This window comes from Rhipicephalus microplus, chromosome 3 (genome assembly GCF_043290135.1).
Source record: "Rhipicephalus microplus isolate Deutch F79 chromosome 3, USDA_Rmic, whole genome shotgun sequence".
NCBI lineage: Eukaryota > Metazoa > Arthropoda > Arachnida > Ixodida > Ixodidae > Rhipicephalus > Rhipicephalus microplus.
This window is the reverse complement of record NC_134702.1, coordinates 35,645,641-35,717,729: the sequence shown is the minus strand read 5'-3', so window position 1 is coordinate 35,717,729 and position 72,089 is coordinate 35,645,641. Positions and strand designations below refer to the sequence as shown.

General features: G+C 46.4%; 2 protein-coding genes, 1 long non-coding RNA gene and 1 pseudogene across 4 annotated transcripts in view; 2 read left to right on the top strand and 2 right to left on the bottom strand.

Moving 5' to 3' along the window:
• The window catches only part of LOC119176741 (cyclin N-terminal domain-containing protein 1), a 296,811-nt gene extending 278,108 nt beyond the window's left edge, over positions 1-18,703 (top strand). Inside the window, exons 5-7 of the mRNA XM_037428100.2 lie at positions 15,676-15,826; positions 17,303-17,396; positions 18,389-18,703. Of these exons, the coding sequence (XP_037283997.2) occupies positions 15,676-15,826; positions 17,303-17,396; positions 18,389-18,496 (353 nt within the window). The 3' untranslated portion in view covers positions 18,497-18,703. The remainder of the gene's footprint in view (positions 1-15,675; positions 15,827-17,302; positions 17,397-18,388) is intronic.
• Positions 6,026-7,616, bottom strand: LOC119176731 (ubiquitin-conjugating enzyme E2 Z pseudogene; annotated as a pseudogene). The gene has a single exon (XR_012894226.1). The product of XR_012894226.1 is annotated as a ubiquitin-conjugating enzyme E2 Z pseudogene (transcript).
• A 27,058-nt stretch (positions 18,704-45,761) lies between the features above and the next one.
• On the top strand, positions 45,762-47,234 carry LOC142802781 (uncharacterized). The gene has a single exon (XM_075887820.1). The coding sequence runs from the start codon at positions 45,762-45,764 to the stop codon at positions 47,232-47,234; it is 1,473 nt and encodes a 490-aa protein (XP_075743935.1).
• Positions 47,235-48,061: 827 nt separating this feature from the next.
• Positions 48,062-50,388, bottom strand: LOC142803682 (uncharacterized). The gene is made up of 3 exons (XR_012894225.1): positions 50,267-50,388; positions 48,256-48,349; positions 48,062-48,148 (listed from the first exon to the last, which is right to left on the bottom strand). It is a non-coding gene; the product is annotated as an uncharacterized LOC142803682 (long non-coding RNA).
• Positions 50,389-72,089: the final 21,701 nt, after the last annotated feature.

The window sequence follows — 72,089 nt, the reverse complement described above, 5'->3', positions numbered from 1 at the left end:
AGGACATTGCCCTCAGCAGAATTTTGTCTCGCGGGGTGCAGCAATTTATCGCTGCATGATGGTGACGCGGATAAAAAAACCCGTGATAGGGGCACCTCTTTTTTATGTGCGTGTAATTTTACGTAGCGTTGTGCTACAAGCGATGTCTTTCTGAGCTAGAAACAGCGCCCTAGACGGGACGAAAGGATAGACGAGGCACACGGACACAGCACCGAGTCAATTTTTTTTTTTTTTACCGAAAGAGACGGAAAATGTCGTCGTGGTATAGAAAAACAGAAATAGCCTTTGCGGTTACGGAACACTTTGGCGTTGTCGACACCGGGGCTATTAATACGCACGTGTGTGTAGTCGACACAACCTGTAACGCAAGGGAACTCAGCCACTTCATAACAGTCCGCCGGTTGCGGAAAGCGCACCAGCATCGCGTACAGGTGCTTTGCGATGAGTATAGCGTAACTTTTCCAACTGCACGGAACACTGTTCGACTACGGAATGCGGACGAAATTTCCGGTGACTGGTTGGAATGTGCCAGCGCTGTAAAACCTGAGAGCCATCAGTAGCTGTAACACTGGATGCACGGGCTGTCTTCGGTTGTCCCCACTTTCACGGAGCGGCAACATAACGAGCAGGTGCCCCACGGCGTTCTTCATGAATCTGTACCTAGCGTGGAATTGTTGCTCGTCGTACAACTCCATCGGATTTCCTTGGTCACGTAAAGCGGTTCCAAGAATCTTCGGATGGCAGTGCGCCTCAAAAAATGCTACGCTTATGGCGAGGCAAGCAAACTCAAAAGCGGCCACCTTTCACGCGACGTCCATTCGAGAGGTGGCCATGTTGGAATAACGCGTGAAGTCGCTTTCAAGCTAGCCCCGCAGCTGACTTGAAACTTGTCCTGACTTCGACCGAGCCAAGTCGCCTTCAAGTCATCCGCAAGTTCGAGAACGATTTATGGCGACCGGCAAGACTGTCTTGAGTCAAGAACGAGTCAAGTAACATCTCTGCATTCGGGGAGCAAACTTCGGCGACCTTGAGCGTATCTATCTATCTATCTATCTATCTATCTATCTATCTATCTATCTATCTATCTATCTATCTATCTATCTATCTATCTATCTATCTATCTATCTATCTATCTATCTATCTATCTATCTATCTATCTATCTATCTATCTATCTATCTATCTATCTATCTATCTATCTATCTATCTATCTATCTATCTATCTATCTATCTATCTATCTATCTATCTATCTATCTATCTATCTATCTATCTATCTATCTATCTATCTATCTATCTATCTATCTATCTATCTATCTATCTATCTATCTATCTATCTATTCACCTACGACTTTTAGCTCTCCTGGCCGTTTACAAAATGGTATCGATACCAAACTTGGTATGGCATAACATGACTGTATGAAAGATATATTTGTCTTTTCATGACATGAAAATCTTGACATGGATGTCATGAATATCATAATTTACATTTCATGGTCCTGCAGCTCTTGCGGTGGTTTCGCTCACATGACATGTTGCAAAAGAGGTATGGTATGACGTGATTGCTTGGCGAACACAAGCGACAGAACCTAACAGGAAAATCATGACATGCGTGTCATGTAACAACATGACTACAAGCCACGCTCATAATGTGTTCGCAGCCGTTTCGCTAGAGTGACATGTACTAAATTTGGTATTACGGCGCGTGAATGGATGACGAAGGTATGTGACTGGTGCAAACATGATAATCATGAGATGCTTGTCATGTAACAACATGACTACATACAACGCTCAAGGTGCGCTGGCGGCCGTTTCACTAGCGTCACATATACCAAATTTGGTATTACGGGACGTGAATGGATGACGAAAGTATGATACTGGTGCCAAGATGATAAGCATGAGATGCGTGTCATATAACAACATGTCTACATGCTATGCTCATGATACGTTCCCAGTCGTTTCGCTAGCGTCACATGTACAAAATCCGGTATTACGCGACGCAAACGGACGACTTGGGTAATTGATACATACAAACCTGATAATCGCGACATGCGTGTCATGTAACAACATGACTACATGCCACACTCATGATGCGCTCGCTGCCGTTTCGCTAGCTTCGCAGATGCCAAATTTGGTATTACGTGACGTCAATGGATGACGAAGGTATGTGACTGGTGCAGAAAAGATAATCATGAGAAGTGTGTCACGTGAGAACATGACTACATGTCATAGTCAAGGTGCCAGTACATTATGACGTGACGCGGTGCGCGTGCTGACCAGCGTTCATTCCGACGCGTCACGCCGGTGTTGTGACGCCAGGCGCCGGTGCTGTCATATACTCGGAGGCACACGCCGCACTGCGTTGACGCATGCGCGTTTTAGCGCGTCCGGCATCCCTCCGTGACGAAAAGAGGGAGACACAGTGTTGTCTGGGTACCGCATCGGCGCGAAATGCAGCATGTCGCAGTTCGCACTGGTTGCTGTCGGGCCACGCCGACTGACGCTGGTCGCACCTGGCGTCAGACTATAGAGTGCTCGCGTTATGCTAACGTAGCGTCGCTGGCCCCTCGCGTTATGCTAACGTAGCGTCGCTGGCCCATCGAGCGCACGCGTCAACGCTACATAAGAGTATATTGGGCCCTTCATGACGCGCTCGCGGCTATTTTGCGAGCTTCACATATACCAAATTAGGGTGTTAAATCACTTCAATGGATGACGAAAGTATGCGACTGGTACGAACGTGATAATCCTGACACGCGTGTCATGTAAGAACATGACAACATACCACGCTCATAGAATGTTCGCGGCTGTTTCGCTAGCTCCACACACACTAAATTTGGTATCACGTGACGTGAATAGATGACCAAGGTAAACGACACTTTCAAACATGATAATCACGACACGGAATGTACGTACGGCATCATTTACCTCCACCTCGTAACGTTGTGCTGATTATAAAATGACATATCAGCGTTTCTCATTCGTGCTTTGCACATAATCGATTCCCACTTTAAGTGGGATCTGCCAATTTTTTTTTATGTAAACAGGACCATGTAAACACGACAATGTAAACACGACCACAAGTTGGGGGGATTCGGTAAACCACATTTGCGGTACAAAGAATATAAACAGTCCTATCACAGGACTGTTTATATTGGTTTGACAGAGCACGAGTTTTTTTTTTTTTTTCCTTTCAAGGTTGCAGATGGCTGATAGTTTGCGAGTTGCTGAAAATACTAAATTTTATAAGACGTCGTTTAGCTACCTTCTTTTCTTTCGCGTGTTCTTCACCGGTGATTCGCGTCGTCTAATTTCCTTGCATCATGGACCAACTCACCTAAACCTAAACAACGTTATTCAAGTAGATTCCTTCAGGTCAGAGGCGTCAAACAGGCGACCCTTCACAGCCCAGCGCTACGTGTGCAGGATGCTAGGACCAATGCCATGTTCGGAAGTACTGTCGGCTGCAAGTGTTTGCGGGATCTGCAGCGCGCGGTAGATAAGATCGGGCGGTGGCTCATGCCACCTAGCCATAAAGTTAAGTACTATCACTGTGTGTTTAAGGATTGAATTTCACTCGCGCTTCAATTGTGGCCTTCAATCAGGCGGAAAACTGCATTGCTGCGCCACCTAACGTACCGCGGCGTGGTGTTGAGGCTAACGTACGCGTCCTCGGTGATTGGCAACAGAGCGTTTAGACTATGTGCCGCGGTTGAATCTGATCTCGGAAGCCGTGTCCGATAACCTCAAAACCATGGCGCGTCAGGGTAGGTGGTGCTGCAATGCAGTTTTCCGTGCAGCTACTGTATATGCTCAAAGGTACTATATACAGTAACTCTAGTTTTCCTTAGTTTCTCTCCGCAAGGTGCAGATCCCGCAAACTTTTGAGGCCGAACACCAGCTCTTGCAGAAGGTGAACGAGTTCCGTCGAGGATCAACAACTGTGATCCACCACGTTTCCTCTCAAGGAGTGTATGTGGGCGCGTTTAAAGCTTTAGCCGTTTTGTAGTGCATCAAAAAGGATAAAGTTTTATGACTTTGTTAAATGGTTCTCGCTTTATTTTCTCAGCCATGACGACCAATAACTTTAGTTTATTTGGGGTAAACGCACAGATGTGACTAGTCCTACATGTTCTTTTTTGTTTTTTTTGTCCAAAGCCATCGCGTGCGGTCACCATGGGCTGAACCGTAACCACGGAACAAAAACTGTACGACAGATCATCAACGTCTACACGTTTTTATCGTTTTCTTAGATACATTTGTCTAATTTCAATTTGTAATTCCTTTATGATTCTGTAATTCTTTTATGAGACAAAACACATGTCTTCTTTCAAATGGCAGCTAGAGCTTACACACTGTTTCGGAACCCCCCCCCCCCCCCCCCGCCCGACATTCTCTCTTATGGCCGGCCGTCGCCGGACTGAATTGACTGCGGCTCGCTACCTCAATTGAGCATGAGACCCCAGCTTTGAACGATCAACTGAAATGTCGGTGTTGTGTGCATGGTACAGCGCAGTGTGTACTCAAGGAAAAAAAAAACTAGTGCTGCAAGTTTGTACTTACATAAATAGTCACTGCACATGCGCGAACAAGTTTGTTCTTACGCGCGTAATCGGGACCACAGACTAAGCGGCAAACTGTTTTGTCATTCATCACTAATCCCTGCTTTTCAGTCTGTGCTTTCCTAGTACGTGTGAGAGGCTGCAGTAAGGTGTGGCATTCCTGCAGCGCTTTTTGGAAAGCCTTTGTGGCGCTGGCGTACCTTCGCTGGAATGCAGGGCGGTGCACGTGCGTAGAGCGAGAAAAGCAGTGTCACCACTCCGCGACAATCACCCTTCCCGCCGTTTAGGATTCGCTCGGAGCATTTTAAGCTGGACGGACGTGCCCTGGCGATCTTTGACGCCAGCGTAGCTCCCGCCGACTGGTTCGCCCTCCGCGGTCTCCTGACGCCGTGCAGCTCTCGCATTGTGGTGCCCCGCCCTTGGACTGCTTCGACCGGATCCCCACTTTCCTATCTCCTTCTATTTTCCGTCGCTTGCCTTCTCTATCTCTTCATCTATTTGCTTCTATTTTTTTTATTTCTCCCCCCCCCCCCCCCTATAAGGCACTGCGCCGTGTCGCCCCTGAGGCAGACAGAAATTAAGTGCCTTTTCCTCTTTCTTCTAACCACAACCACCACCTCCACCGTTTATTTTTAGTGTAAATAGCGGATTCTCTTGACCGTCATTGCATTGTATTACTACCCACACTTCCCGTTCGGAAAATGACAGTCGCGACTTTGATAGCTGGGCTTGGTTACGGACCACCTGTATTGAAATCCTTGATCGAGATATCAGAGATCAGTACCAATGGGTGCGGTTGTCAAATAAGTCACGCAATTAGGCTAGACTGTCAAAAACGCGAAATTCGCGTCGCATAATTCCAAGGCACTCAGCATTACATTGCGAGAAAGAAAATGAAAGAATGTGTTGTTTTGGATGAGTAGTAGTACTTGAAGTTAATTAGTGTGTAGCTAATTATCTTGCAACTCTGCCACCAGTCACGTTCAGTGATTGCATAAAAAGAATCAACTATTTGACCCGAAACCCATGCAGACTTTTTTGTTGTACTTATTGCGAGCGCAGTAAAAAAAAAAAAAAACTTTTCACGTTGGTTTTGGAACGCGCCACGCCGGACGATCGTCGAACATGGTAGTCTTTCCAGCAAAGTCATCATCCACACCACAACATGCAGCAAATTGGAATTAAATGGTTGATATTCATTCACTCATGAAGCGTGCTGGGATGCGCACACTAGAGTTTAAGACCATTTGAAGAAATACGTAGCGTGTGACGCCCCTCTGAAGTTCGCGCACACGATTGTGTACGCCGTGACTGAAAGGGATAATCGGTTAAAAGCTATCACTAAGCGTATCCACTATCTGGTGTTTTTTTTCTGCGTTTGTGAATACGTGTGCATATGTTATCAGGGATGATTTACCAAAGCTGCTGTATTTTCAGCCACTCCGAGATGAAAATGCCCAAGACAAGTAAACTGGAAAAGCAAGTTTATTTTTTTGAATTGCGCTGTCATATTTTTTTTCTATCCGTTGCGGACAAGTTATGTGTTGCCAGAGTTATCCAGCTGGCATCATCTATTGCATTTCTTAAAAGCTTTTCTTTTTCGTTCATAAATACTTGCATACTTAAAAATTTTCCCAGCCCGATAAAATTGGCAAAATTATGACTCCGCATCACAGTCAACGGCATTGTTTCACGTGGCGCGCACATTTTTCGATGTCGTGCTCGTCTCAGTTGATCAAGTCCCGAGATGGCTCCGTGGAAACGAGAAATAAAAAAAAAAGACGCACTACAGATTATACAGTGCAACACTTCTTCCGGGGCCACAAGACAACGCCGTTCATTCGCTCCCATCACGCGTAGCCTCAAACCACTCCTGGACTTGTGCTTTCAGTGTACGAAGTCTCTCGAGCAGCGTCTTGTACTGGAACTGTCCCCTCTTGCCGCAGAACGGGTCTCGCATGTCCTTGCCCGTCATATCCACGTTGGACAATACCACCTTCTCGTACGTGTCGTAGTAGTCCGGGAAGGAGTTGAGCACCACCTCCCTCAGTGGCGGCGGGCACTCGGACGACCCCTTGAGGCAGGCCTCGACGGTGTCGCACACAGCCACTCGGATCGTTTCGTGCTGCACGACGAGGTTGTACTGCTTCGAGTCGCCCGGGGTCTTCTCTTTCTCGTAGCCCGGCTCGTTGTGGTACGGTTTCTCCGAGAGCAGCGACTGGATCGAAATGAGCACGCTGGCGATGCACTGCGCGGGGCTCCAGGCCGGCCCGGACCAGGTGCCCAGTATGCTGAGGCACACCTTGCCGCACTCGTACAGGTTCGGGTTGAAGCGGACGCGACCCGCGTCGGTGGTCATGAAACGCACGCGAGGCGGCTTGATCGGGTAGTCGGGCGGGCACTGGAGCAGGAAGTGGAAGAAGCCGCCCTCGTACGGCGTGCCGGCGGGGCCAAGCACGATCGCGTGCATCAGGGTGAGGTTCTTCTCGACGGGCGCGATGTACACTCCCGGCGGCGGGTCCGTCAGCAGGTCCATGATGTCGCGCCTGGCGCGCGACCGGCACTGTGGCGTCGTCTCGCCCTGCTCCAAGGGAGTAGGCTCCCAATGGTTCAGCTCGCCCATCTTGTGCAAGAAAGCCAGCAGGTTCGGTTGCAAACTCAGTGTGGCGGAGTGCGCCTCGATAATCTTGTCGGCCGTCTTCAAGGAGGTTGCCGGCTTGGTGCCAGACTCGACCAAAGAGCTCATGGCGAGCTTTATCGTCAACTGGTCGGTGTCGTCGTCGTCGCTGTCGGACGAGACTTCGACGTACGAGTTGAGTAGCTCGTTGTCGGTATCGTCGTCGCTCTCGTTGGCATTGCCGGCGGAGCTGGTGCTGGCCACGTCGTCCGGAGCTTGCTCGGGCAGCGTCGTCATCTCGCAAGTGGCGGCCGGTCTTTCTCCCGCTCACTCTTCCCGCTGGTAGGGTTTCCCCGTCGAAGTGTGAGGCAGTGGTAGCACCGGCCACAGAAGCGAGACAGGACTTGCCGCAGCAGCGCCTCCTCTCCGTCGTTCTCGGCGTTTCTGCTCACGTGATGGGAGCGGTGACTTTTTGCTTTCTCCGATTGACGTGTTGTTAGTCACGTGACACTCCTATTTGTGCGCTTCTAAGCATACGGGCATATCTATTTGTTCGTTTGTATACTTTGCCTGATCCTACATTATATTCAACTTGTTATCATTCTCGTATTTTACGCATCTCAGCCCACTGCTGACCGTGACTCACGTGACGCGGTAGCTAGACAAACACGTGCAAGAAGCATGCACTCGCCAACTCGTATTTTACGCATCTCAGCCCACTGCTGACCGTGACTCACGTGACGCGGTAGCTAGACAAACACGTGCAAGAAGCATACACTCGCCAAGGTGGAAATGAAGAATGAGTAAAGCAATGAATGCGGGCCCGAAACGAGACGATCACTACGAAGAAGGCAGAATGGGCATGCGCCTATTTATTGTGCAGGTGGCGCAGCGTGCAGGTGTATATATCTGACAGATTGCCGCTTGCCATGTTTATCGTTAGGTTAATAGATCAATTGTTAACGATTCTCAAAGCAGATGGGCAGATAAATGTTCTTCCTCTGTGATTCAGGGCTGACATTTTTACTGGGAAGTCGTAAGGCCTTTAGTTGTGACGATAGCTGCCGCGTCCAAGTCATTGTGACGATCAGCTTGATAGAGATCTTCCACTAATGCTTTCGCAGCTGCGCAGCATTTGGTGACGTCATTTTCGTGCTGTTTCAATGCTTGACTGTATTGCGCTGACGACTCCTGAGCCGTTGGTTAGGGCGCAGTCTTTAGATTCAGAGTTACCTTAAGTCTTCGTAGATTCTTTTTCTTTGTTATGCAGCGTCAACCACTGAAACGCGGCTCACGAACCTCATTCGGTTAGGCTTGTCTTCAGCAACCATGCTTTCACAGCGCCTGGTGAACGCGTCCCCTGCTCGCTGATGACCAGTGATGAGTGGGGGGGGGGGGGGGGGGGGAATGCGCAACGCGTTTGCATGTTGTCCGGCTAAAGGTGCGTGGCTAATTAAGCGCACTATCGCGCTGACGGCTACGAGTCTCCGAGGGCACACTGGGACGCTGTTTTCAGGAATCTCTCTGTGACGTGTAAAATGTCATCGTATGGTATACAGTTACGGATGACACTTTTCTCTTCATTTTCTTATCATAATCACTTAGAAACTTGGCGTAGTGTTCATCGTCTCCTACGACAATGACCGGACAGGCAACTAGCTTTTTCCTCTTTTCTGGAGCGTGCCAATGGCGCGGAGAGGATACTAGCTGGTGCTTGGTTGGCTGGCGTTGTCGAACAAGTTAGCATGTTATAGGTGGTTTTTTTTTTCTTTTATGGCAATGTCAGCCAGCGATAGGTCAATGGGAAGCCAGTGTGCCATTTTTTGCTCTTCTAGTAACCACAGTAAAAAAACAAAAAAAAACAGCTGCCTGTATGAGTATGCGGCACGCATCACCAAACGCGCAGCGTTTGCGGTTGCTTCATGGTGGTACATCGTTTGTGCTATGCGACAAGTTCCATATCGCGAAGTGCCGCAATATACCCGGAACGCCCAGTGTTCCATTCGGCCAAGTGACCATCGGGTATGGTTAGATTTACGGCCAAACATAAGTGGTCGAGTACGGCCCTGCCAGTTAAAGTTCATAACATCTACGCACCATTCGAGTAGCCACCTGTGTTGCTTTCGCTTCGTTTTTGTATAATATTTAGTATAATGGGTTTGGTGGAAACAATTAGCATCGCATAGCGTCTCAACACGGTGATCAATGGAGTTGATGTGGCTGCATTAACACGAACGAGAAACCCCTCTCGCAGCGAAGTAACCGATATGACTCATTTAATTTGTGCTGCGCACTAGCCTTGTGAAACACGAACATTCACTGAATTTTATATAAAAGTGACATGGCGGAATCCTTGTCATGAGCGTACAACTTGAGTAAGACGGCGGAGAGTTTCGTGCCGGATGGGCGATATGAAAGCCGAATAGTGAACAACAACAACAACAACAACAACAACAAAAAAAGGTGGAATGGGGGCAGTTCAATCACTTTGTGTTTGGAATAACTACCTCAGGAAGACAATTTTTCGCGTGATCAAGAACCGTGTATGAGAAGTCGCGCAATGACACCGCCGCGGTGGTCTTGTGGATAAGGTACTCGGCTGCGGACCCGCAGGTCGCGGGATCAAATCCCTGCTGCGGCGGCTGCATTTCCGAAGGAGGCGGAAAGAGGCCCGTGTGCTCATATTTGGGTGCGCGTTAAAGAACCCCAGGTGGTCGAAATTTCCGGAGCTCTCCAATACGGCGTCTGTCATAATCATATGGTGGTTTCGGGACGTTAAACTCCCGAATGTCAATGCCAGAAATCGCGCAATAATATACATTATATGGTTAATTTTCATCTAAGAGCAAAACAAAATTAAACCACGTTGTTGCGGCCGTCTGTTGTTTTTATAGCAATAAATCTCGCAGCTTAGCTATGCTACGATAGCCAAGATTTCGCAAAAGCTGTACAACTAGCGCAAAAAAATATTTTTAAGAAAAGAGCACAAAGTGGTCCTTATGCATGTCGGCTGGAGCCTGCGTGCGCTTGCTGCCTCATCGGCAGTAGAAACAATATTCGCATGATTGCCGCCGCAATCAAATCAAACGCCATGACCCTAAAAAAAAAAAAAAAGAAGCGTGTTGGCATGTAAACATCAGCACAGCTTTTTGTGCACTAACAGCAATAAAGCTTGTTGCGTGTACGTGGCTCTGCGTGAATCGTACGAGTCGCCTTCACTTGTTGAACGGCGTGCCGGTGAAAACGTTGCAAAAACGGTCTTGCTTCGGCATGAGGGACCACGAGTACACATGCTATTGCACGTCCTACTTGCTTATGAAGGAGACCGCAAACGTGTGTTTCGGGAGCAGTAGCAGGAGCACGTGCTTGGAAACGTCACCAGCTTGAAAAAATAACGACCGGCATATTTTACGGCTTATCTTTCTTCACACAAAAAAACACCGCCAATAACGAGGGGCAAGAGAAGAAGGAGACAGACAGCGGCACTTCGATTGCTCTATCACAAAAGGAAATAGATTTTCTTCAGAAAGTTGGCACATGTGATGTTCATGGCACGTTATCACGATGATTACTCGGTTATTCTGTTTTCTTTGATTTGTCTTTTCTGCTTTTGTTATATGCCGCTAAGGTATATATTGCACGGTTCCAGCAAATAAATCTTGTTGTAAGTCAGTGCCGCTGTCTGTCTCCTTCTTGTCCCTCCTTATTGGCGCCGTTTGTTATGTGAGTTACGTCGTACCGACTCGCCCATGCAACCACGTTAGATATTTCTTCTTTCAACATTCCGAGTTCATCTCTGTGTACAGCAAGGGACACATCAATACGTCGACATTGCGATTATCAGCCAATACACGCCTCACCTTACGTACACGTCATCACACGCGGACTGTGCGTACTGCGCCGCGCTCGAGTCTCTAACATGACGGCATGCACACGACGGCCGACAGATGGCAGCAATTTCGCATAAGGTTTTATGATGATTCAAGAGGAAGCGCTTTACTGTTCTAAGCGAGGTAGGGTTGCCTTAGAAGGCGTAGTCATAAATTGAGATTCAGTATAGAAGAAGAACAAAGCTGTGGGGGATTTAAGGAAACGGCGGAACATGTTCTGATTGAATGCGGCGATATCCATCCACGTATACGTGTGAGTACAAGCCCACACGAGGCTTTGTGTTTCAGGGACAGACACGGAAAGCTCAACACGCCCGCGATAGAAGCAAGGAAGGGATGGTAAGAGTACAGGTGGCAGAAAAGCAGAGATAAAGGACAGAAATAGTGGGGAAATGAGGTCATTCTGCCTGAAGAGGCAGACAGATGGAACACGAATGTATATTTTTTTTGGTTATAATAACATCAATTTAATCGAAGTAGATATGGCATTAGGTCAACACAAAAGGAAAGATTTCTTTTTTTTTTTTGAGAGCCTGGTGGCACACATGTCGCCGCGCCGTTGTAAAGGGGACGCTCATAGCATCCATCCATCCATCCGTCTATTATTGGGCGGCAAGACTCGAGAAATGTTTTGCAGGCAAGTTGATCGTCAGCTGTGTTTTTACTTGGCCAAATCCGGTTGCTCAGATTCGTCGTCATTACCGCGTATCCCGCACACGTAACGCGTTAGTTACTTGCGAGGTCTTTGAAATCCCCGCTGGTTTACCTCCCTCCAGTCGGACGCGGTAGTCTAGCGCCACCTCTTGGGATTTCCTCGACATGTGCACGTGGCTGACTTGGTGATGGTTTCGACGCCGCAAAACAGGGGTATCGAGTACACGGCCCGGGGCTTCACTGGGTATAACATGACAGTGGCTTTGATAAATGGTATAAGCGCGTCGCTTACTCGCATATTCTGGTTAATAAACGCTTTAACTTCTATTTCTTCTATTTCCTTATCGCACGCAAACACACAGACACAAAACAAACAAATACGTGATTGAAATCAGTACTGCATGAGATCACCATATGCTGAAACACAACAGCGAAAGAAAATTTATACATTTCAGAATAGGCGTCCAGATTTTTGGATGTTCTGGATATTTTTATCGATGTCTCTCAAATGCTGCCTCCATATCTTCTTCAGAAATGTTTGATATATGATATATAGGAAAGTGTTTTTTTTTAAAATGACAGCTTGAGGTAACGTTTCCACGAATTCCCCCCCCCTCCCCCCACACAAACCGTGTATGTTATCTGGGTGCGATTCATTACACGCGCAAGTGCGTATCGGTGTGTGAGTGTAACCGTAATTGCAACCTCCTTCTCTCTCCGTCTACTAGGCGCTTACAGCTACGGAATGTATTAGGAAGAAGTTTAACCGCGCGTAGTGATCAGTGGTGCGTGGATTGTGGAGATGGGGCTATTTTTTTCTTGCTGTTTTTGCCAGCGCTGTGTTTCCCTAGCATTTGATTCACGCGCGTTTGCAAAGAAAGCAACATTGGAGACCAAGGCCGTGCCATAGCGAAAATCGTCAATAGATGGCAGCACACAAACAACGGTTTGAGCATATCGGGCGCCGTGGCAGGTTTGCCCGCGCGATACTAAAAGCCGAGTCTCATTAACCGCTACTATTGACAACCATGGTACATTGGGCGATGCCTTGAGCTTGCTCATATGGCTTGACGCATATGCAGTGGATTTTTTTTTTAGTATGACTGTTCAGTTTCAGTCTATTCTCGTGGCTATTCTGGAATTTCGGAGTTATATTTATGTTCCTTCCTTCTGCAGTACTTTTGTAAAGCCCTGAACGAAATATAGTATTGAAAGAATAGAGATGAAAAATTTGCAACATATACATGGAGTGAATGATGATAAGTGGGGCGAAGCGTCCGTCCGTCATTGTGCTCCTAGAGCACGCACCGCACAGATGGCCGCTTCGCCCCACTTATCATCATTCACTCCATGTATATGCTGCAAATTTCTCATTGCACGAAAACCACTAGCGCCATCTAGTGATATTATCTCCAAGGACATATACACATAACGCCATCTATTGAGCCATTCATACCACTAACACTGCGAAGGAATGACCCAAGCCCTAAGAAGCTCCCCCCTAAAATAACTTGGCGCTAAAATCAGAATACGAAACTCCAACTCGGTGTTTTATTTAAATGTATGAAGCTGGCAGTGGTGGTGTAAAATACAATGCGATCAACAGTGTGTATTATTCTATATCGTGGGTAAAACGAAAGAGAACACGCGAGCACGTGGTGAACAGGTTTAAGCCCTATCGACCGACAGTCGAACGACGCTGTCAAAAATGAAGCGAGAAGGCTGACACTTTGCCGCCAACTGCATTGCCATGCGCGAGACATATGGCGTGAATTGCAGCCATATATTGCATCACATGGTGTAGCGATCGCGTGCGAGAAGCACCGGCCCGTATACCATTTTAAATGCTAAGCATTTCTTAGTGAACTTCGGTGACCTTGAGCGTATCTATCTATCTATCTATCTATCTATCTATCTATCTATCTATCTATCTATCTATCTATCTATCTATCTATCTATCTATCTATCTATCTATCTATCTATCTATCTATCTATCTATCTATCTATCTATCTATCTATCTATCTATCTATCTATCTATCTATCTATCTATCTATCTATCTATCTATCTATCTATCTATTTGGTTTGATGAATATGACGTGCTGGTCAAGACATGTGCAATGTCGCAATCCTGTCGCGTACGTCGTCAAACACTTCCTGCTGACAGTGGCACATACCCACGGGCGGGTATGTGCCGCTGGTATGCGGGTATGTGCCACAGGTGATAGACACTTGGTATGTATACCCAGGAACGACGAGAACTCACACATGGACAACTTCGACGGGTGAGCGTTAAGCTGCAATCGAACCCAAGCATTCTGCGTGGCAATAAAGCATTTTACCACAGAGCTACGCCAGATGTCGGAACTGCTTTTCAAATAGGCGCTCATCTTCGTGAAATGTCAATAGTGGTTGCAGTGCTCGCCACCCAATTTTATAAACATTGCATATGTACTCCGTTGATAGAGACATCACGTCGGATTAACGGCAATTGTGGTTAGTTGCTATGCGCTGAAGTTGATTTATGTAGCAGTGCCCATGGCCCGCAGCATCCTCGCGTGGATCAGCACTTAATATCAGCCTCTGGTGTTGCTAATACGCATGTTCCAGTCGGCATCGTTGCGCAAGTGCGAAAAGCTGGTTATATTAACATTACTCGGTTATTCTGTTTTCTTTGATTTGTCTTTTCTATACATATATTTAGCGTCATTTCATGACGTGTCGCTCAATAAAAAAAAATGCAACAGGGTCACCTTCCCTCCTCATGCTTCGCTTAATGTTGATTCGCAGGTACGTGGGATCTGCCGAATTTTTCGCAAATCACATTTTGCTGTTTCTCGATTCAATGCCTTACACACACGCACGCAAGCCAATGTAATGGCGACAGTTTGCGCAGAGCTGTAGCCAGCGACCGCCACAAATCGTCAGGTTTGGCGCCTATTCTCCACGCGCTCTCCGGTACCCTCTCAAATTGTCAGCGGAAGTTTGTGCCCCATATATGGCTGTTGTGCGTATCTCCCATCTTTGTTCCCGTTAACGCCGGTACAAGGAGTTTCGAGAAAGTACTTCTTACTGACTTTGATAGTGAGCCTTCGTTCCGACGTTTCATTTGTTGTGCATTTTCGTGATTGTTGTTTTTACCTGTAACTTAGCTGTTTTGTCATTCGCGGGTGTGACGCTGCTCAGTGCGTAAAGAAACTGCCCAGGGCCCTTTATGCTCAAAGGCGAAAGCCATCTTGTTGTTGTTTCTTCTAAGTCAATCTATTGGTCCCCCCCCCCCCCCCTCTTTTGTTCGCCGCGATGCAGACATGGTTACAGTGCTCGGCTGCGAATCTGAAGGTTGCGGGTTCGACTGCGGAGGTCACATTTCGATGGAGGCGAAAATTTTGAAGCCCTCTACTACAGCGTCTCACATAATCATGCTGTGGTTTTGGGACGTAAAACCCCAGATATCGTCTGCCCCCGGCCCCATCTGAAAGCTTCTTGCACCTAATGTGGTTTCGCATTCCTTCTATAGCGTCGGAAGCATTGCCGGCTTTTAAAGCGATCACCTAGTTTTTATCGGCTTACCTTCGACCAAGCGACGTTTTCGTGCGATTACGTCACGCTGTGTGACCTTATAGCGACGTCATGAATGATGTAACGAATTTTCCCTATCCGTGCATGTCGTGATTACGTCACCACGGGATCATCTTGTTTTTCACCATCGCTGTTGACACAGCTGGTTAATTTTCGTGTTCCATGGGGCATTGAAAGTCTAAGCCTTTATAATAGGTCAGGATTGCTGGCCGGAGACGTGTTGCATGAAAAAAAAAAGAACTCTGTGTTCTAACTTTTAATCCTGCTGTCAGGTGATGTGCGAGAGTTGGCGTGTGTATATACTGTACGAGTATGTTGTGGGGCTGAAAACGTTTGCGGCCTGTGACAACCAATTCGCGTGTGATTGCTGATGCGCAGGCCACAACGAGCCGAAATTCGAGCCGAAGGAGCTGTATGCGGTGACGCTGCGCGTGATGCAGGGCTTCTACCTGGTTCGCCTGGAGATCCACAAGCGTGCTAAGGCACACCTGAAAATGGACCGCGGAGCCAACGGGGAAGAGCAGAACAGGTACTTTTCTGTGCCAAACAATTTATGTTGAGTCCTGCGTATGGTGGTCGATGTATCTTGGAATAGTTTTTACGGAGCTGCTTTAGGTCCTGAAGGTGTGGCGTTGCTATAGTGTGGCAATGTTACAGAGGAATAAAAGGCAGCGGACACCACTAGTTTGAAAAAGAAAAAAAAATTCGCACTTGTTCCACACTATCACCGGGCTTTTGTTGCATCATTGTCATGCTCGCAGCTCTAATCGATGATAACTGTGCGCTGAAGTTTTACCTTTTCACACTGTAACAGAAGCAGAGCAAAAAAAAAAAAAAAAGGGGTGCGTACAAGTAACGTGACCCCGTAGCGCTAAAGCACTGTCAGCCACGTGGGCTTGATGGCACTATTCATTTTCGTGTTATACCGATTCCTATAAACAGGGGTCAGCCCCATTTATTTTTATCCTTATTACTTTTTTTCCGCGAAATATTGGACAGTTGAAAAGTTTAGTCAGGATCCTGACTGAACTTTCCCACTGTCACTGTCAGTATCCAACTGTCAGGATCCTGACTAAACTTTCCAACTGTCCAATATTTCACGGAAAACAGTAATAAGGAGAAAAATAAATGTGGCTGATCCCTGTTTATAGGAATTGGTATAACACGGAAGTGAATAGTGCCATCACAGATGTAGTTGAGCGTTTATTGTGTATCGATTACCCACAATGGCGAAAGAATTGATTCCTTGATATGTGGGGTTTAACGTCCCAACACCACCATATGATTATAAGAGACGCCATATAGTGGAAGGCTGTGGGAATTTCGGCCACGTGGGGTTCTTTAAGGTGAACGCGAGTCCCTAGCACACGGGTCATACTCGTGGATTTATTTATGTATACGTATACAGCCGTGTCCACATCTGTGTAGAGAGCGCGAATAGCTGACTTTGCTTTACGGAGCGACACCTTACGGCGGTTGTGGGGTTGTGACGTGATGTGCCGGGAAGCTTGCGCGACCTAACATGCATGCAGAGCTCGTAGCTTTTAACCAGAAATCGGGTTGGTAGGCGCCTTTGTCTCGCTGTCTATAAGCTTGACACATCACCCGAGGTTGTCACTTTTTGATTTGACCGCGTATCTCGGAACAGTCACGAAGCGTGGGTCACTTGTTCCGATTGAGTAGCGCGCGTGTTACCATCCCAAACGCGTATTCTTTGATATCCAAGGCACAGCACTCGCCCCTGAGACGCTTCGACATTGCCACACGTGCATTGCACGTCTTCATGTCTACCAGGCCGCGCATGCTACCGGGGCTAACCACGTCAGACTCCACATTCGCCCTATATAAGCTGTCGCTCCGCAGAGCAAGGACATAAAGCCCCTGAAGCAAGGCCAGCTGCGGCACGCTCCACACAAACGCGGACGGAGCTGCACGGATGAACGTGCTATTACGATGCCCTCACAGAAATGAGTACACCGTCTCTCTCTCTCTTTGTGCCCCATAGGATGTTCCGTGCCTTCAAGGCTGACCGGATGTTGATCGCCTCCTCTGTCATCGCCTGTGCCGTCAAGATCAAGTTTCCGCGGAGATACAGAGAGGTGAAACGGGACGCGTTCAACATTTCTACAACCGTGGGCGACCGGTATAGAGTCGGCGTCGAGTGAAACGCGGACAGTGGAGCGCGTGGGCTAAGCTTTAGCGATGACACAGTGCATGCCGTGCAGTCCTCACAATTTGAAGGCGCGCCCCTGCGGTTCGGCCGCACTGCTCGATCCCCACATATAGTGTGCTAAGTTTTCGTTTGTGTTCTGCTTGCGATATTTGAAAAGAAAAGGGAATGGAGGATATGAAAGACAATAAAATTGATAGCAGAGTCAGGTGTGCCCATGCCAGCCACCATTATGATGATATCAGAACTAGAACACCGTCGAAAATATTACACTGTTAGGTTATCGCACATGCAGAGCCGTGCAAATCTCAGTGGTGATGGCTGGATGGCATGCACTATACTGTCGCTAATTTTATTGGGCCACGCGCTCTCTGTTTGCGTTTCATTTAAAGTTGATAGTATATCACAGTGTTTAATGTTGTTATGTTTGTGGCGGAGTACACGGAAAGAAAGATGGCTTTACCACAGCCGCATCGTCAGCACAGCCGTAACTCGCCGATGCTTCCGTGAACTTAAGCAAGCTTAGCAGTTGTTAGTCGGCGCAGGTCTTAGTTTTAGCGTGTCCATAAAGTTGACGAGAAAGGGGGGTGAAGGGAGGGATGACTGTCGCCGTAGCTCAATGGTAGTATCGGATGCATTATTCGAAGGTCGCAGGTTCAGATCTTGCCGGTGGCAAGTTATCTTTTCGTGCACTTTTATTTCTTCACATTTAAATTACAATTACTTCTAATAAAATCCTCTTTACTTTCCCTGGCATTACTTTCTAATATAGTTATCAATAATACTCTGGTTAACAAAGAAAAAAATGAGCCGTTAAGATTACACATTCGTTTGTTCGTCTGAGACTTGTCGCACTTCTCTTTTAACTTCGATAAGACCCTGCTCGCTTATCTATCTTCTTCCTTTTTGCGCTGTCTGCAGTTCCTCGGCCTCCTTCAAGACGCCACGCGGCTGTCGGGAAAAGAGGTCCACCAGTTCAGCTCCCTCATCATGACTGTTCTCTTCAAGGAAGATCCGCTTGCGCAATGAACATCAGTTCATCCGACAAACAAACAGTCAAACCTTATAGTCGTCGAACTAGTCGTTCTCTTTCTAGTCATTTTTGATGCTAAGTTGCCCTGCTTTAAGTCGTATGTACCATTGCAAGTTTGCTATAGGTTCCCACAAACGTTGGGACGGTGCGAAATTCAACGGGCATTGTAAAGAAGAAAATAAATTACTATTTTTGTTGGTGTCGACCTTGTCACGTGTAGCTTCTTGTTTTAGTGCGGTATTCGGCTCGCAGTAAAGCACCATGTCGCAGTACTATGGCACACAGTAATTAGGCTAGACATATATTGTAACAATACTGATTGTTGGCCTAGTTGGTACTTGTTTAATGACATGTTTTGGCCGCAAAGAACACACACACAAGTGCTTGTCGTTGAGGGCTTGACCTTTACAAGTGCTTGTCTTTTACTTTATGTGTTTGTTATTGGCGGCCAAAGCATGCCATTAATGAAGCTAGGACTGTAACGTCACGTGAGTGATAACAATGAATGATATGCAGGTTTTATCGTTAATCAGTTACAAACGCCAATAATGTTACGATTTCATCTATCATATCTAAGCACTATATATTTACAGCAGCACTGATTATGCTGCGTTGCGTCGTCGCATTCGCCATGTTGTACGAGCACGTTTAGAAGCTACGTCGGTGAAGTGACGTCGAATGTAGCTTTTAAATAAGTTTGCTTGATATTGTGGTGCAATTAGAGCAGCTAACACACCTATATTCATAAAAATCGTTGCTACGCATCAGGAAGCGAAAGGATTCTAGCTTTTTGTAGTATATAAGAGTGAGCTTATAGTTTGAAGTAAATTCGCCCACAACCTAATAACGACGAAATTGAAAAAAGGAAAAAAAAAGCGCCTCTATTCAGAATGCTATGTTCTTGCATGTCCACAATGCAAACGCAATCGATTATATTAAAATGGCTTGAAACGTTTAAAAAATGAAAGCAAAAAAGTTGGGTGACTCTAAAGAGATACTGAACGAAAATTGGAAAAAAAAACTTATGAAACTTGGAAATTCGAATCGGAAGATGCCACTGTTTCGATAAACAGAGTTCATTTCCCGTATTTTTGAACAGTCGGTTGTATTTTTGATGGATTGTCAGTGCGCGGCAGCGGCTCGCGAGCGTGAGCCGTGACGTCAGAATCGCCGAGGCACATGCAGGATGCACGTGTCCTTTCTTCCTTTTCTCCGCCTCTACGTATTCCGCTATACTACATATAGCTGATTATACGGTGAAGGGGCATGCCAATCTAACCGCAACACGGTGACGGGACACGTACGGTTAGGCCGGCGCACGTGCGTCATAACTGCGGCCACATGACTCCAGTGCAGTTGATGAAGTGACGTGACCCCTCGCTGTATTCGGTTTGAAAGTGAAAGCTTGGTGCACTTACGTAATCGCAATTGTCATTTTGTTCTAACTCAATCTGCAACTGCGTGTTATAAGTGACGTCATGAGAAGAGAGCCTGTACAGAAAGTGGTTGCGAACGTGGGAAGCTCAATATTCTTTTTTTTATTTGGAAGATTACCCGCAGCGCCATATTAGGGATTATTGTGAAGGGCACAGTGCCTCATAGAATGAATCCGCAGTCTTGCGGCCAACTACATCAGCTGGTAACGTATTCCATTCGACAAAGGCTTGCGAAACAAAAAAAAAGAATGCTTCAGAAGATCCGTTCTGGGGCTGTATGACCGTATACTTTAAATTTGTGGTCATGACGAGAGGAATGATAATGCGCTGGTTTTAAATAATCTGAAGGATTAATGCCTCTTTTCTTGTAATAGATTGAATGAAATAGTTACAATCTTACATTACGTCTTCGATCTTGTGAGTATTGCCAATTAAGTTCTCTTTTCATACATTGAGAGCTCTTAGTTCGGTCATATTTTCACAGAACAAGTCTTGCTGCTATTGACTGAACGCTGTTATGCCAGCGAGTCCTCGTCAAACGTCCGTGCCTCTGAAAAAGGCAATCTGGGTCAAGGCCAGCCCGCAGTCCGCCTGACGCGAACATCTCAACGGCGTGAACACGCGCGGCGCCTCTCTGGCCCACGTGCATTGAGTCAGCGGCGCACGTGACAGCGAGCCGGCGTCCTCGTGTCTGGTGGTCTGACGCATGGCGCGGCGACCCCATTGGAGGAATCTGCCCTGACGACCAGCGGCGCTTCTGATTGGACATTTTGGTTGGACCCGGTGTAAATAAAAGAAGCCCTGCGGCGCGTCGCGATCGGCGGTTCTATGAGAGAGGAGTCCCCATGTCGGAGAGCCGACATGTGTGTGAGTCGGCGGTCTTAGGCGAAAAGTTGACCTATGTATTAGAGAGGAGAGCTCGGCTCTTCGAGTCTCTGTCGGCCCCAGTGCCGAAATTGTAACGCCTCTGTATATATGCTGTACATAAACCTTGTTTAACTCACCGTCGTCTCGTCCGCTCGTCTTATCAGCTCTGCGCAGAAGCAGTCGCGAGCTGATAAACATACGCTACCAAACGGCTGGTGACCTTCCCGGCGGAGTTGGAAGCAGTGGCGCCTTCGGGACCGTGTCGGCGTCGCCGTCTTTCGCAACAGTGGTGGCTTCGGCGGGATCGGTCCGTCGTTCGCAACAGTGGTTGGCAGCTGCGGGATCGGCCGGCGTCAGCGACATCGATGCGGTGAGTGCCTGATGTTTTCCCCTCAGTTCACCAAACTACTCTAGCTCAGGTTGTAGTAGTTTAGAGAAGGGCTGTGTGAAGCATTAGAGTGAGCTTTGATCGTTTCAAGCAAAGTCGAAGTGCTTTGAAACCAAAGTAAATGCGGAGGGGGTAAACACGGGAGAGTGAAAAGTTGCTTGCGCGTCTTGCTAGTTGACTTATAGTGGGTACGGCAAGTAAATTGTTAACAGGGGCAAACAGCAAGAGGCTAGTGTGAACGATGGAGAACCTTAAAGTGAAGGAACTCATCGAAATTTGTGAGGAACTCGGCATTACTTTGGGCCGTGCGAAACGAAAGCAAGCGATCCTTGAGATCATGAAGGATGAGGGAGTGTCGGCTGAGGAAGTCGATGAGGCCTGGGTGGATATTAAAGCACGCCGCGAGGAGGCTGAAAGGCGAGAAGCTCGCGAACGTGAAGAAGTTGAAAGGCGCGAACGTCGCGAGCGCGAGGAGGCCGAGAGACAGGAGCGCCTTGAGTTGAAACGAATAGAATTGGCAATCCTAGTGTTCGCAGGCGCCTAGCGTAGCTTCTCCGACGATTCAGGTCAGCGGTTTTAGAATTCGGTACCAACTGCCACCGTTTGTAGTAGGCGAGGACATGGCGAAGTATCTCGTCAAGTTTGAACACGTCTGTGAGCGAAACGCTTTGGAGCGGTCTCTTTGGGCGCAGAACCTGTTAGCTCTTCTTCCCGGCGAAGTGTCCGACGCGATAACTTGCTTGTCGAGGGAAGCGTTTGAGAGCTATGACGAGGTTAAGGAAGTGCTCTTGAGACGTTATAAGTTGTCACCCGAGGCTTTCAGGCAAAGGTTCCGGTATGCTGAAAAAGGGAATGAGTCACACGTTGACTTCGCGTTTCGTCTTAAGGCCGATTTAATTGAATGGCTCAAGGGCGAAGGTGTTTATGACGACCGCGATAAAGTGGTGGAATGCGTTGCATTGGAGCAATTCTACCGCTGCATCGAGGATAATGTCAGACTTTGGCTGCAGGACAGACTTGGTGAAGTACAGCTAAACAAGGCAGCAGAGTTAGCTGAGGAGTATTATACTCGCCGAAAGTTGCACAGCAGGGCAGTGCGCGTTGAAAAGGATGAAAGGAAAGAGGGCTTTTCAAAGAAACCTGATCAACGGAGACCCGATCCGCACCGTAATTTCAAGAAGGACCCGTTTCTTACGAAGGACAGTGTAGGGGAAGGGCAAACAGAAGCGGAGAAATCGAGTGAGGTTTCTACCACACAGGCATTTGAATCGGAAAACAAACGGAAGCCGCTAATCTGCTACAACTGCAAAAAGGAAGGGCACATCGCGAGAAACTGTCAGGAAAAGTTTGCTTTCGCAACGATCCGAGAATCAGAAAAAAACATTCGGTTGTTGGAGCCGTATCTCCAAGAAATTAGGGTGAATGAGAAAACGTGCCGAGCACTTAGAGACTCAGCGGCAACCATGGACGTTGTCCATCCTTCATTGGTGTCTCCGGATGACTTCACAGGAGAATGCGCGTGGATCAGGCAGGTCGCCGAGGAGCAGAGTGTTCACTTACCAATCGCCACGGTTGTCATTAAAGGCCCGTTCGGTGAGCTTCGCACCGAAGCGGCTGTGTCTGCCGCGCTAAATGATCGTTTTCCTTATCTTTTCTCCAACAACTCAGAGCAGCTTCTCAAAGAGCAGGGCAAATCGTTCTTCCCCAACTTAGCGTGCATGGCTCTCACGCGATCGCAAGCGCGGAAGCTATCGCGGCAGCTTGATCTGGTTCCATGCGGTGAACTCTCAAGTGACCTTGTCGGCGGGTCGACGGAACCCCAGAAAGGAAAGTTTCCGCATGAGTCATGTGAGCAGTCACGCGAGCGGCCCGTCGCCGAACCGACCGGCGCGGTTTCCGTAGAAAGGGGAGACGACATGGCGCCATTGAGTCAGAGCGAGGGGGTTGCAACGCTCTCGCCTGTAGCGGAAAGTTTGAGCGAGCTGCCGAGAGTTGATCGAGAGACGCTCATTCGAGAGCAGCGTGAGGATCTCTCGATTGAAGCGCTAGTGGAAAGCCAAATTGAAGCGCTAGTGGAAAGCCAGAAAAACGCGGCACAAGTGCTGTCGAAGGAGCACTACGAGAAATCGGGGAAGAAGCGCGCTTTTGAAGTTGATAATCAGGTAATGCTGCTGCAGCCGTCCAAAAGGAACAAGCTTGAGGTTGATTGGGAAGGGCCCGCCACAGTATTATCGAAGCCTTGCGATTCAAATTATGAAGTGAAATTAGGAAGGCGGCCGGACAAAATTTACAACTTGATGAAACCATACGTTCAACATCAAGCGGTCGTAAATCTGTTGTTGAATGCTTCAGAGGGAGAGGAAGCAGAAAATTTGAGTTCTAGTGAGGTAATCGAAGGGGGATCGAAAGTAATCCGGGAGCAGATAAACCTAGAGCCTAGCTTAAGTGAAGGAGGACCTGAGAAAGAGGACCTGAGAAAGATTGGTTCCGAGTTTGAAGACGTGTTTTCGGACCGCCCCGGAAACATGAGGGTGATCGAACACGATATCGAGCTAAGCGGTGAGGAGTCAATCCGTAGCAAGCCGTATCGTTGTTCCCCTGTGCAACGTCGAAAGTGTGAGCCGCTCTTGGTGCCGCATAGGTATCGTCGCCTAAAAGTGGCCGGTTACTGAAGTGGAGCATGTTGCTCCACAGCGCAACTTTGACGTTCGCTAAAGAAAAAAAAAGGAAAGGTAAACGCTAATGCAGGTGCATTGAGCAGTGCGTTCCAGCTAGTAACTTCTCAACCATTCGGTTTCTGGCTGGCGATTCGGGGCAAAATTTTTACCTCATCACGACCTGGGCTGAGCGCTCTCGTTCAGAGTGATCTCAAGGGGCCAACTTTATGTGGTATTTTAATCCGTTACGTTGTTGTACGTGGAAAAAAAAATGAGTTGTCATTTTAAGGGTCTTTTGTCCCACATATGCCTCTTGATGTAGAGGGAACAAAATTCCGATAAACACGTAGATAGGTATATGTTGTACTATACTTTGTCTGGTGTTCTGTCGGGTGACCGAGGGCACTTGCTTGTGTCGTGTGTTGTCTGTTGTCGAACCGTTCTTAGCAAGTTGCAGAACCATCGACAAGTGCTGAAACCGAAGATGGTCAGAAGAGACGAGCGAAGTTGGCCAGCAAGTTGTGGCGACAAGCCAGTGGAGCTGGGATCCGTCGTCAAAAATGGGACGTGTTCCCGGAACAGTCTGGAGCTGTATTCTCCCCATGGCCCTGGAGGCGAACCTGGAGGGACCTGGCGAACGAGCGCACCTGACATCCGAGCCCCGTGGAAGCAGCTCGTCTTTCCGGTGCATTATCTGGCGGCGGGGGTGCTGTTATGCCAGCGAGTCCTCGTCAAACGTCCGTGCCTCTGAAAAAGGCAATCTGGGTCAAGGCCAGCCCGCAGTCCGCCTGACGCGAACATCTCAACGGCGTGAACACGCGCGGCGCCTCTCTGGCCCACGTGCATTGAGTCAGCGGCGCACGTGACAGCGAGCCGGCGTCCTCGTGTCTGGTGGTCTGACGCATGGCGCGGCGACCCCATTGGAGGAATCTGCCCTGACGACCAGCGGCGCTTCTGATTGGACATTTTGGTTGGACCCGGTGTAAATAAAAGAAGCCCTGCGGCGCGTCGCGATCGGCGGTTCTATGAGAGAGGAGTCCCCATGTCGGAGAGCCGACATGTGTGTGAGTCGGCGGTCTTAGGCGAAAAGTTGACCTATGTATTAGAGAGGAGAGCTCGGCTCTTCGAGTCTCTGTCGGCCCCAGTGCCGAAATTGTAACGCCTCTGTATATATGCTGTACATAAACCTTGTTTAACTCACCGTCGTCTCGTCCGCTCGTCTTATCAGCTCTGCGCAGAAGCAGTCGCGAGCTGATAAACATACGCTACCAAACGGCTGGTGACCTTCCCGGCGGAGTTGGAAGCAGTGGCGCCTTCGGGACCGTGTCGGCGTCGCCGTCTTTCGCAACAGTGGTGGCTTCGGCGGGATCGGTCCGTCGTTCGCAACAACGCGCTCTAGTGCATGAATGTGTACTTTGTGAAACGGATCCCACACAAAATAGGCGTATTCCAGTATTGGTCTCACACAGGCGGCCTGTTTAATCTGCTTGGTTACATCTTTACAGAATTACATGTATTACATGTTTACAGGTTACAGAATAGTGTTGCGTTTCGCGATCATGACTTCGAGCGCTTGAGTTCAGGTTGCGCGATTGAAATCCACCTCGCATTTTTTTCCCCTAGCCATTTACCAAGCGTTACCTAAGGACGTCGAAATCACGAAAACATAAAGGGACACATAGCATTGATTGCGGCATGGTCACGAATGCAAAAAGAAAAGGTATAGCCTGTGTAATTAGTAATTTGCGTACACCGTACATTTTTCTCTTCGATCAGGGAACCTAGCATATCGATGAAACAGAAGGGAGCAGCTACATAAGCACTAATGGCATTTTTTTACGAGCCATTCGATGAGGGGGGCATAACTGTTCTGTGTCGCTGGTCAGCATATCTGCTGCCGCGGTTTTGTACGAACGACGATTATACAGTGGTCATTAACGTGGTCCCGTAATTACAACAGGGCTTTATCTCAGGCTTTATAGTTGTTGAATGTGCACGCTGCACTGGAATGAGCTGCTATTGAGCAGATACGAAAGCCGTGCGCTGCGTTGGGAAAAAGAGAAAGAAATTCAATAAGGACTGCAGAACTGCGTTTCGTATGACTTTAGTCGCACTACGGATGCTATCACTGTCTGTTTTACCGGAGAAATCTGGAACAATATTCTCTTTTATTCATTTAAAGGAAAACGAAATTATGTACTATATATGCATGCGATTATGTGTTGCGAAGATATACGCCCAGAAGGCCAGCGCCTTACTGACTGTATAGGCTATACATTCGTGCTCGCTTGCCGGACGTTATTGCACTAGTGCTTATGAATGAGTTTGATACAGAAAGAAAGAGTTAACAGGTAACAGTTCCTACGTAAACTTTGTTGAAGTATATTTTATTGATATTGGGATTAAATTACTCCTGTTAACGAGGGGGAAAAGGCAGCTGCACATATATTTGTCGCCGCGCAACTGTCAGCTTTTGTTTAATCTTTTGTGTGATATACAGTATGGGTATATATTTGCGTATTTCTACCTTGTCGCTCTGTGTTAATTCATTGTAGTCATTAGTACATTCCTCCCACTTCCACGTTTCTCTCCGCGCGATACCTCGCCAGAAATCTTTTTCGCAAGTTTGGATTGGGCCTTGCGAAGCAGCAGCAGCGACAGCGGAGCGGTATTGATGAGAACGACGTGCAGTATCGGTACGCACTTGCCGTCCGTACCTTGTAAATATACCTTTCTTAAAGCTTGTTCGTGAGTCCCGTGACAGTATACAGACTTTATCAAACTTCATAAATTGATTGATTGATTGATTGATTGATTTGTGGGGTTTAACGTCCCAAAACCACCATTTGATTATGAGAGACGCCGTAGTGGAGGGCTCCGGAAGTTTTGACCACCTGGGGTTCTTTAACGTGCAACCAAATCTGAGTGCACGGGCCTACAACATTTACGCCTCCATCGGAAATGCAGCCGACGCAGCCGGGAATCGAACCCGCGACCTGCGGGTCAGCAGCCGAGTACCTTAGCCACTAGACCACCGCAGCGGGGCGAAACTTCATAAATTAACAGGAAGGGCGTGTAAGACGATACGCTCCGTTAAAGGGAGTAAATAAATACAACGTTGATAGTGATGGACTTCGAAAGTACGACTCCACAATCGTAACTCATCCCCTGATGAAGGGAGGTCCCCTCCCGAAACTGTTGGGAAATAAATATGTAAGAAGAGCGTCTTATCTACTGGGCTCTACACATTTCTATATTGTTGGGCGACACATCAACAATTGCAGAACACCAATAAGCCCTAACCGTTTGTAGATCGTGGCGTCCTCGTGGTAGACACATCTGCTCGCGTATCGTCGATGATCGCCCAGTTTGCAGAGCAGCGCAGTCGAGAACGGTCGCACGCTGGCACTGCTGCGATTGGCGAGATCCGCTGATACGATGGCGACAGAGAGCTCAAACCTAGTTCAAAACTTGAAATCCCGGCTACGACGGAGACAGGAAAAGTGCGAAAACACGAAGTACGCGCAAGTATTCTGCCACTTGGATATCCCTTGGCATACGTCGTGTGCGATCAAGCAACATTACCTATGTTTCGTTCAGGTGCGTGGCACTTTGATTTCTTTATATTTTGGCCCACATTACGGAGGACAGCTATGTAAGTGCCACTAAGATTGTTAATTGTGGTAATAAAGGGACAACAAAAGAGACCATTCCGGAAACACGTCTTCGTATTTGAATCAAGACAGGGCAACAAATAACAAGCTAAACAACGTGTACAGTCGTCAGCAAGCTAAACTGTTTGCTGACGCCACGCTCCGCAGCTTGGCTTTGATTGACCTGACCTATCCCGAAATCGTACATCGGTGGGCTGGGATAATATGCCGGTGCGCACTGGTAGCATCTCGGCAATAAAACGCATAGCAACGCGGGGCTGGTGTCAATCAAACCATTTAACGAAATGCTGCGGACTGTTCGAGTTAAGCTTGCCGACGAACTTACACAGCCTGATGACATATACAATAACCTTATAAGCATGATACATTAGTAACCTGCATATATATACTAGTGACACTGAGCTTTTGCGGCAATGGACGTGTGAAGGAATTGAAACGTTTGCCGATATATATGTGTTGATTCACGTATAACCAATGCGCCCAAGAATGATGAGTTTTCACGCACGCTCCATTGGGAGAATGCAAACTTTATGATTTAAGTCGCTGTTGTTTTAATGATTGACAGCGAAGCCCCGCAAGTCATGAGGCTTCTTCCGGTACCAGCGCGATCATAAACAGTGATCAGTTCAGACGGGAAATTTTAAGCTACGCTGAAATGCAATTTCAGTCCTCTTTTTTTTTTCAACTTGATGAAATATCAGGACTACGTCAGATGTACAGTGTCTATTTTTAGAAAAAGGAACACGTGAACACGTGACCCGAGCGCTCTGGCGGCTGCTTGTAGTGCGTTCAAGCGGGAGCGATATAGCAACCACAGCATCTATTCCCGTAATACAGTGGCGAGCAAAACAACCAGTCATTTAGGTGATATAGAACTAGCGGCAAGATAGCAACAACCTCCCCTTCAAGGCAATTGCGTGAGAGGCCGGGCGTAATCGCCTTGAAGGGGAGTGGGGCTGCAATCTTGCCGCCAGTTCCATTATCCTTATCCCCAAATGACTGGTTGTTTTGGTCGCCCCTAGATGACGGGAATAGAGCCTGTGGTTGCTATCGCTCTCGCTTGAACGCGCTACAAGCAGCCCCCGTAGCACTAGGGCCATGCGTTCGCGTGTTCCCTTTCATAAAAATTGACACTGTACGTTATCGGTGGAACTGAAGTGCGAGATCGAGCCAAGAAGACCCGCCCCAGAGATGGCGCCACGTGTACGTCAAGTTCTGAAGCAAGCGTCGGACAGTGGAGCAGACAGGTGTGTCGCGCAAGGAGTGGTCGTGCTGTTACGAAGCAAGACGCGTACAGCTAATCTTCCGGTGAGGTGAGTGGTTTCCTTCTTCAAAGACAGTGACTTATGTGTGTTACCCGCCGATAAGGAAGGCGGTTTCATGGTTCTGCCTATATACTGGCATGTTTTATGCAAAGGCCTTGGATGCCCTTGACTCGAGCTTTGAAGAATGTATTGGTTTGAGCTTGTGTCCGTCTAGTCTCAAGTGTTTGTCTTTTAAGCAATGTGCAGTAAGGTAATAATGAAACATCTTTGCATCAATTGCTGCTTGGTCATCCCCACAGCTGGAGCTTCCTTCATATATGTCAGCGCATTGCTTTCGTTTTTCTCACTTTTCGGTGCACCCTTCTATCAGCTAATGATTTCAAATTTACTCACTCTGACCGTTTGACATTCGTTAACTGCAACGAAAAGGAAAGACTTCAAAACACTAACGCAAAAATGATCAAACATACTTGGTAACTGGCCGGTAAAAACAGTTTTTCTTCGAGCCAGCGCACGTACTTTCATTTTCTTTTGAAGCTTTTGCATCGCGAAGACAAAGCGAAATCGATATCTCCCACTTCTTCCCGAGTTTATTTTCGTATTCTATCGTGTATCGGGTACGGTTCATCAGATTACCTACTTTAGAGGGACTTACAGCCCACGCAAGAGAAGAGAGCAATTATATTCCAAACCAAAGTTTAACTGCACCGTGATCACAATGGCTCAGAGAAAGCAATGTCCTCTAACGAGCTCGCTCTTTGTAAGATTCTTGAAGTGTTAACAAAAGATGGTGAAATATGGCCGAGCTCGAAATCTCGAATCATTGTGAAAGTATAAGGTCGCCTGGGCAGTTTTATGGCGATGCTTATTTTCTAATCGCCATTGGCTAGTGTCCGTGGCTCTTAGTTGGCGGTATGTGTCGCCTTGCGCAATGATGGTGAACAATCAATGCGTGGAGTTTGAGCGAGGGTCATCATAGTCAGCTTCAGTTATCACTGATTAGCGATACCGCTGACAATTGATTATCTGCCGAAACTTGACTTCAATAATGTACCGCGAAAATACATCTCAGAAAGGTTGCGGGAAGGAAAAAAAAACACTGCCAGTCAGTTTGTTAGGTGTCCAACCTCCAACGGGAGCCATATTGTCAGCGTTCTATTTTAATACCGCATCCATACGCTGAGCTACGTCTTTCATAAAACAGAAACAAAGCAGAGCGCTCCGAGCTGTCATGAAATCAATATTTGTTAGCTATTACTGACGCTGTTGCTATATAAGGTAGTCATACGTCTTTCATAAAACAGAAACAAAGCAGAACGCTCCGAGCTTTCATGAAATCAATATTTGTTGTTAGCTATTACTGACGCTGTTGCTATATAAGGTAGTCATCTACTATTAGGTGCAGTTGATGTCAGAAAGCAACATATGTGAAAAGATGTTAGCTACCGATAGTACATACGTATATGACAGCCTTTCTTTCCGTTTAAGGGAATATTTGTTCTGTGTTCGGGTAGTAGGTTGACACACACACACACACACACATTCACACGTGCCGCTAATTACGTGAGGCACGGGCGCGCAGTGACGCACGCAAACACTCAATGAAACACACATCCACTCACACGAACGCATGCGGGCGTGTGTCTGCGTGTGGAGAGCTAATATTTACGTGCGTAGGAATGGATATGATGGTGGATTCGGTAACAATGTAACCCTGTGTTTTGGTAATTGTACGGATATGTAATGAAAACTTTAACGCCAATACATAAACGTCAATTACATTCGGCAATGCTATGTAGCGAGCACCAGTACAACGCCAATAAAAACTAACCAACGTCCAGAAGCAGTCTTTTTTATTTATATTACTTTTGTGCGATGGCGAATGAACGCGGGAAGTACACATCCCCGTCCAGTCATTTCTCAGGGGAAAAAAAGCTGGACTAAACATGTGAAACGTGATCATGCAGCAAAAGACTGCGCATAGTCAGGAGGGGAGATGGGCTGGTATCTTTGCGACAGGAAACTACCCAGCCGGATGTGGCTGCAGGAAAGGAAATTGCGTACCCGAGATTACAAGAAAGAAAGGAGGAAAGGCAAAAGGGCATGCACTTCCGGCTCCGATGCCTGCATCGTAGTGTACAGACCACTAGCTTCCGTAAGCGACAGAGAAATTCTGCCCTGAACATCTCAGTCGGTTCATGAATTCTTTAATGCCATTTCTTGTAGGCTCCCGAGTGCCCAGACTTGGCCAACTAAATAAAGCGCGAGAGATGCGATGCTAAGAAAGTATTCGAGCTGCGTAGGTGGGCTAGTCGCAGAAAAAGGCAAGTTGGAGCGTTGCGAAAATGGAAATTGGTAATTGTATTTGTGGCACTGTGGCAATATCCCATGGTGAGAGAGAGAGAGAGAAAAAAAAAAGACAGGAAAGGTAGGCTGGGTATCTTATGGTGAAATACTTAGTCGGGATTGGGGTTTGTTGGAATGCGCGACTGGAATATGAATGGTACTCATAACGAGCACAAGGCTGGCAGTGTTTTTTTAATTAATAAAAAAGACAAGAGAGAGTGGGATGAAAGGGGTGTTCTGATTTTATACGGGGGTTGCCCAAAACTAACCGGAACAACCTTGCGCTGGGCGGGGAGAACGATGTACGCAATTCTGTCGCCAACGGAGCGTCGCTAATCCTTTCGAGTAAAATTCACGCGGTAGTTTGTCTCAGAAAGTTTTTTTGTAAGTCCCGCCACGCTCGTAGTTTTCTCTTTTTCTACTGATGGCCAGTTGAATTTTGAATAACACGTGTCTTTGCAAATTGGTTTCGTGCTCCTGCAAAATGAACTGTCAACTATTGCAATATTGAACACTGTTTATAGCGCCGCTGCGATGAGACAAACTTGAGGGCATAAGTGGCTTTTATTTTTTAGAAATGATGATGTCATCAATCTCATCATTGTCTTCATTATTATGTTCATTTTTATTGTCCAGCCTCTCCCATGTTGGTCCAATCAGCCCGGATTTGTGCTCGCTGCTGCTACGTTGTTCCCGCAAACTTTATCTTGTATGTCCACTTAACTTCAAGCTTTCCCCTGGCGCACTTGCTTTCCTAGAATTCGCTCTGTTACTCTTAACGACCGGTGGTTATATTACTTACGCACTACATGCCCATACCCTTTTGTTATCTTTTCAACAAAGATGTTTGAGCGCTCACGCTCACGTAAATCGCCTCTTCCATGCTTTGTCGATGCCGCCCGGAATGACGTTTCTGCTCACATTGCACCAGTATCCGTAGATATACACTGCGGATCATATTGTCACGAGGCAGTGGGCGTGGCTCCGCCGTCGTAGGCGAATTGATGAAGAAGAATCGGATTCGGCGCGCGAGATCCTAGCAGCCCTGAGGTGTCACACCTACCTGTAAATATTGCATGTACGCTCGTTTCTCTCTTCCGTGTATTTGTAATCCCCGTAACAATATTTTATCCTCAGCATCGATTTGAACCACTTCTTACAAAGCAGGGCAGATGTCCATTGCACTAGCGCTCCTTTATCCACAGAGGAATGATATTTATACAGACTCTAAATCCGCTGCTAGGGTTTTCGCTTCTGGTTCCGTGTGCAAGGAAGTATTTAGAACTCTCGCTCACAAGAAGCTCACTCACCACACTATTAATTGGTTCCCTGCTCATCTTGTCTTGAAGGTCGGGGGCCTTCCCAATGTCAACGAGCTAGCCCAGTCGAAGGCGCGAGGCTTCACTTATACCGCGCCGGGACTTGCGTGGCTCAGACAGAGGAGTAAGCCATCACCGTTCATTTTAGGGACATTTTGACTACCTTCAATGAGGTCAGAGAGCACTACAATTGAGGCCGTAGGTCCTTTCCGCTGCCACACGAAATGTTGTCTAGGACAGAGGCAATCTCCCTTCGCGTGCTTCAGATGGGAACATATAGCCCAGCCTCGTAACCTATAGCTATTACTCCGACATTCCAAAACTTTGTCCGGACTGCCACGATCGCAGCGATTTTAGCCGCATGCTCTGGAGGTGCCCCTCGTTACAAGGAAAATAACAAGAACTTTCCAAAAACACCTGTCACGACATGTACAACAGATGAAGGCGGTCCAGTAAGCTCAGGATGCGGTGGTGAGGCAAGGCCTTCTCTTCCCTACGTGGGAGCGGCCCACAATCCTACCCCTATAAAACGGGGGTGGAATCCTTCAGAACCCCAATAAAGTTTTTCATCTATTCATTCATCTATCCATCCATCCAATCAAGATGTTCTTAACACCCGTTTGTTTCCTAACTTACACTTCTCTCATCTTGTTCTTAAAGAATACACCTATCGAATTCCTCTGAAGGAATAACTGCGTCCTCACAAATTTAACCCAAATTGTCTTTATTAGCCCCAAGGGAAAATGCCGATTCGTGACATACCTCGCTATAGGTGTACGGCAACTTTACGAATGAAAAAAAATAAATAATTGTGTGCTTGTTGACCGATGACCGATTGAAGAGTTGGAGAGGTCATCTGGTGTAGCTTGAAGATCGATTCAGCGTAATTTAAAAGAAGATTTGGGATTGAGGAGGAAGTTGCAAAAAAAAATCTGTTTCAAATTTAGACAAGCGCACAAAGAGACAGTCAAGTGCAAACAGGCCGTGCTTAAAAAAAAAAAAAACAGCTCGGAGGCTCCAGGTTATCTCTCGAAGTTTGTTACTCGTGACCAGTCATTGTGTTTTTCTTATCACCCCGGAACAAAGCTTTACATCCGCACGCAGTTCACTTAAAGCGGTAATGACAAAAATTACCGAGTGCGGGAAATTGATTTGAGATACAAAATTTCATTGAGACCATACGATAGATTTCTTGGAGAATTCATTGGATGCATAGAACTCGAAAGTGCTGCAGGTTGTTCGCCTAGCAGGATAACTGCGTACTATGGTAGATCCTCTATGGCCTCCGAAATGGCGGGCACGCAAACCCGCCGTGCGCCCGCCATCTTGGAGGCCATGGCTCCACCCAATGCAGCGCCAGTCCACTTACTTTTGGTTACTACCTTGAACACCTTAACTATTTTCGCTGCTCGACACGTCAGCCTGATATATTATACTGTTCCTAAAACCAACAGTGTTAGGCGATCACTTGATGGTGTGTAACGGGCACATGTACCCAGATCGTCTTCCTGCGTCTTCGAATCGCTTCGTTCATTGCTACAGTGCAGGATAGCAAAAAGAACGTGTGTCTGGTTGACCTCCCTGACTTTTCTTCCTTTCTCTTTCCTCCTCCTTGATAGCCACGCTCACGCATCCTGGCGTACCGCGAAGAAATGAAAGCCGCATGCCAGCGGTCAGGTGGTTCGGCTTCGCTACAGTAACTAAACAACCGCAGAGAAGACACCTGTACAGGCAGGGCACACGCAGTCGCTTCCGCTGCGGTTCAAGCATGGCTTACCACCATCCGCATTGACGCTGCGCTCGCACGCAATTCTGGCTGTGCGACCTTCAGCGCTCGTTGTATTCGTGAAACGGTAATAAGCTGCAGGGAAGTTGCTCGTTAACGCTGCTTTCTCGGAAAAAAGTAGTTGCGTCGCAAGCGAACGCTTGCGAACAGCCCATACAGGGTGAGCCCAATTAGTCGGGACAGCACTGTCGCAACTCGGCGAGCGTGCGGACGGAAAAGACCGCATAAAACTAATAAATACGGGCTTACTACCTAGAAGAGGCCCAACGTTGTGTACTGTGGCACTAGCTTTCGGTTCGCGCAGTAACCCTGATGAAGAAACCTGCACTGGAAGAAAACGGATGTCGCTCCCGCCAAGAGGCTCAGCTGTCATAAAAATGTTGAATGTTTTAATGTATTTACATATATTCCGGACATGAGACGATAACCAGATGCATCTCTCTCTAATGGCGCTAGATTACACAGCTGCCCTTCTGCATTATTCGTGATCTACAGCAGACACGTGCGAGGTGGCCGTGCTCCGTGCGTTTACGGGCATATCAAGGCGATAATGGGAATTTGTGTTTCCAAGTATGGAAAGACGACGGTATAGTTTAAAGTTTAAGAGCGTACTCTCAAATAAGTTTATATCGTAGATAGACATTTCTAATGACAGGTAGTGAAGGGGCACATGTCGTTGTCGGGCACGTGGGGTGTCATTTCAGTTGTCGATAAAAAATGAATAGATATAGTCAGAGTAAAACCTAGCCATTATGTAAATTTTCACGCAACTTCAGCGCTTATAACAGCGTATAACCCTGCGTTAGATGGCACAGCGAAACGAAATTTGTATTTCAAGAGCTCAACTGTCGAAGCTGATCATTAATTAATGCAGAGTGGGAATCAAAAACTACGATCATCACGAAACGGCACGCGTTCTCTTTGTTATATTTTTCCTTTTCGTCTTCTTCATCATCTTCTCTCCGACAATGAGCTCGTCAATTTGTCGGGCGTTGGAGGTAATAACTATGATGGGCTAGAGAACGAATACAAATAGAGAAATAAACAAAGAAAGAGAGAAAGAAAAGGAAGGGGAAAGACATGAAGATAGAGCGACACAAAAAGAGGAAATAAGCGAGAAAGAATGAAAGATAGATAAAATAGCCGGTAATATACAGAGAGGGATTAAGATGAGGAATAAAAAGAAAGTAAGGCAGAACAAAAGGAGAAGGAGGTGTAAATAGAGAAAGAAAGACCAAAATCAAAATATGAACAAAGGCAGAAAAGAGAAAATGAAAGAAGAGAAGAAAGGAAGAAAAAAAAACTCGAGAATAACCAAGATTGGCCACACACCTACAAAACTTCGCTCAGGTTTGGCACGACTAGTGTACAGATGTGTTTTTTTTTGTCGCTTGTCGCGATACACGCCGTCGAAGTGACGAAGAGTATCAGACACTTGTACAGTTAATTTGTTCCTGTTTTTTACATTGATTTATTTATATTCATTATTGTTTTATGTTCCTGACGTTGTTTTATAAAGGCGTCTATGGATACAATAAGGCAGTGTGATTATTTATTCATATTGCATGAGCAATCACAGGCTTCGAAAGCGGCGGAACGTTCGGCAATGCTAGCACAGTTCACACTCTCGAATTCGCGCACACTGTCATGGCGTCTTTTCACAACAAGAATGTGTCTGCCCATGTATTCATCACGGATTTCTGTATTCGTATGTCAAACTGTAACAACCCCTAAAAAACAACGTAATTAAAAAAGATATCTCTACTGAGCACTCTGAGAAAAAGGGAAGCCCACAGTTCTTTAGTGACTTACGTCATGGCAAACAAACATCAACCCGTATCGCCCTGCTATTGGGATCAGAAATTCAATAACGTGCACATTACCCGAATGTTTTTTTTTTGTTTTAGTAAAAACGAGAAAAATCAATAGCTATAGATTACTAGAGGTTGGCAGAACAATGTGGAACTCTATTTGACTAACTCATGAAATATACTTTGCCCTTACAGCTCACTCAGAATCACACTAGTCAAAGTTGTCCTAAACTGGACTCACTCGTACTTACTGAAATTTATCTCAATTGGACTCATTATATGACTCAGTATATGACTGGATTCCTAGAGAAGGCAAGTGGGTGAGGGGGAGACAGAAGGTTAGGCGGGCAGATGAGATTAAGAAGTTTGCGGATATAAATTGGCAGCAGCAAGCACAGGATAGAGTTGACTGGCGGAACAGAGGAGAGGCCTTTGCCCTACAGTGGCTGTAGTCATGATGATGATGATGATGATGATATGACTCAGATTCACCGAAATGTTACTTACCCAGACCCCCTCAGGCTAAGACTCGCTGCTCGATCTGAGTCTGGGTGAGTCTGAATGCGTTGACTTATGATTGAAAACTCAGTTCTGCATCATCGTGTGATCCATGTATTTATAGCAGGTAACTAGAATGTACTCGCGGAGGCGAAAATGCTGTAGAACCATGTGCTCAGATTTGGGTGCACGTTGAAGAACCCCAGGTGGTCGAAATTTCCGGAGTCCTCCACTACGGCATCTCTCATAATCATGTGGTGGTTTCGGGACGTTTAACCCCACATATCCATACTATGTATTAAAAAATGAAGTGGCCATATTGTGTGGTTAATGGCAATGAGATTGCTTGGCGAGAAAGTGGGCCAAGAAACCTTCCCGCGTCTGTCACTACGGTGAAATCTCCAAAGTTTAGGGACATGTGCTTAGGAACTGGTTTTTCCAAAGAAAATATATTAGACAGTCGGTTCGTGTTTGCTTGAGAAGAAACTTAAACACGTAACTACAGCATTCTAGAGTTTTTATGTAGCGTGCGTGTATAAATTTACCAGAAGTGAAAAAAAAAACACTGAAAAGTATGCGCTTCAGAACCAAATTCTAAGGGCATTCCTTTAAAACTTCGTATCTCCCTCCCACGACGTTTTAAGCTTCGCTGCTGTTATAAAACATCAACGTCGAACTGATTGAAGGATGTCTACAAATAGAGATAAGGTTGCTGATGGACATTTCCTTGCATGCTTTCACAAGTTAGAATAAGGTTAGAAGCTCTATTTGTTGTTTAAAAATTGGAGTGGGCTCTGATTGGCTCCTGCGACCGAGAGGCTGCCTTGAATTTGCTTATAAAAAGGTCTGAAACCCTTTATAGTGGCCTCTATTCGGCTATTGCAACAAGTTCCAAGACGCGCAGCCACAGAAATATATGTTTAGATCTCATTAGAATCGTAGTGCTTGGAGGAAATTCAGCCCATGCCATAGCCATCTTTTCAATACAAGTTTCCACTGCAATCTACCCTGGCTTGTTACGCATGTAATTACTCAATGGACGGTGGTTATAATAAGTGTGGTCTGCAGAATTAAGCAAATGCACTTTTCCATCGGACATTTACTGTCACAAAACGGGCAAAAATTAAGTTTTAAAAAGCCTAACAGACAGTCAAACTTCGAAATAATCCATCGTGGCTAGAAGTTTCTCATTAAAGTATAAAGTTTTACGTGTTAAAACCACGAAGCAGACCTAGTTCCGATACTAAAACCTTTCACGTTTTTAGACGTGCATTTAAATATAAGTACACGGTGTTTTTTGGACTCTGTCCCCATTTAAATTCGGATGTCACCGGATATTGAATGCGCGTCTTTTCCACCTAGTGGTGTGACATCTTAACTTGCTAAGCTAAACCAAGGCGAGGGTGCACGTTTAAAAACCCCAGGTGGTCGAAATTTCCGGAGCCTTTCACTACAGCGTCTCTCATAATCATATGGTGGTTTTGGGACGTTAAACCCCACATATCAGTCAATCAAACCTAGGCGAATCAAAGTTACATCTTGCACAATTTAAACTATGTATGTCGGTGGTCGTAGCGCACTGGCGGCGTACCGCAGAGGTTAACACTACACCAAGTGACCTATCACTCGCATCGCCCAGTGTCGCCCCTCATACAACGAGAAAAGAACAGCGATAATTTACTATAACTTGTGTGATTTTATGTAAAAAACCGCGTTGCGACTATATGACACGCCGTAATGCAGAGCTTCAGAAATTTTGATCACCTAGTGCTTTATAATGTGAACCTATATATAAATACACAGGTATCTATCGTTTCAACTCCGTCGGAGCGCGACCGCTGTGCCCGGGATGGGACGCGAGACCTTCGGTTCAGAAGCAGGACGCCGTAACTACTGTGCCATCATGGCGGCAAGAGTGATCATTAGGCGCGTATGGGCAGGGATCCCATACACATGGTTCGCCAGTGGAGCCAGCGTTTCATCGCAGCCTCGTTTGCTAAGACCACGCACGCAGACACCTGGATACGTTCTTGCTAACCACGCACGTATCTCACTAACGAGGATCTGCGAACTCTGCATCAAGAGCCCTTCTTCGCTGATGGACGAGCGTGTGTCTCATCTTTCGACGTTACCCCTACAAGCGGCGCTCGTGGCGCAATTCTACACGCTCCGCTTGGCACTAGTGTGGAACTACTAACGATGTTTGCCTAACGGCCCGGTTTTTCGGCGAATGAAGTGCGAGATGATGGTGTCTCTTCTATACCCGCGCAGTTCAGTTGGCAAAATCTGAGGTCGTTGCACGCTGAGCACTGATGGAATGCAGTGTTGGCTGTAAAAAATATAAAATGAACTACTCTCATTCCTTCTGTTTACATCCAGGACACGGCAGAAAAAGTGGGAAGCTTTTAGGCTCTAGATTCGTCATATGCGTGTTTGTTGCTTGACCAAAGCTTGTTGGAGCTTCTCAGTCTGCACACGAATACGGCATACAAGATTCCATCCCACTCTAAATGAGTAGTTCTTTTCGTATCCCCTTTATGACGTTCGAAACATGAGGAAGCTGAGATGGGGTCCATTGCTCGATTACTTCCGCAAATGCACCTCGGCTCACGAAGTCTTCGCCTCGGCAGATGGCGCATTAACGCGAAAGCGTTAAAGAGCTCAGCTCTCAGGAATCCCGGTGGGGCTGTAGGCGTCGTTGCTTGCGATTGAAGGGATGTCCTTGAGCGACAAATAGGAAAGAGATGAAAATTAAAAAGAAACTATAAAACCCTTCGTTTGGAGAAGGAAATGAACCCAGGGCTTCTGCATGACAAGCGAACGTTCTATCACATAATAACACGCTTGTTTAAAGTTGTTAAAACCGTCTACGAATGTTATTTAGTGAGATGGGCGTCATCAACGCACAAACTACCGCGTGTCAGAGGTGTAGAATCGCACCAGGCGTCAGAACATGTCAATGGTGCACCGTCTGGTTGGTTCAAAAGGCTCACCAATTAGAAAGCGCACAGGCATTAATTAACGATCCTTATTAGCTGCAGCAATCACAAAGTTGGCAGCTGTGCCGATGCGGGTGCTGCCTTACAGTGGGTACTTCCCATACTCGCAAGAATATCTAATGTGATGTATGATGATGGTGATGACCAGCTCCACTGGCTCACACCCGCCTTTATTTCACCTAGAAGTGTGGCAGCTTGGGCTAGTTCGTATGGCATGACAATAGTTATAGCGCGATAACAAAACGACGACACAGAGACAAGAAGCGCTCGTGTCTTTTAGCGCTCGTGTCCTTCGTGTCCTTCTTGTCTTTGTGTCATCGTTTTGTTCTCGCGCTATAACTATCGTTATTTCACTGTCGCGTCATCGTTCCCTCATTCTTTTCCTGCCTCTCCTTACACTACAGTGACAATCAAGAGACAAGCTTGCCAGACCGACATTTCCACTTCACCTTTAAACGCTTGTCTCGCTCTCGCCCTCCTTGCTGCATTTCGTCCGTACTCTTTCTTCGTACTTTTCTCTCTCGCTCTCTGCCAGCCTCTCCTTTGACAAGCGTAATCACCCAGAAACGCAAGAATGAATGACGTCATTGGCACAGCAAAGTCATTAAAGCTCGAAGCGAGCTGCGTAAAGGAAAGAGAAGCGCCGATGTAAAAAGAATGCATAATTTAAGATAATATTATCACCGTTAATATGAAAATCTAACATATCAAGATTAAAAAAAACGACACCATTCATTTGAGCGACTCGTGTACAGAGATGTGGGAATAAGTAGGAGATGGTTAAAAGCTGCCCGGAAGACGTGCGCTCATGTGAACGCTAGCTGTTAGGGAAAAAAAAACAGTGAACTTTTTCTTTTGGATTTTTTGTGCACCGATGGATTAAAAGCTACTTAGTGCGACGGGCTGTGAAGCCATCGAAGTACTAAAAACAAAACGACTGGTTCGCTGCGTCACAAAGTGAAAGAGAATCGAAATCCGTTTGGTAAGAATAGGTTCAAGACACGGAGCTTAGAACTTGAGTCACCTGAGCTGTGTAAAAGGTAGAAGGTTTTTATTAGTATTCTTCAGTTTGTATTAGTACCTTCATTATTTGTTTTGTACCCTAAGCATCCGACCCAGTTTTCTGTCATAAGTTTTCAGCCCCAGGAGCAATGTGAAAGCATTAGATAGAGAAGACGTACGACACGGTGATTGTCCACAGACGTGACAAATGTTGCTGTTGTGCTGTGGTTATCGCAAAGAAGCATAACTGAATGGCAGAAAGAGCAAATCTCAAGCCAAAAAAAAAAAAAAAAAAAAAAAAAACATTAGTTGCTCCTCGACAGGAAGCAGGCAACGAACAGTGGGAAGGAAGCCTGAAGACAATACGTGCTTTATTTTTGAAACAAAACGATTTCTCTTTTCGCTGAGCAGTGACGTGAAAGTAGACGTGCACGCCCTTCTTGTTGCTCTCCTATCCATCCAGAAGAGAAGTTTAGTTAGCCTTATTGAGAGCTCAGTGGTTTCCCATCATGTCGATTGATAACGGAGAAAACTACATACCTATGCTGTTCTCTTCTAGTGGTGTAGGTGGAACATACTATTTAATATATAGAATTACCATCGGGGCACTTTCGTCTCCTATTACTTGCCAGCCTGAACTTTTTCTTTACATTTTCAGTTTAGTTATCTAATTTGTACGTGGGAGCGGGTACAGACGCTTAAGGTTTTACTGTCTGAACATGAATAGGCCCTTTTGAGGACTCATTTTGACATGAATGTCACCAATGGCGGGATACAAATAGTTACATTAGGCTACTTCTAATGAATATTTTAGGTTATCACAAGATAAGCGATACACTTACATATGGGGCCAATCGAGCCAAGGTAGCGCTTTATACTTTTGGTTATAAATTCATTAGCCCAGCCCAGCCGTTGAATGGAAGATGAAAGAACATAAGTATGAAATTTGTTTGATTAGCAGATTGCGCCAAATGAGATGGCACAAGAACTGTAAACGAAATAAACGTTTCGCTTATTCAAGTCTTATGCTAGCTATGGTCGCAACGAGGAATACCAGTTTCTAAGTCACCTTTTTGGCGTACTTAGAAAGCACACCATAAAAAAACACGTATCATAATTCAGATCATAATAATAGACGTTACAAAATGAATTCCTCTAATACTAGAATTTATGCTATCCCTGCTTAAATAGACAAAATTAGAGGAGACCCTGATATTAATTTAAGTGTTAGGAACTGAAATTACCATTTAGGTGGTCGTGTGCTCTGGTGTACTCCTTGGGCTAACCTTGCGTTTTGTCGCACTGCTGAATCGGATCTCTGAGGTCGCATAGACAGTAGCATGAGGTTGTAATCTACTCCACCAGGGGAGGTGATTATCTTAGCTGTTGTCAAAACAACGAATGGTCCTTTCAAAGAACTTGATTTTCGTCATTATACTGTGACTAGCCCTTATTTAAAAAAACTTTTTCTCCGATGTCATACGTGTCCCATCTCCTTTTTGTCATTTTTTTACTCCCCTCACCCTCTTCTCTACCACAAGGTAGCCAGCTGATTGGAGAAATGGCTAACCCCCTATCTTTACTTCCTCCTCCTAGTTTGTACTAGAAGCATACACATTATACAACTTTTACTTTTTACAGAACCTTTAGAGAACGGGAAGTATGTGCGAGACTGGAAGTGCTTGAAACAGAAAAGGAGTGTCATTCGTTCCTCGTGAAACTAACTGCTTGAAAGAAAGAGAGCCGTATAAACAAAGTAACGATTCTAAAGTCGCTACTTTCCCCATATGACGAAGAATAAGTGGGTATATGGAACATTTGTTTCAGCATACTAGCTCAGACTGCTCCACCCCTACTTCCATCGGTTTTCTTTTTTTTCTTTTTCAAGCCTATATCTCACTTACGGCAGCCACTTCGTGGGAGGCAGGCTGGCAATTTCCTCAGCGCATTCGACCGAAGGAAAACTGCGCAGTCTTTTCGACCATCGGGGACATCGGAATCGAAGTATTGGCCTTTGCTTGTTGGTATTCATTCAATTCTATTACCGGCGGAATATAAGCCAACCGAAGGACTCGTACCCGGATCTCCCAAACACCAAGGAATCATTTTTCTTTTTGCGTTTCTAAGTCACTATTTCATTTTCGCTTATAGCTGACCGTAAGCAATGACGTGGTCCCCTTCGAGCACTGATGCGTTTTCCGGACCGGTAGCCTCTCGAGGCAAATGTGCCGCAGGTCGGAGTGAAGAAAAAATCGACTAGAACTTTCAGGTTCGAAATGGCCACATTTCAGTTCGATAAAACGAAAGAATGCAAAAATCAATAGAGAGCCTTCAATAGCCCAAGTGCTGCCTGGTAATGAAAGCACGCATAGAATGATCTGAAATAGCCACTAGAAAAGTGGAAGACGTTACAGAAACAAAATTTTCTTCCTTGAGCCATTCGATGAATTCCCCCTTGCGCAGCATCGCAATACGAACAGAATTACATTCTCGGTTCGCATTGGAAATAAACTGAACTAAAATGTAGGCTTGTTGTTTTGTGCATGAAATTGCCGTATCGTCTTTTGGCCTGGTGGAAACACTGGTAAATTTCTCTTGGCACGACACCATCTCGCGAGAGCGCTGTACTTCGGCCACATAAAGGGTCTGCGCAGGGACCATGCGGCCTGTTCGCGCGTTTTGTGTTTTGGTTCAAGTGCGTCTGTGGCCTGCATATGAATTCCTTTTCCTGTAACGCTGATCAAGGTTTTCCTGATATGTGATGCTTCTTAGCTGGTAATATTTCTTTTCTTATTCTTAGTATTGTTGCTATTACCTCAGAGTAAGTGACGGTTGCCGTTGTGAATGAATGAACCCCTTTTTCTTGGCAATGTACAAAATAAAAAAAAACAGTTTGTAAAATTTGTTTGTTCTTAACCTGAACTGGTTTAATCTACGCAATTAAATTATTACCGCAAAAAATTTTGTTACATCACGAAGTGCAACAAAGCTAGCCCTTTAGCAACTTGTCGGCATGCTGTACGCACCACTTCGTTTTGCGCGTAAGCAACTACCTTGGCATGTCTTCTCACGCAGCTTTGAAGCTGCATTCATGCAACGCGCGACAGATAATTAATTACATGGCCATCATTACCGGCCAGCTCAGTTACGGTCTGAGAGCCCTATAAAAATAACAAGCAGCGGGGTGCACCTATGGACTAGCTGCATGATAGCCCCTCTGATTTTGTGCGCATGCACTCACGCTACGTATATCCTGACATAGTCGAGCTAGAGTGTACTAGAACAGTCGAGTTTTCGGAACGGCCGCGGCCCCAATGCACATAAAGTGAATCCCAAACAGGGTCAGTCTGCTTGTGGCGCTGCGGTCGGTAGTCTGCAATGTGCCGTCGTTTCAAGAGCTGCGCGCCAGACCGTTTATGGTTACGTTCAAACTGAATGCTTTGATCATCAGCACTAGCATTGTTAAGCATGCCTTTCCTTGTTCATGGTTGCCCGTTTATGATTCTAATAGCTTTGTAGATCGACTCACAAGTAACGACTTGATAAGCAGCTTGGCTGTTAAAAAATCTAAAAAAACAAAACAAAATGAAACGATGACCTGCTTCTAACAGTGGCCTGCTTTTAGTCTGTGGTTTCCAGGAGCAAAAATGGTAGAAAAGTAACATTTCCTCAAAAATGCTCGAGGTCCATTCTGTCATCATTACCCTAAAAAAACGTGTGTGACAAAAGGCGGGAATCATGGGACAAGTCCGACTGAGTAATGGTATGAGGTATACAGAGGGACACAGAGCGTTCAGAGGACAAGCGAAAAAAACAAAAACAAACAAAGAGCTCTGATTTGTCTGGCAGAAAAATGGCGTTCAGCCTGACCATCATGGAAGAGATGTATGCCAAAATGCTGTAGGCCCGTGGGCTTAGCCTTGGGTGCACGTTAAAGAACCCCAGGTTGTCTAAATTTCCGGAGCCCTCCACTATGGCGTCTCTCATAATCATATCGTGGTTTTGGGGCGTTAAATCCCACAAATCAATCAATCATAAAAGGGCGGCTGGAGAAAGCGCTTGTCGAATATCGTTATCTTTATGAGCCTGGCGGCACGAAAGTGACGCAACGACGTAAGAAGCCACCCGTTTTGGCGATGTAGCTATTATTCAGTGTACTGCATGACTTCCAGTTCGATGGCGTATTGTGATAGATCTTTCCCTATTCAAGTACGACATCGTGATACATGAGACCATTTATCGAACACGTCACATATCCAGACACTTGCTCTAATGCCACGTGCCCCATACGTAAGGTCTTTCAGTTTCGTGTAATATCTTTCTGAGACCCTTGAGGCAAGATTTCAAACATGACATATACCGCTGGTTTACGAGCCGATACGACGATATGATTCTGAGGCACGCCGTACTGGATGGCTCCAGAAATTTGGTGTTGAACGCGTTCGTACATCGCACAATACTAAGGTCATTTAGGTGGCAGTTCACCGCCATCTAAATGCTACCGTCACAACCGGGACCAAACCAGCAACCTTCGGAAAATCGGTAAAGTGCCGTAGCCATGCACCACAACGGCGAACTTGAGGTACGAGTAAAAAAAGAGGAACGTACCTGGTTTCATATTGCGAGGAATAAAAAAAAAATGGCGGCGCGACAAAAGTCAAAGAAATGACTGCAAATAATTAGATTCATTATTTGTTCACGTTCGTCACATAATCGGAAGTTATGCCAGCAATTGGGTTGAAATTTGGGAGTGCAGGATGCACGTGACAAGGCTATATACCGCATGGACACGATCGAACTGCTCTAATTATGTGATTCAGGCACTTCTGGCACTTTCCGAGTACGGAGATAACGCGCTGGGAGGGCCGTACCGTGCGGTTTTGTTTTTGTACAGTGGCCGTCAAAATTTTGCTTACCACGGGAGCGCGAGTCAAACAGCACCGCTGTGCTATGGTGGCTAGAAGGGCAGTGTGACGGTCGCCATATGCACGCCGTGGGAGAGAGGCGCACAAAACGCGATGACATTTTTTACGCCGCTAGGGGCGCGGCGGTCGTCGGGAGCGCGCGAGATCTTCGCCGCCACAGCCATTGCTACAGCTGCTACAGCCACATGTGTTTGGCACTGCGAGCAAACTTCCGCACGTGCAACTGTTTTTGTGTGGCTCCTGGACGAGCACCATGTGAATGATTGCGGATAGCGACACACTATTACCATGCCAGCGAAAGCAGGTACGTGTTTTGTACCCTGTTGTAAAAGTGGGTACAACTCGTGCCCGGCAAGGGTGTCGTCGTTTCGAGCTCCCAAGGATGCATTGAAACGGGAGCAGGGGGCCCGTAATATAAAACGGGGCGATAAGGAACTAACCAACGACTGCGTCGTTTGTGAACGTCACTTCGAGGCAACGTTTATACAAAGGACTTATCGTCATGTTATCAATGGTGAGGTGGTTGAAATTCCACGCGATCGGCCGCTGCTAACAGAGGACGCCATTCCTACAATCTTCCCGGATGCGCCAAAATACCTCACAAAGAAAACGCCGACTAGAAGGAAGGAGAGAAACCTGTGTGAACAAGGTGAGCTCCCGACTAAAAAAAGAAGGACTACTGTAAAGCAGCAGGCGCCGGAAGAAAGTGAACAAGTAATAGAAGCACAACATGCTGCAGAATCGGAGTTTACTGAAGCTGTACATACTGACACGATAGAAGTGGAGCCGCAGAGTGAAGTCAGTGCGGAATACGTGTGCCGGAACATCGAACTTCCTAACACAAGCTGGAACAAACTATCGTTTTCCACTGAAACAGGGACCGTCACTTTCGGCCTTTGCGAGTTAGAGGGTGCCGAGTTGGATCACCTACTGCTGCCGAAATTGGTGAAGTTCGAACAGGCCGTTGAGCAAGTAGGAACAGTCAGTTGTTCCGTTTTTCTTAGGGGCAAGCTGCACCTAAAACGCAATGTTTCCTCACCAGATGAGGCGCAGTTGGCGCTGAACAGCGCACATTTTCTGGTTTTATGTGCTGGCTGTGGTATGAAACCAAACACAGTAGGAAAATATGAGTATTTTGCCGGCTTGTACTTTTCGCCCAAGTGCAGCCTTACATGCGAAAGTAAGGGCCCTTGCATGCACTGCAAGTACCTACGAAAGCTCTTGCAAAATCAGCAATCACGACAGAAACACGGCGTTTCAGTTAAACGCCTTGTAAGGCACGCCAACACTCGCCGCCGTCTGGTAGCTGCTCAACGAAAGCTGCTGAACGTGCAGAGGGAACTCGACATGATGAAGTCTGCCAATGAGCAAATTGGAGATGAGGCACTGAATGAACGCATTAAAAAGTTGCCTCAAAAACAACAGATGGCAATTATGGCATGCTGCAGTGCAGCTAAAAGAAAATCGACATGTGGCATGCTGTATGAGAAGAATTGGATCCTAGAGTGCGTGCTGCTTCGCATGAGGAGTCCGAAGCTCTATGAGCACCTTCGGAAGCAGAAAATTCTTGTCCTGCCAAGCCGAACTTGTCTGCAGCGTTATGTGCGCAATTTCAAAAGTGGCTTCGGATTTAATGACACTGTGTTTAAGGCACTTAGTGCGAAGACTGAAAGCATGGATGTCTGCAGCCGACATGGTGGCATCATTTTCGAGGAACTGAAGCTGTCTGAGCAGTTTGGTGTCAACCAAGCAGGTATGTAGTGCCTACGTTTCTCTACACCCTACACGATTTAAATATGCAAATAATTATTTGATGCGAAAATCACACTCCCTATTTTCAGTAACAGCTCATATGCCAAATAAGTCTGTTGTCGTGTTAACTACAAGTTTTTGTCATTTTTTTAGGGTTTGTTGAAGGATTTGTTGACCTGGGCAGCTTTACAGCAGACGAGCAAAGATCCACGCCAGCAGACCATGGGATGGTGATGCTTTTTCAACCCTTTCAGGGTGAGTAGTTCTGTGTAGTATCTTTCCTGTGCATTCCGTATGATGTGTGAGGCACCAGTTTAACCAAGTTGGAAACCGTAGTACAAAACATGTCTTCGCACTAACTAAAACATATGAAGACATTAAAACAAGTGCATCTGTGAAGTGCGTACTTTTGTGTACAACCACGTCAAACAGAGCAACTGTACGGCTTGTCATTTTTGTTTTCAAGTTTGTGAGCAAAAGTGTGCCATATTCTGGAAAATGAGAATTCCTTATTGTTATTTTTCGCAACATAAAGCTCAAATATTATCTGATTATCACCTTTTTAATGTATTCTGCCTCAACTTCTCAAAAAATTATTGTTTTTTTTTCTAGAAAATTGTGCAAAAATTTCAATTTTTGAATTTTTCACATGCGCCTCTAAGGGGTTCAATGTATCGTATTTATTCACGCTTGTTGGCTCTGCTTTTATTTGTTTGTTCTGCAGGGGACTGGACACAGATACTAGGTGTGTTTTCCTCAAAAGGAAATATCAAGGCAGACATGCTTTCCATGCTGCTTCTTGAGGCGATTCTTTTGGCAGAAAAAGCCGGTCTCATCGTGGACTTCGTGTCGTGTGACGGGGCTACTTGGAATCGCAGCATGTGGAAGTCATTTGGAATCGGTGGTATGATACTTTGTTGAACCTGTAATTTGGAGCACTGAAGTCAGCAGTATTGCAGGGCTAACTGTGTTGAAATAACATTTGCTGGTCCTTGTGCTTAGGAATTTGAACAATCTCATACATACGTACTTTTTTTTCAGCACACTCGGGTGGCATCACGTGCAAGGTGTCACATCCTGTAGACTCTTCAAGAGAGCTGCACTTCTGTTCCGATTTTCCTCATCTAGTGAAGTGCATCCGCAACACGTTTGTCAGCACTGGGTTTACGACTCCGGATGGGCGTGCATGCATTGAAGATATAGAGGTAGCATGGGCCAAAGACAACAGCTCTTTAACACTTAAAGCGATGCCCCATGTAACAAAAGCACATATCCGACCAAACTCCTTTGAAAAGATGAAAGTAAATTTAGCTTTCACGCTTTTCAGTGAGGAAGTTCTGAAAGGTATGTTTCTGTACAGATCGGATGTACCAGAGTTCTCCAGCTCAGTGTCCGCGACTGAACAACTTGTGAGACGCCTCAGTCGGCTAATATCGATCATGACGTCAAGGTGTCCAAAGCGAGGACTTAGACCGTCATCACAAGATGTTGCTGAGCTTGAGGCTTTTCTTGTCTTCTTAGACGCATGGGAAGAAGCTTCCAAAAAATGTGGAGGTGGCTTCATGAGCAAAGGTACTGCTGAGGGTATGAGAGTTACAATACGCAGTACACTCTCACTTCTGCAGTATTTAACGTCGTCAGTGGCGTTTAAATACTTGCTGACATCAAGATTAAGTCAAGACAAGTTGGAAAACTTGTTCGGTATAATAAGACAGTATTCGGGTACAAATGACCACCCAAGCCCGGGGCAGTTTCTTATAACTGTAAATTGTCTCAGTTTCTACAATCTTGCGCGACCACCAAAGTCTGGAAACTCCCCGGCACAGGTTGTGAACGCTCTACTGGACACGACGTCTTCAGCAGGTGCAAGTAACAGTGCCGTTTTCGGATTAAGAGAGATTATTGAGGACATGCTCGAGGCTGGAGATATAGATGGTGCTGGCGATGCCATTCAGTCTGCTTTTAGAAGCGACCACAGCAGCTATGTGGTAGAGAAAAGTGACAGCCGTTTGGTTTACTACCTGTCTGGTTATGTAGCTAGAAAGTTCAGGACCAAAAATTCTTGTGGCACATGTGCATCAAAGCTAGCCATGAAAAAACAGGATGTAGCAGAAAGTGCAGACAATGAATTCACCAAACATTTTGATCGAGGGGGTTTGTTATATCCTGGGGATGACTTGGTCATCCTTGTGGCAACATTAGAAGAAGCATTTACTTTTTTTTTCTCTACCGAGAAGCTGCAGGCATTCAGTATTCATGATTTCATGTCATTTCTGAGTACCATTAAACTTCATCAAGTTGGCTGTGCCAATCATGGCAAAGAACTAACTGCAAAAATTGTGCAGTTTTTTGTGCTCACGCGCCTGCACTTTTATACAAAGTCGCTGAATAAAGACCGATCTGTCCAGCGGCAAAAACAGAAACACCTCAAGTTGCGAAGGTGCCAGTAAATTTTGTGGGTACTTTCACTTAGAATTCTCAGCTGTGCTGATTGATTTGTTTTAGTGCATTTTTTCGCACTGTGTTGGAACTGATGCATCAGCATGTCAAAAATAAAATGTTTCTGAAGAACCAGCTGGATGCACCGTGCAAACTTTTTACATTTCCAGAAACACTTGCTTAATATACTTAGTGGTAGTAGAATGACCAGAGTGTTGTAACCTTGTGACACGACGCGCACAAGTTGTAAATGTTAAGGGAATGTAACGCCCCTCTTCAAAACATTCAAGTTGCAGCTGCGCAGTTAGTATAGTTCCCGCGCGAACCGGAGCTTGTTTTTTTTTATTGAGTGCGGGGCGTAACTAGGGAGCAACAAGAATAAATTAATTTGAGGAGCACGTCGTATCCGGGACGAACGTCTAACACAAATTTACATAACACGGGCGACTGCCAACTACCCATTCGCCGTATGTATCGCATATCTCGCGCAGACTGGCAACTCAATAAAATTGCTCATTTGCAGCATACATGGGAAGTTTAGCGTGCAACAAATGCATGCCGCATAACGAACAAATATGAAAAAAAAACATATATATACATACTTGGCCTTCAGCCACGCTCTACCAACACCGCTGCACGCGCTCCCGACGCGCGCAGCGCCACCTAGACGTGCCGCCATGTTTCATTGCACGTATGTGCACCATCTGGCCCCTGCCTGTCACACTGCCCCTTCTAGCCACCATAGCTGTGCTTCCGGCGGCCACCCGAGAAGCTCAAAAGTGTGCACTGCGCATGCGCTTCCTTTTTTTTACCCACCAGCCTGCTCGTTCGCTCCCTTCAACAGCTTGCACACCGGAACGCTAGAAGAAGCGGAAGGTGTCATTCCGGCTGTCAACATGCGAACCTTATCACAAAGGTTGATTTTCGAAAAGAAAAAAAGATTGGCAGATCCCTTGTACAGTGGGAATCGATGATATGCAAAGCACGAATAAGAAATGTTGATATGCCGCTTTAAAATGAGCACAACGTTACGAGGTGGAGGTAAATGATGACGTACGTGACTTCCGTGTCATGATTATCATGTTTAGATGTGTCGTTTACCTTCGTCATCTATTCACGTCACGTGATACCCAATTTAGTATATGTGGAGCTAGCAACACCGTGCCGCGAGCACGCTATGAGCGTGGTTTGTTGTCATGTTCTTACATGACACGTGTGTCAGGATTATCATGTTTGCACCAGTCATATAATTTCGTCATCTATTGACGTCACGTAACACCAAATTCAGTATATGTGGAACTAGCAAAACGGCCGCGAGCGCATCATGGAGGGCCCAAAATGCTGGGTACAGCTACACTACATTAGCAAAACGCGAGCACACTATAGTCTGCCGCGAGGAGTAACCAGCGTACGTCGGCGCGCCTTTACGGCAGCCGGCGTGAAATGCGACATGTTGAATTTCGTGCCGAAGCGTTACCCAGACAACACAGCGTCTCCCTCTTTTCGTGACGTAGGGACGCTGAATGCGCGGAAACGAGCTTGCGTCAAAGCAACGCAGCGCGGCGCGCGCCTGCGAGTATATGGCATAACCAGCGCCTGGCGTGCCAACGCCCGCGTGACGCGACGAAATGAACGCCGGCGAGCACGCGCACCGCGTCACGTCGAAATGTATTGGCACCTTGAGTGTGACATGTAGTCATGTTCTCACATGACACGCATCTCATTATTATCATGTTTCCACCAATCATATACTTTCGTCACACATTGGTGTCACGTAATACCAAATTTGTCATATGTGAGGCTAACGGAACGGCCGCGAGCGCATCATCAGTGTGGCATGTAGTCAACTTGTTACATGACACGCATGTTGTGATTGTCATGTTTTGATGTGTCATTTACATAGGTCATCTGTTCGCATCACGTAATACCGAGTTTGGTACATGTGGAGCTAGAGTAACGGCCGCGAGCACATAATGAGCGTCGCATGTAGTCATGTTGTTACATGACACTCATCTTATGATTATCATGTTTGCACCAGTCAAATACCTTCGTCATTCAGTCACGTCCCGTAATAACAAATTTGGTTTATGTGACGCTAGCGAAACGGCCATGAGCGCATCATGAGCGTGGCGTGTAGTCATGTTGTTACATGACATGCATGTCATGATTTTCATGTTAAGGTATTTCGCTTGTGTTTGCCATGCAATCATGCCATACCATACCAGCTTTGCAACATGCCATGTGAACGAAACCACCGAAAGAGCTGCAGGACCATGAAATGTAAATCATGACATTCATGACATACATATCATGATTTCTATGTTATGACCAGTCAAATATATTCTTCGTACAGTCATGTTATGGCATACCAAGTTTGGTATTGACGCCATTATCGAAACGGCCAGTAGAGCTAAATGTCGTAGGCGGCTGGATAGATAGATACGCTCAAAGTTGCCGAAGTTCGCTACCCGGCGACAACTTTCTGTGGCAGCACGGCCAAGGCTACGTGGGCGGAGCCTATGCACATGTGCTACTGCGCCAAGTAGTCCGACCACTTCGACGGGTGTTTCGGTTTCGATTTCACCAGCGCATACTTTATCCTTTGTGTGTCCGGCGTTGACCCAGGTTTCGTCAAGGTAGTATATGGGTCTGGAAGAATAAACAACAAAAATTAAGCATGTCATCTGCAGCGAAGCGCGGCGAATGCAGCGAAACTCGGCTCGTGTCACAATTATTAAAAATTGCTCGCGTTTCGGCTCGCGTTTGCTCGCGTTTCGCTGCTCGCGTTTCGCTGCGTTTGCTCGCGTTTCGCTGCTTTTCCTTACTTGCGCGTAAACGTTGTACGCCACCTTCTTGGCCTGTACGGACAGCTTTTGATTGGACAACGCCTGGTACGGCTGCGCAGCTGGTGGACTCGCGGCACGCGGCGGCGTTTCCTCCGTAAGCGACGTTGACGAGCTGTAACCGGCGGACGCCATCTTTGACAGTGAGGAATGCGGTGAGGTAAAAAGGCGACGGAAGCCAAAAAAACCCCAAAAAACCTGAGAGAGCGTGAAACGAAATTTTTTCTACTGCGCAACGTTTTTATTCACTAATTAAAAAATAAATCCGCGAAAAATGTAAGTGACGAATGGTAAAATCTTAGTTACCCAGAACAGTATACAAACGTTTTCGTTGAGGGACTACATGCTGTGGCGCAGTAAGACAAGCGTGCTTCGGCTCCGTAGCCTTGGCTGTGCTGCCACAGAAAGTTGTCGCCGGGTATAAGAAATGCTTCGCATTAAAAAAAAATGCCGCCATATCCACGAAGTGAATGATGATGAGTGGGCGAAGCTCCGGAGGTAAACCATGAATCCTCCGTACATTTCGCCCACTCGATTTTATTGCAACGCTCCCCCTAGCGTACGTCGCCGCACTATATCGAACGATGACACGCGCCATATGTGGCATCATTCCTATTTTATAACACCTCGCATCTTTCATAATCAACTACACGTACCGCCGTCTAGTTTATAACATCATGCATCTTTTGGACGGACGGACGGACGGATGGATGGACGGACGGATGGACGGATGGACGGACGGACGGACGGACGGACGGACGGACGGATGGATGGATCGATGGATGGATGGATGGATATGGCTGTACCCTTTAGATCGGGCGGTGGCTAGCGTAATACTTAGAACTGAACGAGAGGTGGCTACATACAGGGGACGCACAGCCCACGACTTAAGGAGCTTCGCTCCTAAAAAAAATGTGTGATGATGGTGAGGCTGGGCCTCCCCGTCCCAACGTGGGAGCGGCCCGCGATCCTACCCCTATATAACGGGTGTGGAATCCTTCAGGACCCCAATAAAAGATTTGTCATCCATCATCATCATTCATCATGATTAGACTACTATGTATATTTAAATATAGAGAAAGGTAAGCTTTTCCTGGCCCTCACGCTGCTTCACTAACCTACCCCACAGTGTGTTTAAAAAAAGTGGGTAACAAATTAGAGTACTAAGTACTCTTTTATGGGAGAGCATAAAGTCGCCTCGTGGGACTTAAACTTAATGCAGCTCTGTTGACAAATATTATGCCGTGGCCATTGCCACCAACGAGACCGACAAAAATACGACCGTTATGCCAACGGAGGCGATCGAGGACAACTCCAACACACTTTACGCATATTTCTTCTGAAAACTTGTGTTTAGAGAAGTTATTCACAGACAGGGTATATAAATTTTTTTTGGCAGTACATTTCAACAAAACAAAACGCGCACAGGCACACAAAATTGCTCCAAAAAACAAAAAGATTTCTATGTGTATCTACATTACATGATAAATGAAATGCACAAATAAAACATGAATATGCATGTTTTACGTATTTACATGGAATTTCTGCTGATACTGACCAGACATCAGCCAACCAAAACCAGGCCGACCGAAAGACAAATTTTAACGCATATCTCACAGATGAAGGCACTTGTGTGTTTAGAAATAGTGTTTAATGATTTAGAGTACTTGGTACTTTACTATGGGAGATCAAAAATCCGCCACGTGGTTATCCCATTATTAATGACCCGTCGCGGTGGTCTACTGGCTAAGTATACTCGACTGCTGGCCCGCAGGTCGCGGGATCCAATCCCGGCTGTGGTGACTGCATTTGCAATGGAGGCGAAAATGTTGTAGGCCCGTGTGCTCAGATTTGGGTGCACGGTAAAGAAACCAAGGTGGTCGAAATTTCCGCAGCCCTCCACTACGGCGTCTCTCATAATTATATGGTGGTTTTGGGAACGTTAAACCCCATCCATCAATCAATCAATCACATGACCAATGTGCTTAGAAGAAGTGGGTAACGATTTCGAGTACTCAGTACTCTACTATGGGAGAACTGAAAGCCGTCCCGTGGGTAACGAAAGAATTTTGAATGTTATTCAAAAAACACACGATTGGAAAATTTGCTTGCTTTGCACATCAATCAAGTCAACCGCAATGGTTGCGCTGGTCATTAGCTTCATTATCTACGGAATAACTAAGCTACGCATAAAAACATTCTATAACTACTCAAATATTTCGACAGTACGTCGCAAAGAGCATATTACCTTTATGTGCAGCCAGCGCTAAAATGAAGGGGAAAACGAAGAGAGCGTGCGCCAAACGAGTCTGCATTGGACATGTTAGGCGCACCTGTGCCAAGGCGATGTAAGGTGTTGTATAAGGCAGAGAGTATTTGTGATGAGTATAGCTTTCTGGTAATGCGAAACGGGGAAATGAACAGCATAAACTGCTCTGCTGTCAATATTTGACATGTTATATTGAACGACCGTGAGTGCATTGAAGGAGGAGGAAGGAATAAGCGTCTATTTTTCGAAATGGTGTAGTGGTGTAGGTTCCGCGTCCACCTTAGGTGGGAGGTGTCCTCATTCCAGGAACCCTGTGGCCTTCGCTGCCTCCTTGGCCCTGGCGACGAGACGTCGTTGTTGGTCCTGGTCCTCCAAAACGAGCTTGGCCTCCCACGTTTCGAGAAGGTGTTCGTTTTCTTTACCAGCGTCGCAGGTGTTCGGGGGAGGCAATAGGTCTGTATTTGTATTGTATGGGCACTCGAAGATTAGGCGGGACAACGTGTCAGGTACGGAGCAAATCGGGCAAACATATTCGTGCAATGTTGGGTACAATCGGTTCATTAGTATGCCGTGTGTGTATATGTGTTGCTCTGCAGTATTCTCAGTATGGTGCTTTCTTCTTTGTTGAGCTTCGAGTGTGGTGGTGTATATTCTCTGCGTGCCAGCCTATGGTGTTGCAGTATTGCAGAGCAAGTCTTAGGTACATACTCAGCCTCCACGGACGCAGTCCTGGTGTCAGAAAGCGGGAAGGGGTAGCCCGGTAGGCGTGATCGCGGGCCGCGGCATGAGCCGCCTCGTTTCCCTCCAGCCCTTCATGCCCAAGAACCCACGCCACATAGGTGAACAGCATCTGAGTGCTTCGGCGCTTCAATATCCGAAGTGCTTGGCTAGACACACTACCTTTGCTGTAGTTTCGCATGGCTGCTTGAGAGCCTGCGAATACCACAGCTGCATCCAAGCACGTTGTGGTAGCTAGGGCAATTGCTGTCTCCTCTGCAGTTTCTGGGCTTCGGGTGCGTACTGTGGCAGAGAGAGAGAGAGAGAGAGAGAGAGAGATAGAGAGAGAGAGACAACTTTATTTAAGTTGGTTGGTTGCGAAACTTTATTGTGGTCCCTCAAAGGGCGCGTCAGCGTGCAGCGGGCGACTCCCACGTTGGGACCGTTAGGCCAAGCCTATCGGCTGCTCCGCGGGCCTGCTGGACGGGCCAAAGTTGGTCGGCCAGGAGAGAGCTGCGTAGGGCCGCCTCCCACCTGACCGATGTAGGGCCGGAATTGGTGTACATTGCCTTGCACCCCCAGAGCATGTGCGCCAGCGTGGATACGAGTGAAAAAAAAAATTGGCATATCCCACGTCACTGTGGGAATCGATGATATGCGAAGCACAATTGAGAAAGGTTGATATGTCTCTCTAAAATCAGCACAATGTTACGAGGTGGAGGTAAATGATGTCGTACATGACTTACGTGTCATGATTATCATGTTTGGATGTCTCGTTTACCTTCGTCATCTAGTCAAGTCACGGGATACGAAGTTTAGTATATGTGGAGCTAGCGAAACGGCCGCCAGCGCATCATGAAGGGCCCAATATACTCTAATGTAGCGTTGACGTGCACGCGCGCTGGGCATAGTGACGCTACGTTAGCAAAACGGGAGCACTCCATAGTTGATGCCAGGCGCGACCGGGGCCACTGTCCGCGCGGCCCGACGGCAACCGGCGCGAAATGTGACATGCGGCATTTCGCGCCGATACGTTACCCAGACAACACTGATTCTCCCTCTTTTCGTAACGGAGGGACGCCGGACGCACTGAAACGCGCCTGCGTCAAAGCAACGCACCACGGCGCGCGCCTGCGGCAGGACCGGTGCCCTAAGGGGCAACGCCGGCGCGACGCCACGAACTGGAACGCCGTAGAGCACGTGTACCACGTCACGTCGAAATGTATTGGCGCGTTGACTGTGGCATGTAGTCATGTTCTCACATGACACACATCTCATTATTATCATGTTTGCACCAGTCACATACCTTCGTCATGCATTGGCGTCACGTAATACAAAATATGGCATATGCGAAGCTGTAGCGAAACGGCCACGAGCGCATCATGAGCGTAGCATGTAATAATGTTGTCACATGACACGTATCTCATATTTATAATGTTTGCACCATTATCATACCTTTATCATTCATTGACGTACCGTAATACAGAATTTGGTAGATGTCACGCTAGCGGAACGGCCGCTAGCGCATCATGAGCGCGGGATGTAGTCATGTTGTTACATTACACGCATCTAATGATTATCATGTTTGCACCAGTCACATACCTTCGTCATCCATTCACGTATACCGTAGTACCTAATTGGGTATATGTGATGCCAGCTAAACTTCCGTGAGTGCATCATGAGCGTGGCATTTATGTTGTTACATGACACGCATATCATGATTTTCATGTTGATTGATTTGTGGGGTTTAACGTCCCAAAACCACCATATGATTATGAGAGGCGCCGTAGTGGAGGGCTCCGGAAATTTCGACCACCTGGGGTTCTTTAACGTGCACCCAAATATGAGTACACGGGCCTACAACATTTCCGCCTCCATCGGAAATGCAGCCGCCACAGCCGGGATTTGATCCCGCGACCTGCGGGTCAGCAGCCGAGTACCTTAGCCACTAGACCACCGTGGCGGGGCATGATTTTCATGTTAGGGTCTGTTACTTGTGTTCGCCATGCAATCATGTCGTATCATACGAGTTCTGAAACATGTCATGTGAATGAAACCACCGCAAGAGCAGCAGGGTGATGAAATGTAAATCATGACATTCATGACATACGCGTCATGATTTTAATGTTATGAATGGCCAAATATGTTCTTCAAACACTCGTGTTACGCCATATCAAGTTTGGTATCTATACCATTATCAAAACGGCCAGGAGAGCTAAAAGTCGTAAGCGGATAGATAGATAGATAGATAGATAGATAGATAGATAGATAGATAGATAGATACGCTCAAAGTCACCGAAGTTCACTAAGAAATGCTCTGCATTTAAAAAAAAGGGCGCGAATGCGCATTGCGTACTCTCGAGCTTTGCAAGCAGTCGTCAGAAGGCACCTCGGGGCTGTTAGACACGCGTTCCCGTGGTCCGCAATATTTCGCATGAACGCCACAGTACTACACTTCTTTTCTTCCCTCCGGCTGCAGTACGCCGCGCGCAGATATCGCCGATAAAACGGCAGAGAACGACCCCATGACGTAATAACGCCAAAAGAAGGGGCTGCAACAGCGCATGTGCGAATATCGGAGAGTTAGCGAATGTTACACGTGGGCTACCCGCTATCGCCCGCCTCCATTTTTCATTTGCTGCCTGTCACGCTGCGCATTTTTTTGAAGGCAGTTCTTCGGCGCCAAACGGAATGGCTTGGTTCAGGCACGGACGTATGATAGTCGTACTGCGTACGAGTTGCATTTCAACTTTTTTTTCCTTGTGTGTAGACTTTACTTGTGGACTTAACCTCGACGAGCTGCGCACCAGAAACCACGTCACCTGATGTTGAAGGACCACTGCGAGCTTCGTCTTCGGTGTCAAAAAAATAGGTGAGCCCACTATCATGACAGGCCGGCGAGGTGTTTGGGCGTTGTTAACCGAACATTACTTTTACTTTAGCTTCACGCAGGGGAGCAACAGCTGCGCCGATTCGATACAAATGTCCATTTTTGCGCCATGCTGCGCGAAAACCATGTAATTTGCAGAAATAGTACCACGCTGCGCCAAAATGCCCGACCAGCCTCAATATTTTCTCAGTTACACTGATTTTAGCGAGAAAGAGAGGCCACGTTGGTCACCTGCAGTTTCCGTAATCAATCGCTCCAAGCGCGCACACCCTAAAGTATACGGTGCCAGACACATTCTCATTAGGGCAGGGCACTCACGAGATGCGATCAAGGGGCTAAAGTAAGGAAGCCGCGCGCCCATCTGTCCGCTGACCACAGCAGATACCTGTAGGCGGGACGACGCAACTTCTAGACAGAAATGTGTTATCGCAGCCCCCAACGCTTCGCTGGGAATATGAACTTCATAGTCGGCAAACGTAGCTATGGCATGTTAACAGCCAGAGCAGGAAGCGCATATCGCATTGTTCGCGCGCGAACAGAGTCAACTTGCTGTGAACGCCGGCGTTGCGACCATGGTGCACGTTGGTCGCCATTGCAAAGGGACATAAAACACTTTTTCGTCTTCAAGTGGCGTTAGTTGCGTCGTCTTGGCGATAAATATCAAATACCGGATCAACGGGCGCGCGCCTTTGTCACTTTATCTGGTAGAACACGTCTTGCAAGGGATCTGAAAATTTGTGGCCTAAACCTAACCCCTTCGTAAAAAAAGAATAGGGGGAGGGGCGTAGTGGTGTTCGAAAATTTCTTGGTCTTGCCCTAAAACCCGTGCAGAACGCTGCTTAAGCCACCTTTGTGGTGTACTGTTAAAGGGAGCACGTGATCACGTGGCCTGCGCTGCGCGGCCACTGCCTTGTTTAGAAAAAGTTTATTTACAGCAAGTACAGAACACAAAGGCTTCATACCAGTCCAGTAACAGGGCACATACACTTCGGCACATCTATATTTCACGACTAACATCACTACGTTACAGTGAAGACATTTGCTCTACAGCACCATCAGCTGACAGCTAAGGAAAACACATTCGTTTTCAGCCCCATCTATTGCCCTATTGCCAGCCAAGATAACAATTCGTGGCCGTTTGACGAGCGCTGCTAGATTATGCTCCCTCATCGCTCGCGCAACTATAGCGATGTTTGGCGATGCCTGCAGCTTGCGCCGTGCTCGCGCACCGCGTTCTATTGTTTGGCAGCGGACGACGCACTGCAGGTGTCGCTCTTTGCGATATCGGAGAGGGAGCGTAATTATTCTAGCCAGTGTAGCCTAATCAAGCAGCGCTTGCGCGGTGGTCTAGTCGCTGAGGTACTCGGCTGCTGACCCGCAGGTCGCGGGTTCAAATCCCGGCTGCGGCGGCTGCATTTCCGATGGAGGCGGAAATGTTGTAGGCCCGTGTGCTCAGATTTGGGTGCGCGTTAAAGAACCCCAGGTGGTTCGAAATTTCCGGAGACCTCCACTACGGCTGTCTCTCATAATCATATGGTGCTTTTGTGACGTTAAACCCCACATATCAATCAATAGCAGCGTTTGCCTACCGGCCATGACTCGTTATCGTGTTTGGCAATAGCTGAAGCCGAAAGCGAGCGTGTTTTCTTCAACTGTCGGTTGATAAGGCTGTATAGGCAGCCGCTGCAGAGCGCAGGCTACGCATAAACGTGTTCCCTCTAACAGTGGACCGACGTGTTCATAAATGCCCATGCGGAAAAGTTATTTGGAAGGAGCTCTTAGCGCTAGCCACGGGACACAGCCCGTTTCGTTCAATTACTCGTGTGTGTATACGCCTCATATCTGAGAATACTAGTATGATTGCTGAATTCTAAAAATGTTACGGGCAATCATTCGGAACATTGCATGACATTGCTCGCGCTCAAAAAAAAAAAAAATCACGCCAGTGTTTTTTTTTTTTTTGCCACCCATACTCCTAAGTTTCACTAATCCTCTGATTTTCGTGGTCGCCAGTATGACAGATCCACATTTTAATTCGCAGTGTCTGTCACATTATTTGAAAGATGTGGCAAATGCTAATGTGTACTTTATTATTTATAATTGTTTGCTCAGAGGAGTGGTTGAAAATACCACTTTTATTGAAATAATACACTCTGCACAATTCAGGTCATGTTCAATGGTAGGTAAATACAAATGTAAGCCTTCTCTTTTTATACTGCTCCAAATTTGGTTCATCCCGATAGATCGATGTTTTTTTTTGCGGAACCTGCTCCAAATTTGCGTTTTAGGGCTCCAAAAGTAAAATTTTGCCGCTCCAAAAATTGCTATAAATTATATTTGCGGCTGTTGCAGCCCTGCTTCACAGCTTAACCATAGTTTGAGGTTTCGTGGAAGTTTGGTGAGTGGGTTCCTTGAACCATGTCGCCACGGTTCTAACCAAGGAGGATTTAAAAACTGCTGGAGTGGAAATGATTGCGCAGAAGTGAAGCCGTTCCTGTGGCAAGATGGTGGTTGTGGCAGCCATCTTACTAGGGGCATGAAGTATCACCGCTCAGCGATTAAAAACGAAGCGTTTCTCTCACACGCCCAACGAGGTTAATGTGGGAACTTTTTCGGGTCACATAGTGCTCCAAGTGCGTTTTACAGTAACTAGTTTTTCTTAGTGAGCCTGTAATTGGAGGCAAAGTTCTTTGAAGATTCAGTTATCCATACTCGTTTCTGCGTGTTATTTCGTCGGGAACAACTATCTTTTAATATAGAACTAACGTAGCATTTACATAAAATATCAAAACTACTTGATCTTTAAGTGGGCACTATCAGAAAAGAACATGTTTCCGCCATTTCGGCAGTGGAAAAAGGTGGCTTCACTTCTGCTGGCAAGGCATTGCGGGAGCTTCCACTCCAGCAATTTTTCTTTAATCCTCTCCATAGCCTAAACGGAAGGTCTGCCCCAGGTCCCGATGGAGTTACGAATCGGCTCTTAAGAAATTTGGATGATAAAGCCATTCAGGCCTTAGTGAAGGAGATAAACAGGGTATGGGAGGAGGGCGTCGTACCAGAAACTTGGAAGAGGGCCACAGTGGTCTTAATCCCCAAGCCAGGTAAATCACCCAGCTTAGATCACCTCCGCCCGATCTCCCTTACTTCTTGCCTTAGCAAAGTAGCAGAACATGCAGTACACAACAGGATATCGCGCTACATCGAGAGGAATGACCTATTTCCATATAATATGGTAGGTTTCAGGCCCTCACTTTCCACGCAAGATGTCATGCTTCTCCTCAAAACACACATAATTGACTTTCCAAGCAAAGATGTAAAAGGGGTCCTCGCACTGGACCTCACTAAAGCATTCGATACTGTCAAACACGACTATATTCTTAAGGAGATATCGGCTTTGAACCTGGGAGTTAAATTCTTCTCCTTCGTTGAATCTTTCCTCGAGAGTCGGACGGCGGCAATAAAATTGGGACAATCAATCTCGGAGCCTTTCAAACTCGGACGAAGGGGTACTCCCCAAGGGGCAGTTATCTCCCCCCTTCTATTCAACATAGCCATGCGCAAGCTGTCGGCAAGCCTTTCTAAAGTTCCTAATGTTGGACACGCTTTATATGCTGACGACATTACAATCTGGTGTCCCGGAGGATCGGAGGCGGCGGTTGAACAAGCTCTACAGGAGGCTCTGGACGTTACAGAGTCTTTCCTGGAAGGTACGGGACTGGCGCTTTCGCCGGAAAAGTCGGAACTCCTGCTGTACAGACAGGCTAGACGAGGTGTTAGGGGACTCACCCCTCTCGATCAGGTGCCCATTAGCGTTTGCACCAAGGATGGTCGCACAATTCCTAGAGTCAATTCTATGAAAATTCTGGGGCTTTTATTAGACTCTAAGGGATGCAACGCAAAGACTATAGCCCATCTCACCACAAAAACAGAGAACATTCTGAGATTAATTATGCGGGTGTCCAACAAGAAGGGCGGCATAGGCGAGGATATCCTCCTTAGGGCCCACCACGCTTTCCTCATGAGCCATATCATATACATAGTGGCGGCTCTCAATTGGACCAAAACGGAAAGGAATAAATTGGACACGCTCATGCGCAAAAGTGTCAAAAAGGTGCTCGGCGTCCCAATCACGACTAGCACAGAAAAACTCATGAAGTTGGGAGTGCACAACACCACTTCGGAATTAAGTGAAGCGCAAAGGTCAGCACAAATAATTCGGTTATCGAGTTTCAAAACAGGAAGAAAACTGCTCGATGCGGCAGGCCTCCGTCCTATCTTCAATCAGGGAGAAACTACGCAGCTTGATTATCAAACAAGGAATTCCTTTATTGTTGACCCTCTTCCACGAAACATCCATCCCCAACACAATAAAGGTCGTAGGTTGGCGAGGGCTAGGGCTTTCATAAAGAACCTCTCCGGAACAGAGACATTTGTGGACGCGGCGCGCCACGCCGGCGGCAGCAAGTTTTCCGTGGCAGTAGTCAATGACAGGGGAGAACTTGTCTCGGCAGCTTCAGTGAAGACCTCCTTGGTCGATGTAGCAGAACAGGCTGCTGTAGCGCTGGCATTACTGGACACGAAACGCACCACGGTGTACACCGATTCCCGAGCGGCCGTTAGGGCGTTCGCATCGGGATTGATAGCCACAGAGGCAGCCAGAATTCTCCCCAGCAAACCCCCCTCAGACGTTATTCATCACATAGTCTGGTTTCCCGCTCACATGGGACCAGACGTACTGCCGGGTCACCTGAACCCAAACGAGATAGCCCACGACTGTGCGCGAGGTTTCACAAGCCGCGACGGGGTGGTCTCTCGGGTGAGTTCGGGAGAGCTCGTCCACAGTGATCCTCTCGTTACTTTTCACGAGATAACATCTCATTACAGAGGAGAGCGACAGACTTTTCCCTTTCCCCATCATAAGCTCCACAGATCACAAGCAAGCACGCTCCGCATGCTCCAGACGGGGTCTTACCCCTCTAGGGGCTTTCTGAGCATGCTTCATCCGGATATTGATCCACTTTGCCCAGATTGTGGTGAATTTTGCTCTTTGAGTCACATGCTCTGGCAGTGCCCTGCGTTACAGGATTTTAAAACAGAAGAAGACTGGACGACGGCAATCACAGACCCCAGACAAGACGTCCAGCTTCAGGCTGTCCAGAGGGCCCGTGAACGAGCGGAGAGGCATGGCCTCTCTGTTCCGACATGGGACTAGCCAACGGCTGGGTGGGGACCTACATAGTTGGCCCGCTGCCTTGCCTCTCAGGACCAAATAAAGTTGTTTGTCCTGTCCTGTCTTTAATCCTCCTTGGTTCTAACTCCCCGAGACGCAGGTACGCGTTCAGGCTTGACTGACGGTTAGATAGGTAGGCAGCTTTGTGATGCCTCTGTCAACGAGAGATGCATCAGACCCGGAATGCCCGGGACTCTCCCGTGGCCGCAATATCATGCCAGTATTGCTTTGCTGGTGCGTAATGTGGTTTTCGCGAAGCGCTGCGCGACGTAGCAGTGCTTTACTCCGGCTTGTCCCCACACTTGAATAAAATGGCAACGTCTGAACTTGAAGACCGCACAACGCGTCGCGTTTAGGACCTTCTACGGTAGGAGATCATGTGGGATAACGTTCACTAGTGTTAGTTGGTACAGCTCGTACTGTCTGGATTTTTTTTTGTCTTCATGGTTCACATGTTTTCTTTGCAGTGCTACCCTTTTCCTCCCTTTTTTTCCCCTCTTGCAGCTCGATCTTCGCGGCTCGATGAGAGTGCCCATGGACCGCGTGCCTTCGCGCCCAAGCGTCCATTAGACCACGTTTATTTTTTTATGCGCGTTTTCATCGCCTAGCAAGTTTTGCTTTCGTTGGAGGAGCGCTGACGCACTGTTCAGTGTTAGTTTTTAAGGAAGAAAACGCGCGATGGCGTGGCCTGCTTGCAGCGTATTCTAGAAAGAGCGAGAGAAACGAGAGAAACGACAGCCTATTTTCGCCTCATATAGTGGCGACATTCGCGGCAATCACGGCACCTGACTTTCCGGGAGCATTGGCAGCGTGGTAATTGCGGTGGCTGTGGCTATGCCCAAGAGACCAACTGGAAGAATTTTAATTACACTGATCAGATCAAGTCAATTGATTAACAGACCCAGTCTCCTCACATTACGGACCCTTTATTCTGCTCCTGCATTTTCTACTTTGACAACTATACAGCAGCGCACACGTGATCACGTCACGTGCACTGCACGTGATGTGATCACGTGTGCATGATTTTGACCTGTTGCGTGATTTTGACCTGTAGATAAGATTTTTCAAGGCTGCACGTGCTCGCCACCATCATTGAGCGTAGTGTTTCATGAGTCCAAATTCTGATACGAAATACAGTTAACTGGCGACTTAGTCACTGGGCTATATTGTCAAAATTCAGCACACTGGCCTACCTGGATACATATGCTGATGCGACACGGACTCTGACGATACTAGTGTAGATTGAGAAAACTTCCAAAGGCAAAAAATTGTTACTGTTTCTTGGTTAAACAGAGATTTGGCTTTCTGTCATATGTAATCTCTCCCGTGAACTTGTTATGTGTACCTTGCTAAATGAATCAACAGGCAATCAAGCCAAGGAAGGCATGGCCGACATTATTTGCCAAACTATAGTGTAATAATGTAAATTAAACTGAACTAAAAAGCAGCCATTCCATCCGCAGGATCTCGTCCCTCAACCTTCAAAGTGCACGTCCAATGCTGTACCTATTGAACTTTGGGGGGAGTGTTCCCGTCGACGTTGTAAGGTATGTCCAGAAGTAATAGCATGGAAAGCTGGGTAAGTTGGTTTGAGAAAATACTTTGAAACATTTTGGTGCGCACACAATAGACGAAAAAATGATAGGCGAAAAGACAATCCGGCGCGAACTCGCCATTCAGTTTATTGAAAGAAGTACACAAAATATATATCCAAAGGTAGCTCAAGAATGCATGTGCGTAAACAAAGCATGATACAAAGAAACAAGCAAAGCAAAAGACAACAAAACAAAACGAAAATTCGCAGATCCCACGTACCTGAGAATCGACGTTATTCGAAGCATAGGTGACCGTGACATAGGTGACCGCAGGTGACCGTGTTGCAATTTTTTTATTGAGCGACACGTAGTGAAATGGCGCTACATTTGTGTACAAATGTTGCATTCACACACACATTTGTTGAAGAGTTGCAGATGTTTATAGCAGCAGTTGTTTGCACTTGCGCAACGATGCCAACTAGAACATGTGTATTAGCAACACGAGAAGCTGATATGAAGCACTGATGCTCGCGAAGATACTGGCCTGGACACTGCTACATAAATCAACTTCAGCGCATGGTAACTAACCACAATCGACGTTAACCCGACGTGACCGCTGTGTCAAAGGAGTACATATGTAATGTTTATAAAAGTGCGTAGGCAGCACTGCAACCACTATAGATGTTTCACGAAGATTAGCGTCCATTGTAAAGTAGTTCCGAGACCTGGCGTAGCTCTGCGGTAAAATGCTTCATTGTCACGCAAAATGCTTGAGTTCGATTCCAGCTGGAACCCTGACATTTATTCTTCGAATTCGTCAGGTCGACGCTACCAATGTCGGGTATTTCTTAACGCTCGCACGTTAAAATTGCCCATGTGTGTTCTCGCCGTACCTGGGTAGATAAGTGTCAATAGCCTATGGCACATACCCGCATACTATAGCGGCACATACCCGCCCGTGGGTTTGCGCGCCACTGTCTGTCGGGAAGTGTTCGACGACGTACGTGACGGGATTAGGACATTCTTCATGTCTTGACCAGTGCGTCATATTCATCACACCATCTTACCCTCCCATACTAATTTTGGTTCACGCCACGGGAGCTTCCAAACGTAACCAGACAGACAGACAGACAGACAGACAGACAGACAGACAGATAGATAGATAGATAGATAGATAGACAGATAGACAGATAGACAGATAGATAGACAGACGGTTAGGTAGTTAGACAGACGGTTAGGTAGTTAGACAGACGGTTAGGTAGTTAGATAGATAGATAGATAGATAGATAGATAGTTAGATAGATAGATAGATAGATAGTTAGTTAGTTAGTTAGTTAGTTAGATAGATAGATAGATAGATAGTTAGTTAGTTAGTTAGATAGATAGATAGATAGTTAGTTAGTTAGTTAGTTAGTTAGATAGATAGATAGATAGATAGTTAGATAGATAGTTAGATAGATAGATAGATAGATAGATAGTTAGATAGATAGTTAGATAGATAGTTAGATAGATAGTTAGATAGATAGATAGTTAGATAGATAGATAGTTAGTTAGATAGTTAGTTAGATAGTTAGTTAGATAGTTAGTTAGTTAGATAGTTAGTTAGTTAGATAGTTAGTTAGTTAGTTAGTTAGTTAGTTAGTTAGTTAGTTAGTTAGTTAGTTAGATAGTTAGTTAGATAGTTAGATAGTTAGTTAGATAGTTAGATAGTTAGTTAGTTAGTTAGTTAGATAGTTAGATAGATAGATAGATAGATAGATAGATAGATAGATAGATGCGCTCGAATTCACCAATGTTCACTAAGAAATGCTTCATATTTAAGACACCATGACACTACGTGCAGAAGAAAAAGTATGACTCAAAAGTATGAACTCTTTGTACGTACAGTCGATGGGTTGCTGACGCATGTAACAGCACATCTGATATGAAGGCTTCTACTATTTTTCGAGTTAGCTTGTGTTTGCGAATAAACAAAATGTTCGTGTCACACCAAACAGGATAACATTAGCTGCTGCTGCAATGCTTGGCTAGGTGGGAGTGATCGCCATTATTTCCAAAGATTCGATGCTAATGCACCGGTCAGCCTGGCCAATATTTGCACGTCCGCAAGTTAAGGAAAATAAAGTGCTCCTATCCTGCACCTTACGAAATTTCCTTGTTTTTTATATCTTTTATTAAACTGTGTGCCCCGCGGCAGCCCTAGGATGCGCACCGATATGTTTCTAATAATGATCCGTAGAAGTGTTAGCCAGTGTGACATGCAGTCAAGGTGACCAGTGACAAACGTTTTCGCTGGAGGTTGTCACGGGGTCTTTGCGTGAGACGGCTCATGACGTATGTGCAAACCTGTGGTGTTAACTCTACCACGCTGAGGTTTCTGCTACAAATAAACAAAATAATTGTTTTCATAGCGGCTAATCCCTTTGTTAGAAGCAACCAAACAAATCAGACAGACGATCGGCCTAAGGAAAACATAGGGGACATTGTATTTAACTGTCGTGTATAGGAAGTACGACCTTAATGAAAGCGAATTAAGTCGGACGAAAGTTTTTCTATTTGTTGGATTCGAACCCGATACTCCTGATTATCACGTTTGAAGCTGTACTGACTGTAGCGAAATAAATTCCCTGTTTTCGTCCATTCCGAGGTTAAGCCGAAATTCGACATTGTCTCAAATATTGCGCTTCCCGTAATCTCGAGTTGCTGTGGGTACCTTGTGTATGCGCATAAACACATAAACATGAATTCTTGGTGTCCTTGCAACTTTTCGACCTTCGATCTCACCCGATATGTGCTTTGTGGAAACCTTTGACCACGTCATCTCTTCCTCCACCACGAGTCATCTTCGCGTTCCTGTCTCTTGCTTGCCTGCTGGGGAAAGCGTCGTGCAGCGAAGCCCATCATTGTGGCCTGCCCTTCTGGCTTCACTTCGCTAAGGGACTCTCTTCTGTGTTGGCGCTCATGACTGCGCGGTGACCAATGGCGGAGGAAGAGTGGGCGACGGACTGCATCTCACCTCACCGCCGCGAGACGTACCAGCTATCTCCGGATCCACCCTGGGCTACCAGAGGCCCATGAAATGCTTTCCACCGTCCTCATGTATATGTAAGTCGGTGTTATCGTACAGAGCTGTTCGAATGATAATCTCAAAGCTTTGAATGATAGGATGTTTGGCCGCCATGCAGAGAATCTATTGTTTTTAGCGACTATCATTTATGTCGAACCCATATTGTTTATTAAACTACACAAGCTTACCATTTAGTGCAATGTTTCACCATGCTTGAATTTCACCATTATATTGCAGTGAAATTGATCAACACATCTGCGTGTTTTTCTTATCTATGACAGAGGCATCCGCTCGCATTGTGCAATGTAGTGACTTAATATTGCTATTTCGCTCTGAATTGCAAAGAAATATGGACAACTTACATGAATTCATCTTAACCTGTGTAATACGGAGACTTCCATATGTGCCTACTTGTGGTTACATGTTTCTTGTGCATTTTACGCTCTTCCGTTTCGCCCATACATAGCTCAGATCGATGCTCCTTTGATTTGGTCTTGAAGCGATTGTGCGGTCGTGCTCGGCAGGTTCTCGTTTCTTCAATGAACCGGTTCAGCTGAAGCATCGTTACGTGAGGATAATAGACCTAATTTCTTTTGAATCTGTTTGCTTCGGGTATCCTGGTTAGAGAGCCTCCGGAATATATTTGTATATGGCTCGTTGCTAACACTTGCTCCGCTGGTTATGGTCCACGAGCTTTATCCAAGTACGTGTTACACACTTCAGTCTCTGCTGGTATTGGCTTTCCAACACGGGCAGCCAGCTTTGCATGTTTTGGTCATGCTTCGTCATGCCGGCGAACATGTCAGAGCATCAATATACCATAAAGCAAAATTCGACTGGAGGGGTATGTGAGGGTGAACCATAATAATGGCGAAAAAATTGCTGTGTAACGCAAGTCTCTTTGAAGTGTGTGGCGCGTAATGCTGATTTTCTTTAGTTGCTTACTTTAGCGTTCTTCGATATGTTTTTGTAGAAATCAAATACAGGGTTCTGAGCCAATAAGCACTGTGTGGCTCTGAAACAGTGTGCTGTACTTCTCGGGTGGTTTTTTCTTCTAACAATGACTCAGTCTATTAACGTTCTAGAACGTTAACAGACTGTTAATCATAGGATCGCAGGTACGTGCTGTTTGGTGCTTTTTGAAGGTCTCGAAGAGTTTTTTTTCCATTTTGTTTCTTCCAAGCCATACATGTCCACCATTATGCTTGTGCAATAAAAATAAATGCAGTGATACATCGTTCTCTTAAATCTGCTGATCATTATATTGTTGAATGCCACTTTATAAGGCCGGAGAAGACCCGCCCATATAACAGCAGCACGGCAGCCAGTCACCGCAGTGATTAAGAAATAGTACTGCTCATGCATTAGGCAATGTTCTCAATAGGAAATATGACCGGATGTGACGTCAGCCTGCAGTGCATTCTCATCGGTGCAAGATTGTGTGCATCCACTTTTCAAAAGCAAACTCCTTTGACTTATATAAAGCGGTATCAGTCAGTCTAGTAGAGGGCAAATTTTTATTTCAAGCCTTCATCATTGCGACATCCTCATGTACAGAAATATTGACGATTGCGTTAGATTGCTTGTTACATGGTGTTCTGCACAATTGCAGTTGTCCATTGCCCCCTTGCTTGTATCGCTTCACATTTACCTAATACTTACAGGTCTCAACCATTTTTGTATTATTCGCCTTCCTTTCGCTAAGTGTCAGTATTATATATAATGTCCATTTTAATCCATTATATTACCACCTGCCATCTTTGCCCATTGAAATGTGATTCCCATCTGGCTGCCAAATTTGTGCCCTGACTATACGTGCCGGATTCTGAACCGATTTTTCGTCAAAAGACTTGTGCTGTTGGGTTTGTTTACACTCTTTGTTTCAAATTTTGTGGTTGTAGCAATTCATCGAATAAAACGTGCATTGTCTGTTATGTTTTCTTATTTAGCCCTCGCTGGTGCTCAGCTAGTCGAGTTATTATCTGCTGCCTTGACGAATGGCGCAAACGGTGTTGCTCTACGAGTGAGGCTTTCATAAAATAGTTTGGGAACACACAGGGTGAGCACAACATTTTGTTTGTCCTACACTTGCTGTTGTGTTGAAATGTCTTTCTCCACCTATTTTTTCGAAGAACTCATTGTAGATTCTCAGATGTTGGTCTTCGGGAGGGGGGCAAGACAAGCTGGCTATAGTCGGGAAACGAGATGAAATATGTCCGGTTTCCTGGCTATAGTTGGTACTTTAGGTGGGACCTTATTAAGAGTGTACAACTTGAGATAAAGATGCTTTTTCGCCACTTTGAGTTGATATATTTGCAGTGATGAAGTCTCGTATCTCACAATGGTCGCTTGTAAAGCAAAAAAAAAAAAAGAAAACCGTTTGCCTTCTTGCACTAGGTGTACCTAAATGCTTTCAAACTTGCGGATCATGTTTGAAGTAATACAGCTATGTCGTGCCTGATGAAAGTATTACCGAACTGAACGTTTTGGGTTTGAGAACTGGTTCAGGTATTTCTAGTAATCTGAAGTTTGTAAGGATACGTTTATGGTGTTGACAGTAGTTGAGAAGCAGCTGAAGTGCTGGAAGCACTGTTTTGTGCGCTGATATGCCCCAGAATTACTCGAAGTCATTGTCGAAGGTCACTGAAAAACTTGAAAAGGTAAGTTTCGCTTCTCGCAATTACTGGCAGTTACCAATCAGGGGCGCTGTCATCGCAGGACCTCCCTTTACGCCCCGTTTCCCCGCAAAAAAAAAAAAAATGTTGAAAACACAGTGCATCAGTTCCCCGCCTACCTGCCCCCCTGTATGAGCTCGCTTGAAGTGGGTCCTCGTCCCTTCGCCACCACCACAACTCGAAAAATCCTGGCGTCGCCCCTGTTACCAATTATCCACAATTTTTACTTTGCGTAACATGACATGGCAAGAGAGGGAGAGAATAAGGTTGAGTGAAAGGCAAAAAAGATAACCCGAAGAAATTTTTGGTTTGCTACCGAGCACTGGGGAAAGAGAAATGGGCATGAAAAGGTAAGGGGGGAAAAGGAGGGAAATGGGCGGTTAAAAAATGGAAAAACGCGCACGAACTCATGCACAGGAATGTCGCAGGTCTTTCAGCGAGTCCGGTTGACCACCGAAACTTCAGCAGCCTTTTCGTCGCTTTCTGGCTTGACGTTCCAGCACTCCACAATTGAATTTTATCGTCGTCGTCGTCGTCGCAGCAGCAGCAGCCTCCTCCTCCTCCTCCTCCTCCTCCTCCTCCTCCTCCTCCTCCCCATCCCCTCCTCCTCCCCTTTCTCTCTGTTCAGCCAGTCAACTCGGGTCCTGTGCTTGCTGCTGCCAATTTATACCCGCAAACTTTCCTCTTCTTGATATCAACTACGATAATTTTAACCTCAGTATGTTCGCTTATCCATTCTGCTCTGTTCTTGTCTCCTAAGGTTACACATACCATTTTCCTTTCCATTGCTCGCTGCGTCGTCCTAAATTTAAACTGAGCCCTCTTTGTAAGTTTCCAGGTTTCTGCTCCGCCGCTAAGTACCGGCAAGATGCAGCTGTTATATACCTTCCTCTTGAGGGATAGTAGCAATCTACCTGTCATTTTATTGTAGTCCCGAGGAAATCATATTTAGTGGAGCGCAGTTTAAATCTAAAGTGGACAAGGGAGCAGGGTTGGCTCGTGTGCCAAGAATCGGGAACACAAGAACACAGGATATATTCATTCGAAAGAATCCCGCACCACTTCTCGCTCGTCCCACCCTAAACATGCTCCCACACCCTGTTCCATCATTTTGAGAGCGATAGAAGGCCTTTTTGCGCAGGCGCGTCCTGGAAGACTAGCATCGGCTCGTTACGAGGGGCCAGGAGATGAGAGATGCA

Excerpts from the sequence above, each read along its gene's own strand:
- LOC142802781 (XM_075887820.1), top strand. The coding sequence starts at position 45,762 with ATGCCAGCGAAAGCAGGTACGTGTTTTGTACCCTGTTGTAAAAGTGGG.